Source organism: Macrosteles quadrilineatus, unplaced genomic scaffold (assembly GCF_028750875.1).
Source record: "Macrosteles quadrilineatus isolate MER2022 unplaced genomic scaffold, UCM_ALF_1.0 Scaffold_1__1_contigs__length_201487025, whole genome shotgun sequence".
NCBI lineage: Eukaryota > Metazoa > Arthropoda > Insecta > Hemiptera > Cicadellidae > Macrosteles > Macrosteles quadrilineatus.
The window spans coordinates 76,598,948-76,667,708 of record NW_026542594.1 but is presented as its reverse complement, the minus strand read 5'-3'; the positions used below and the strand labels follow the sequence as shown (position 1 = coordinate 76,667,708).

Here is a 68,761-nt window from a genome sequence, read left to right as displayed (position 1 = left end):
GGATTTAATTAAGTGCAATATCATAGTGTAACCGTAAATGAAATGAAATAACTAGGCATCATCCAGATCAGGAACCAGAAATTCTTTGTGTATAAAATTGTTCTTGAGTTTTTATAACCAGAAAAAAGACCTTGAATCAGTGTTGTATATGGCTGGGACAGTTAATGATCGTCGCCAATAGCTTACAAACAAGGTTTCCACTCATTGACGGCGCTTCAATGGCGATTGTGTAAAGTGTAAAGTGAAAAAATCACAACTGCAGTGGGTGATTGTAACAGAGGTTTACGGATGATGCTAAACTCGCTTTTCCAATGTGTCACTTTCTGTACTCACCGTGTAATGCAATCGCTGGACCATACAGCAAATAGGCCCATAGCCCATCTCTTGGGTACGTGTATGCCTTCCTATTTATTCATATAACAACCTTTTCGATGACGATCCTTGATACCAGTACTTTCCCATAGAATTTATAGCCTACCTACTTAAGAAATAAAATTACAAATGTCCAAAAACCCAACATTGTGTGATTTTTGTCACATTCAACTGACTACTATAAGATCCCCGTACGTAGAACGGGCACACAGCTAGTCAAGAATAAATGTTATATTTTTAAGTAGACATTTCAGTTTAAATCCAATCAGTCAAATGGAAATTCGCTTAGTCTGCATGTTTGCTGCGGCGGGGGTATTTTTCAATCATACATTTATTTGAAATATATAATGATATAAGTACATAGTTTTTTTTCATTTAACTTACTAGCTTAGTGTTAAAACAGCGATTAACCCAAACAACAATTTTACGTTGTTCATTGTTACACTTTGAAATATTAAATTAGTTGTAGTACATTTGTATCAGCAACTTACAACGGAAATGAAAAACTGCGTTAATTTGCCTAAACAAACTGCAGATGCTTTGATTCTTTTGTTAACCTTTCCATTGACAATATGGCGATCCATAAAAAGCAATGACAACACAAAATTTTGCAATTATTTCTTTCCAAACTATTTTGTAGAGCTTAAAAAAAATTATTTAGTATATTGAAGCATTATTATGCGCCTAATGGTTACGGAGAAAACTCAAACAGCTTTAAATTTAAAATCCAGATGTTATTCTTATGGAGAATAAGTAAACTGTTGTAGTTATGAACATCTTTTGATCAAAATTTGAAAATGCATTTATTTCATACTAAACTACCTACATGTAATAATATTTTTAAACTTTAAAACCCTCCCTGTTACAACATACCTAAGTACTTGTTAAACTAATGCAATATTGAAATAGGGAATAATTTTGTGATATTTTAAGGAGATAGTGTAAATCCAATCAAGCAAATGGAAATTCGTTTAGTCTGCAGGTTTGCTGCGGGGGGGGTATTTAAAATAAATCATAGAGTTGTTGCAGTATTTAGAAACCAGAACCACCTGTAAACTGTAATGGCTGCTTAAGAAACTTAAACACCTTATCTAAATGCAGTAGGTATAAAGAAAATAATAGTATGCCTACTGTATTACGTTACTAGCCCGGTAAGCGGTAAGGTGTTTTATCGAAGGCGTAGCCGAGTACGGGATTTTCGTGCGACACAATTTATTTAGGACAGAACATAAATTAGATTTTTTTTTTAATAAAATAGGCCGCTGAAATTAGCTGTTTATTTCAACAGCTGACTAAGTACACGGTAATAGTATATTACGTTACTAGTCCTGAAAATAAGTGTGTTTATCGGACGAGTGTGGTTGTTCCCGTGCGAGACGAAGTCGAGTACGGGATTACCATACGAGTCCGGTACACACATTTTGGACGAGTTACATACGATAGTTTACGTGATATTTTAAGGGAGACATTTTAGTGTAAATCCAGTTAGGCAAATGGAAATTCGCTTAGTATGCAGGTTTGCTGCGGCGGGGGTATTTTACTCTAAAGTCATGAGTGATTTATTTAACCAGATTTACATAAGTTATGCATTGGTTACGTCAATTACAGAAATACATAAAATATATACAAAATTCCTTCTGCATGCCATACATAAGCTATTTACAATTGGTTAAGATTTTAAATTTTGTTTGGAAATTCACTCATTATGCCCATGTAAAAATCTTTACCTTATTCTTATTACCCTCATAAACCCATTTTCGCGTATTCCAATTGTGTTGGTTCGCGGACTCATTCGTTGTAGGTTAGGTTTACACGACACGTTTTGTACTAATTTCATCAGGATCGTATTATTTTTGCCATGAGAGATTTTTTCGCTAATGGTAATAGCGTATTACCTATATGGAACATTCACCAAAATGTGTTTACCTATTACCGTTTTAAATACGACAGTTTTTTAAAGTAGCCATTTCAGTTCAGTTCTTAGAATTGAAAAGTTTCACTTAACAGCTCTTTACTTTCATAACAGCATAGATTCATTTCAAAACAGCATAGTTTTTCTCATAACAACACAGGCAACGGACCAATGAGGTTCAAGGATTGAGAGAAAAGAAGTAAAATTGGAATGCTTCGAACGTCAACTAATCAGCTGATCAGTTGACAATTTTAATTGATGATCCAACTTTTTCCTGTTAATACCAGCGAACACAGAATAAAAAATTGCATCCACATTCCATAAAGACCATAAAATGCACAGCTTTCGACTTTTCAAGTTTGTCGCCATTTTGGAATTAATATTTTTAACTAATTTTATGGTCTTTTTGGAATGTGGATGCAATTTTAAGACTTATTTGACGTAGGTATTTACTCCTCGCATTCTCGCTATAAGCCTACTTGTTTAGGAGCTACATGATGTAAAATGTACACCGGAAGTCTCTTTTCCATAGGCTGTAACTCCTAAACGAGTGGGTTTATCGAAAAAATTTCAAGAATAAAAAAGTTTTTAAATTGCATGTTCTATCCTAAAACATGAAAGGGTGTTCCGTAAGAAATTTCAAAGTTGGCCGCCATTTTCAAATTATAAACTCATATTTTGAACTGCCACAAAAAATAAAGGAATGTCCCCCATTTAAAGTTTTCACTAATTCTTACCGTTTCCGATATCCCAATGGTGGCCTCTTTGAGTTGATCACCATGTTACCCTGTCACCCTGTATATATGTATTCGTTAGCGCGATAACTCGAGAAAAAATGATCCCATTTTGATGAAATTTGGTAAAAACGTGTAAACCTACGTTTATTTGAACGAGTTCGCGAACCAGCATAATCGGACCATGGGAACAGGGGTTTACGGGGGGGTTTTATGGGGTAAAAATGGGGGTTTTCAATTTTTTCCCCTAAAACAAAAAGTTTTCAATTTATTTTTAAACCGTTTTGTAGAGATTAAAAAAAGAAGGTATTTATAAATTAAAATAGGTTCAAAAGTAAGCACAAAATGGATTTAAAATCTATATAATTAATACGCTACATGACACCATGTGCATCTGATCATACGGATTTGTCCCCGGATCAATTCAGAGATGCTTTGTCAATTCGCTATGACCGCACACTAAGAAATTTACCAGTACGATGTGATGGTTGTGATCAACCTATGAATCTAACACATGCATTAAATTGTAAAAAAGGAGGATTGATCAAACATGGGCATGATCAACATCGAGACCACTGTGCTGCGATAGCAAATATGGCCTGGAAAGGGGTTGAAGTCGAGCCTATTATGAGAGAAGCTGACCCTGCAAACAATGTGCCTGCTTTAAGCTGATTTTAAAGTTAATGGTATTTGGGAGGCTGAGAGAGTAGCGTTTTTTGATAATCGCATTGTTAATGCTGACGCTCCCTCTTACGCCAACCAAGAATGGGGAACAATATCTCGAAACCATGCCGTTCAGAAACACAATAAATATGACAAAGCAGCCGAAGACATCAGAGGAAGCTTCACACCATTAATATGTTCCACGGAAGGAGTCCCCCACAAAGAATATGAAGCGTTTCAGAGGAGAACAAGCGAAGCCCTGGCTGTAAAATGGAGAAAACCATACTCCCAAATTATCGGATGGTTGAGGATCCAAAGCCAGCTTTCCATCATTCGAGCAGTTTCGCTAAGGCTACGGGGAACTAGACGAAAAATTCGAAGCATTCAATTTGAAGATGGTGCCGCAATTCCCCCATTGCTCTATTGAGCTTTCATTTTATTTTTTTTAACATTTATATTTGATTGAAAATTATAGTCATATGTTGAATTGTTTGAAATGTATAAATAAAGTTTTATTGTATACGCTACATGAAACTTTGTCGCCGCCATTTCTTAACCGATTTTATCCATTGACGTCTCATTGGAAAGACCGTGTCACGTAGATTTGCAAACTGGCCTTACATTTTTGAAAAAGTCTCTTGGGCTCTGCCCAAAGATCCCATGTTATCCTTATGAAGAACAGAATTGTTATATTTTGATCAGCTGTATATTTTAATTGCTGTTATTTAGTTTTCAATTCAATGAAACGCATTGGGTACATTTACTGATTTTGTTGAAATTAAATACAGTATTTACTATTTAAATTTACATTTGTACATATTACAATGTAAAAAATCGAGAAAGCCTGGACAATTTGATTTATTTTACCAAATAAGAAAAATGAACTGACATAGTACTGCATTTCTTGAGAAATCATTGAAAGAACAGATTTGTTAACCATGGAAACATAGCAAAATCATAGAACGCCACCAAGTAGAAGAAACAGAGATAAAAAAGTACAGTACTATCGTCAATGATCGTCATCAACCTATATAATGAGGAACACCTACAGCACCAATATGAAGATTTCCACAAACAACGAACAAGAATGTTAGACGAAGTGCTACTATTTTGTAGGAAACATGGACTTAACTTTATGATGATTGGCAAAGGAAACCCCTCTAAGTCTGAATTAAACTGGTACGGCAAGGACATTAATCATTAAATTTAGTATAGGCCTATCTTACTAATATTATAAACTAGGTGAAACCCGTCGAAATCGACGGTTACTTTCAAGGCTTACGCTAATTTATCTAACTTAACTGCGAAAAATTGAGTGAAATTATACATATTTCGAGCATTTAGCATTGTTTAAAGATTAGTAAGTGTAAAAACAATAATGATATTAATTGCCTTAGATATCAATTATGGTTGATCATTCAATGAATAAATTATTTCCCATACATTACGTCATCGGAGTTGTTATTAAGCTATCTGGTATCTCTTCCTTTGGAAGAACGTTTAAATAGTATTTAAAATCGTATTGGCGAATCTTTTCTTTTCAAACACTTCCGTGATTTCAGTGTAATGCAGATTAATCTATGATTTTATTTGAAAAAATATCTGTTTGTTGGGAAGACACTTTCTAACTCCAAAGGGAGGTATATCCGTTACAGTGTAAGTTTGATTTTTCCTTTGTCACGTCGCGTCAGTTCATATCGTACTTCTGTGCCAATGAATAACCCTCTAGCACAGTTTTGAGAAATTGGTTGTGAGGTTACTGTTAATGCTGGAATTCCTTGACATGGGGGATGTCATAGTTAGTTGTCTCAGCCTTATCAGTTACGTAAAGTTGTCAATATAATCTCTCTACGGATTGTTAGGAGCCTCCTCATTTATATGGTCGTGCAGCTTCATTGGCAACAAATAATGCGAATGACACAGTAATGTGGCATTTCCAAAAAGCAAAAAATAATGTTAATTGGCTGTTACGTAAATATTTACGTTTACATGCATTGTTAATCAACGTATCTTGTAAAGAATGATGTGATCTAGTTTAAAAGGAATATGACCTTTCTGTCATGACAGTAGCTGCTTGAATAGTATTTACTCAATGGGCCATTTTACAGCCAAAATCGTCGTGTTATTTTCAATAATGTTACCAACCCAGTGGGCCACGGTCCGTAATATAGGCCACTGAAAATAATTTGTCAAGACAGGTACCATTTTAGGCAAGGTTTCTGTGTTTGGATGTTAGGTAAGAGTACAATAAAATTCTTCTGCTGATGAATTTTCTGTTGGAGAATTATAAGCCGAATTATAAATGTCACAATGCGAGTATGAGCATTTTGTAACTATATTATAAGGGTAAGTTACATAGAATTTTTAGGCTGCTGCTCAGTGCACCTTAAGAATATATATTTTAGAGATAAATTAAATGGTTTTTGTTGCTGAGTAGCGCTAGTAAACATGCATAACCCTTTTTGTTAGTCTAATAACATTTAAAGGCTCTCTAAGAGTTGAAGTTCTTATTTGTATATATATATATTATATTTTCACTAAGCTGAATGAATACATCGAAGTAACCTCTCTGAAAAGTCTGCAATATATTACAGTTTTCCAAGACTTTCTAAATCATGCACATATTTCTACATAAATATTGTAACATGTTTTATCCAGTTGCTGAAAACAACTATTAATTTAACAAAATATGGACACGTCTCAAATGGGCACAGTACCCTTCTGCACTTGTATTATTTTGTATTGTATTACACAATCGAAGACTTTTTCAATGATTAAAAGCATGTGTGACAATAATCTCATGAACCTATGATGATCTGTCTAGAATAATATGATAAAATATAGGGAAAAGGTGTGAAAAAGGCAGTCACCAACCCGTAAAATAGATATAAGATAGTTCAATAAGAAATAATTGTAAGAGTTATTGTGATAAAAGGATTTTCCACTGATTTCGTAATGGAACTTTATATTGCAACCAATTGCAACACATGACATGATACAGAAGAAAATAAATTTTAAAATCAGAAAATAACATTGCAAATCATTCTTTTAGACAATTCAGTGTGTGTTGTTTAAAATACAATTTTTAAATGAACAGCTGTTTTTATTAAAAAGTATTATCCACATGACCGAAATGTAAACAAATCTGTGGAGGGATCTTTAAAGGCTTCTGGGGCAGAGTCCTAAGCGAATTTATTTCGTTTTTCTTTTGATAACTCATCTACAGACCAAGACCTTTCTTTGGACACCTCCTACCAAGTTTCTACGCCCAGCCGTTCTCTCAAATTAGTGGAGACAAAGTTTCCAATTAAATATTTAGATTCCCCCATGTTAATCTTATGGGAGAAACCCCAACTTTGATGGAAGATCCTGCCCAAACTAATAAAGATATCAAAAAACGAAAAACACTTTGCACAAATACAGATCAGGGCAATTTTCTTTTACACTAATCATCAAAATCGGTCCAAAAATGAGGGAGGAGTTCTGTTCACAAAAATCGGCTTAGCGTATTATATATATTAAATATATATATATGTGTGTGAAGGTTTGGGTGTTTGAAGTTCAATCACGCATTAACTACTGGACGAACTGGGCTGAAATTTGGCACAATGATAGCTTACATTCCCGATTAACATAAATGTATAGGCATATTCTTATCTCAAAAATCTTTTCGGGCTCCGCCCCAGTGGCTCTGTAGTTCCCCATGTTAATCTTATGAGTATTCATATTTAAAGGGAATAAAAGAATTTAGTCGGCTGTTTCAAATAAAAAGGTTTGTTCTATGATATGCAAAAGCCTTAAAAAGTTATTAGATTTACCAACTGGGTGCAGCACTATTTCTTTTGCATTTATAAAACTGTGATACGCAATGAGAACTGTCAAAGAAGGATTGATTACAGTTATGTTTCTGTTTTTAATTTCATGAATAATTTGTGATATTTTGAGAATTTTTAATAATATTTGTTTAGTGGTAGAACATTATGGCTATGGTAGATGTGTAATACTATAGTATACCTTAAATTTAGAGAAGCAAATGTTATCAAACTGTGTCCTTCCCCATTGCAATCAGAAAGTTAATGAGCATAACTGCAATAAACATTTTATACTTATATGCCAACCCCGTACGAAGGACGGGTACTCTGCTAGTGTTTTCATAAAAGTCAAGGGATTTTAAAAGAATGTGACTACATCCAAGAAACCTTAATACAACTTTTATTGAAGGATTCGCATTATTCCCATTTAAGGGAAACAAAACCCCATCTGGACGACATTAGGCCTTTCAATTCTGCATTTTTTTCAGGTAAATATAATTTACAATATAACAGTAACTAGCCAAATGAATGCCAATTCATGCAAATAAAATTGCGACAGAGAGGTTAAACAGAAAATCAGGTAGTAGGGTAGTTCTTAGTCATGTAAACAAAATATTATCGCTATAAAGAATTGACTGAAATTTGTAAACGTACTGGCGACAATGGGTGGTACCATGCAGCCATTCATTATCATTGACGATGATCAACACGGACAACCTATTACGGCTATAGTGGGAAACATAAAAAAACAGGTCAGCTTTTGAAAAATGATAAAATATTTACAAGAAATGTTGATTGTATGGAACTGTTAGGTACGTAATCTATGAGTTGAGTCTTTTAAACTCATGGGAAATTATGATGACTTTTATTTGTTTTTAAATAACTACTTTACTTCTTTGCAATTGCTCGATTTCGAGCGACGTGTTTACTAGTTTAAACAAATTTGCATATGGGCCATATATGGGTTGCCATGCTGGTGACGAAATGACAACGAAACATAAACAGAAAATAAAAACAAATGGAAGAAATTCCAATAATGTTTTATATTTACAGTGCGGGGTGGAAATAGAGAACTCTGTACTGTACCTTATAGCAGATTATTTTGGTCGAGTTTTTGGCCACTGGATGACCTCTCTCGTATATGGTATACATAATAAATGGTAGATACTTGTAAAGTTGAATTAACGTAACCCCATCGACTATTTAACACTTTAGTTTTACTCTAATTTTATTAATGTATTATTTATTAATTTTCGGGTAGCCATAGTAAGAACTAATAATATACTAATTTTAATATTAGTTCATCTATGGCTACCCATAGTTCACTAACGCAGATTTTCCAGACTTGTTAATGGACTTTGTGTATTCGGCGATAAGCAATTTATGTTTTACGTATTATTTCGTGCAATGTATAATCAACCTGATAATGTTTGTTATTTAATAAACAAATCAGTTTTACCGCGTTAGAACATTTTAATACTCTACTGAAAGATTAAAAGTATGCAAACATTAGTACTAACGGGTACCCCTAAAAAGGGCTATCGGAGCAATCGTAGGGTGGACCTAATCCCTGGCCATAGGTGCAATCGGGCAACTACAGGAGGAATAGTACACTTTGTTAATGAAAGCAACAAAGATTGCGTTAACGGCATGTTTTATTGATTTGGCGAATAACAGTCATATATAGACTTGGACTGGGATGTAGTTTTTATTCTCACTACTCACTAGTCCCGTCTCCTGTCAAGTTAAGACGTCGTCACATATACAATACATGCTCATATCCTGCGTACCGATTTCATAATAAACTACAAATTACAAGTTACAACAACTTGTAATTTCCATTAGATTTGCATCGGGCGATCAGCTGATTTACTAATAATATTATGTACTTCATCATCAAATGGGCCCCAGATATGTTTTCTGTGGTACAGTCGGGAAACGGTCCTTATCATACGAACTGCGCCTCGCAGTTAAAACGCACCCTCGAAAGGGGGGGGGGGTCAACGTCCTAAGGTTGTTTAGGCCTAAATTAATATTTCGGTTGAAAACCAATAATTAATTACGTTATTAATATATGTCTCTGTTTGAAGTAAAGTAAACTATCAAATAATTTTGGATTTGTTATTTATACATACTGTATTTGAAATGATTATTACAGTACAAGTATTATTTTAATAACGTGCCAAAGTTCCGCATTGACCTACCTAGACAATTTGAATCATAAAAGTACAGTACTAGGTTGACCGCAACTGTAGCCGTTGGGAGGCTCACATCGTTGGAGGAGCCTTTATGATATCAATGGCATTTCCGGCATTTCCGCTAGGGCATTGTACACTGCTGGAGAGATAGACAGCAATTGAGATAAGACTTGTTTGAGTTGTTTCGGCTTCTTAAATGTATGAAATGTAAAAATACACAAATTGTTCAATTACCTTCACCTATTGAACTAATGTATTACAGTATTATCAATTGCATGCACCCAACGTTTTTCGTTCTAGTTCTAAGTCTTAAGTATTTATACTCTCCACATATTTATAATTTATTTTCCAGTTTTTAATGTGTTTGGATGTTAAATCTATTTTAAGCGTCTATATCAGATTAAGACAGAGGCATGTAGGAAATCTAGGGTTTATTTGAGTTTCTTTTCATATAATTATGTATTAGATTGAATGTATGGCCTACCTACTAACTATAAATATACCAATCTACTAGCAGAGTACCCGTCCTTCTTGGGGTTGGCATATAAGTATAAAATTCTTATTGTAGTTATACCATGCATGGATAAAAGGAGTATAGACATATACACTCAAGAGTTATACTCAAGCTTTGTGTATGCAATGGGGAAGGACACAGTTTGATGAAATTTGCTTCTTTAAATTTACAGTTTACATAAACATAGCCATTATGTTCTACCACTTCACCTAAACAATAGAGAAAAAAAATATAAAATTCACAAAATATCACAAATTATTCATGAAATTAGCACTAGTGAGTACTACGACTATCCGCAGTAATATCCTGATAATTAGACCAATTCGTAAATTACAAGGAAAAAAAGTGGTTCGGATTCCACTATAAACTCTAGGTCCCTTTGTTGCCATTAGCTGTATGGGCTATTAATTAACAGCTGTGTCTAAGGAACATGTCGGCCTTAGTCACTAACAAGACTACAAGATCGCGCCACTCATCCTACACTCATCCTTCACTCATATTTGGGTTAAAATACGCACATAGTGGCGTCCCCATCTTAAATAATTGATAATTGATAATTGAAATTAGAAACGTAAAGATAACACAATCCTACTTTGACATTTCTCATTGCGTATCACAGTTTTTTTTGCTGCTTAGTTCAAATTAGCTGTTTTCATAAATGTAAAATAAACGGTATCGGCAATCTGACACATACTTTCTCCCATTAGCTTGTCAACAACCTTTATCATAGGTAAGCGATGATAGTGGTAGGCCTATTTAATAGGTAAAATCTCAAAAGTTTCATTAACTTTTGAACAGTAATTTCAACAGGAACTAGTGTACCTGTTGCTCGAAATCGAGCAATTGTCAAGTACCATGCAGGAGTTATTTTAAAACTACAGTAATAACAGTCATAATTTTCGATGAGTTTAAAAGACCTGACTAAATGCTAAGGTAACTAATTGAAATACTCACGCTATTTAATACTGCTTTGAAATTATAAATAAACGTTTCTTGTAAAAATATTTTAGCATTTTTAGGACTCGGCCTTATTTTTTAGTGTTTTCTACAAATGTTTCCCGACTTAAAGCTGATACCAGTAAACATTTCTTGCATGTATTTCTTTGATCTGACCTTAGGTAGGTTTACTTTACCACTGTGACAATACAATGTGTATATTCTTCATGGTTTTTTTTATTTTGAGTGTGGTAAATGTTTGTGGCAATTAGATTAACGTAGCTAAAATACTAAAATGCTATGGAAAGTGATGGATACAGGTACACGATGTAGGAAGTGACTTAGGAAATAGTAAAGTATGAGCATATTGTGAGAACCGTCTGTGGCAGTTAGATTAATGTATCTTCAATCCTAAAATGCTATGAGAAGGGAAGGAAACAGGCCTATGACGTAGGAAGTAGTAAGGCTTGCAGTGCAGAGTGTGGGAACTGTCTTTGGCATTACATTAATGTATCTGCAATCCTTAAAGACTATGGGAAGAGAGGGAAACAGGTCCACGACGTAGGGGGTGGTGAAGGAAGTAGTGTAAAGGTGAGCAGTGTTGAGTGTGGGAATGGATTAATTTATCTTCAATGCTAAAATACTATGGGAAGAGACTGTAGACTGTAGGTTAAAATGATTACGAAGCACGAATCGATACATATTTTGATTCATGCAATCGTTTACAATATAAATTTGCAACTGAGTTGACAACAGCTGATTTTTACTCCATAGAGGCTAAAAACGATTTTTACTCCCTAAAGAGTAAAAATGCTACTTTTACTGCTACATACGACTGTTTTTACTGCAGTATTCAAAATCAATATAATATGAAATCTTGATGACTCCGCTCAATTTTGTGGATGCCTCTGCGAACGCCACCTAGTATAATATTGCATTGTCATCCATTTGGGAGCTATGTTTCAAATTTCAAGTTTCTAGCTCATCGGGAACTTTGTTTAAAATTGATATCAAAATTTGTAGGAAAGCGACTAGCGAGCTAATAAAAACAAGCACATGGGGCGTAGCACAAGGGAAATATGAAAATTAAATGATATAATATTGCATTGTCATCCATTTGTGAGATATTTTTCAAGTTTCAAGTCTCTAGCTCATCGGGAACTTAGTATAACATTTATTGCAAAATTTGTACCAGACAAGAAATAAGCGAGCTAATAAACGTTTTAATATATAATTCTGAGCAATTTGCAGACAAAACTCTAATTTTATTTATGAAGATTTATTGTTTGTTTGTTTACTCTATTACTGAATTATTAATTATAATTATGAATCTTTGATTCTCAATTCTCATTACTGTATAGATGATGTTTGCATTACCACAAAGTTATTGGTTTTTGTTCTGTCATACTGTTCAATGCAAACACAAGGTTGCCTGCATATTCCAACCATAGTAAGTGTGTGTAACTTATTCAGTTATAGCATTGACTATATAACACTACTTATTATGTTAAATATATAACACTACTATTTATGTTAAATATTAATAGCTCATCATAAAATAAATAAATTTGCCAAGTTTCATCAAAATATATCCATAAATAAGCAAACTGCAACAATTTTATTTTCTTCTATAAGAATAACATGGGAATTTTAAATTTAATACTAACTTTTATTATTTATCTCAATAACCGTTAGAGATGGAGCAAACCTTGTAATATGAAAAAGATGTATTTTTAGACGTTCTTTAACTTTTGTATTTACAAAAATTCTGTATTACCAATAGTTTGTGAAATATTGTCAAAAAGTGAAAATTGGCCGCCATTTTCCAAGATGGCGGCTGAAGCACAGCAGGGATTTATGGGGACTTTTGATATTTTATTTATTTGGGCTTACTAAACAACTGTGCAAAGTTTCCACTTAGTCCGAATTTGTTAGGTCGATTTTCCTAATATTCTTCCACTACATCAGTAGATTGAAATATATAAAAATAGTCACACAATGTCCACAAAATGTCAATATCAAGCAGCTGATTCGAATCCTACATGGTGTTTTCTAGTTATGTTTAATTTTTTTACTCGTATTATGGATACTATAATAATAAAGTGTTATAGTTACATGAATAACGAAACCCGGTTCTTATAAAAAAAAGTTGACCCATAAATTGAACTAGGTATATGTTGCTCGAAATCGAGCAATCGCAAAGAGGTACATAAAGGAGTTATTTAAAAACAAATAACTTGTTTAAGAACAAATATAAGTTATAAATTCCGATGAGTTTAAAAGTCAACTCAAAGATTACGTAACTAATGATAATACTCACAATGTACTTACCAGTTCAACATAATCAACATTTCTTGTAAATATTTTATCATGTTTCAAAAGCTGATCTGGCTTTTAGCATGGTGGAAGGAAAAAACATAGGTGTGCTATTCCCGTCATATTCTAACGTCACTTGGATTGCAAACAAAAGATCACCTGATTATAACTGTGAAATTAGTATATGTATTTGTTTTGATTTGGTTGTTATTGTTTTTATAATGTGTGTTTTTATAAAAAAAACATTAACAATCAAATCAAAACAAATACATACTAATTTGACAGTTACAATCAGGTGATCTTTTGTTTGCAATACAAGTGACGTCAGAATATGACGGGAATAGCACACCTATGTTTTTTCCTTCCACCATGGGCTTTTAGTGTGTTGTAGAAATGTTTCCCACTTATAGTCGCAATAGGTTCTCCATGTTGGTCTTTGTCAATGATAATGTAGTTTGCGTGGTATCACCCATTGTCGCCAGTACGTTTACAAATTTCAGTCTTTATTTTAATAGCACCAAATAACCTACCTGATTAACTACCTGATTTTCTGCATAACCTCTCTGTCACAATTTTACAATTAACATAATGTTCTTCTTCTCACTTTAAATTTCTGACAACATTTGGAGTTTCATAACAATGTTTGTTTGCCATGTTAATCTTATGGAGAAATTCGAAAATTTAAAGGGCCCCAGGTCCTCACTCTCTAATTATTTCCCTAAAAAGAAAGTTTCTTGCACAACTTCACGTTATGCTCTTTCCAATGACACCAAAAACATGTCAATCGGTTCAGTAATTTCGGAGAAGTAATTGTCACAAAAAACCCGCTTGCGTATTTAATAAGTATAGATTTAAAAAAATTAGGTACATCAATCTCCTTAAAACCAAATCACAAATCCTTCAATCACTCAAAAGTCACAATAAATCATTAATAAAAACACAAACATTAGCTGTTATAAACTTTAGAATATTGTTATGCCTTTTTAATAGTGTGTCATCAAAATATATAAAAAAACAACATTTAATTTCATATAATTTTATTCATTTCAGTACATCAATACAGGAATAGCGATCTATACTATATAAAGTTGGAAATGGTTAATTTACCAAGTATCGAAATATAAGAAGGTTTCTACTGACTTATACAATCCCCGCCCATAGAACAGGCACCCTGCTAGTTAAATATCAAGATATCTCTTGTTACCCAAGACAAGGTCAGTTAGTGAAAGTAATCATTTTAACAAACATAATAAACAGTATTTTTTTTACCAGGCAGAAGTACAAACAAATATTAAAAATGTAAGAAAACATCTTGATAAAAACAATAAAATTATCTTAATTTAATAATCTAAATGAGAAAAAAATGTAAATACTGATGTTCAAAATAAATGTTAAACTAATCAACATAATGGATTCAAACTGATTTGTCTCCACTTCTTCAGCCTCTTCTCCCCCAACCTCCATGCCTCCATCGCCATCCACCCTGTCATCAGGCCTGGATATAACAGAACAAAAATTAATATTAAAAACAGTATTCTGAACAAAGAATCTTTTTATGCATACTTCTATCATTATTTAATGTAGGCTACTCAGTGGCGTACTGAGGGGGGGGGGACGGTTTGCACCAGGCCCCACACCAACATAGGCCTCCAAATCAGGGCCGTATTCCCCTAACAGTGGACACTGCGATTGCCAAGGGCTTCGGCCTGGGAAGGGGACTCACTTGGGGCCTCAAAAGAATGCTTTTTCTCTTGGAAAATTAATTTTCCCACAATCTGTTAGAATTAGGGGGTACAATAATCCAAGTTTGTCTTGTATTCTCATGATAGCCGAAAGCGTCTGCAAAGATTGCGTGATCAAAATTTACGACTACCAGCGATCGCGGGTGACGATAATCAGGCCTCGCAACCGCGAAAGATGTTCACGATTGCTCCGAGGATGCCCACAATTTTAACCACTGGCGACCTTGGGAGATGAAGATGACGACCCTGCAATCACGATTTGGTCATTACCGAGGACAATATCGTTTAATTTTGCCACAATTGCAGTAATCGTTTGGATCAATATATAAGTGCCGACCCATATATCCCATTTTGTATAGGACAAAATATAATGTACCTGATTACCTTCTTCTTAGCCTGAGACCAGTAACACACTGGATAAGCTGCGTCCAAAATAATTTATATATATACATATTTACAAATGCTATTTACAATTTACAAAACTTCCAAGATGGAGTTGTAACGTGTCACACAGATGGCGTGGACAATGGTCTACTGTTATCAAAGTTTGCTTCGAGAAACTCTTTCAAGCTGTAGTAGGGCTGATCTCTAATGAGGCTCTTAAGATTTGAGGCAAACCTGTTACTCTCAAGCTGCTTGATTCCGTCAGGGAGATTATTGTAGAGCTTTAGGGCCATAACTGGGAAAGCATCCCTGGTTTTGCTTAGCCTGCGGAAAGGAATGTCAATTTTTGTTTTGCACCTAGTATTGTGGCAGTGCACATCATTCCTTTTGTTGAACTTCCCCAGGTTATCATGGACATATTTTGCAGATGAGAGGATGTAACTACTGTAGACAGTCAGTATGCCTGTCCTTATAAAAAGCGGCCTACAGTGTTCGCGCCTCCTACTACCCGTGATGACTCGCAACGCCTTCTTTTGCTGCCGTAGGATTTTCAGGCAGTCAGAGGATGTACAGAGTATGGCAAAATTATCTGACAGTTTTCTTTGCTGCCCTGTCGGGCGAGTGACTGGCGGAAGGTGGTGGGGATAGGGGCGCTTCAAGGCCTACGTGCGGACATTTTTAGTTGCCATGGAGCTGGTCATCACTGAAACAGAAGAGTATTTTGAAGGCTTTTCAAGTTTGTAGGGTACTATTTATTTGGACATAATTTGAACGAGGTTGGAGAAACTTTAAGATAAGTGTATAGAGCTAAATAAAAGGAGATTATAGCAAAATAAATCAAAATTATCACAAAAAATTGTGATATTCTATATTCATCTAAGGTCTTATTGAACCACGCTTGTACTAAATACCTTATTGATGTATGAGAATTTTTATACTTGTTTCAACTGCTTCTGTTGACAGGGGCTTTTCCATTTGTCTTAAAATTATTGTTGTTTCAGTACTTACCAAATGTAAAAACCATGACATATTCAGAACAATTATAATTATGGTGTAAAAAAATATAGCCTACATTTCCTAAAAAACAATACCCCCGCCGCAGCAAACATGCAGACTAAGCGAATTTCCATTTGACTGATTGGATTTACACTGAAATGTCTACTTAAAAATATAACATTTATTCTTGACTAGCTGTGTGCCCGTTCTACGTACGGGGATCTTATAGTAGTCAGTTGAATGTGACAAAAATCACACAATGTTGGGTTTTTGGACATTTGTAATTTTATTTCTTAAGTAGGTAGGCTATAAATTCTATGGGAAAGTACTGGTATCAAGGATCGTCATCGAAAAGGTTGTTATATGAATAAATAGGAAGGCATACACGTACCCAAGAGATGGGCTATGGGCCTATTTGCTGTATGGTCCAGCGATTGCATTACACGGTGAGTACAGAAAGTGACACATTGGAAAAGCGAGTTTAGCATCATCCGTAAACCTCTGTTACAATCACCCACTGCAGTTGTGATTTTTTCACTTTACACTTTACACAATCGCCATTGAAGCGCCGTCAATGAGTGGAAACCTTGTTTGTAAGCTATTGGCGACGATCATTAACTGTCCCAGCCATATACAACACTGATTCAAGGTCTTTTTTCTGGTTATAAAAACTCAAGAACAATTTTATACACAAAGAATTTCTGGTTCCTGATCTGGATGATGCCTAGTTATTTCATTTCATTTACGGTTACACTATGATATTGCACTTAATTAAATCCGTTATGTAAGAAAAACATTTTTAATCTCACTTGTAACGTTGACAACGAAATCGTAAAGGTCTTCCGGGATCGCAGCAACACCCGCAATCACCCACTGCAGTACTGTAGTAATTATTTACTTGATAGAACAGCGATCAAAACGCCGTAAAATCTCGATTGTAGGCTATTAGTGGTGATTATTTAAAAAATTAAGTTTCCCAGTCTTGTACAACACTGATTTACTGTATTTTCCCTGGTTATCAAAACTTAAGTTGAATTTTATAGACATAGAATATGCAGGTTCTTGACCTGAATGTGGATGATGATTATTTTAATTTACAGTTAACATTATAGTACTTGCGATCGATTAAATCCGTTATGCAAGTCAAAAGGTCAATTAACGTACTTGGTTCCTCAATGAATGGTTTTCGATTTGCGTACAAAATGTGATTGGAAATGTTGCAGTATTTGTAAACAAAATGTAATGTAAACAATTAAACATATCAGTGACAGCTAGAAGTGAGAATTGATCCAAACAGCTGTTCGTTATTTCATAAAATGTAATAGTAAACATTAGGAGAAAACTTGACAAAAATCTAACAAAATTGGGTTTTTGATGGTTCGTTATATTTTTTCAAAAGTGGTTAGGCCATATTTTAATAGCCAAAGACACTCTCGCCAATCCAGTGAATACAGAAAAATAATTGGAATCTTGATCTGTACTCTAGTTTTCAAGGAGTAGGCCGCGTAAAATGACATTTTGGCGTTACAGACGGTGTCACAGAATGGACAGACAAACAGACAGAAATTGAGATAAGACTCGTTTCGGCTTTCTTAGGCTATGAAACGTAATAATAACCAAAAACTGCATGATTCTAAGCAATGTACAGACAAAACTTTAATTTTATTTATATAGATTTAAATTGAATTAGTTTAACAAGTACTTAGGTTTGCTGCATCAGGGAGGGTAAAACTGTTTTTTTTTGTAAAATGTGAATAGTTAGTAAGAAATGAAAACATTTTCCAAATTCGATCAAAATATGTTCACAAACAAGCAAACTACAACAGTTTACTTATTCTCCATAAGAATAACATGGGAATTTTAAATTTAAAATTTGTTTGAATTTTCTCCGTAACCATTAGGCGCATAATAACGCTTCAATATACTAAATTATTTGTTTTTTTAAGCTCTACAAAATGGTTTGGAAAGAAATTGCTAAATTTTATGTTTTTTGGGTCAAAAATGGGAAAAACCTATTTTTACCCCATAAAACCCCCCGTAAACCCCTGTTCCCATGGTCCGATCATGCTGGATCGCGAACTCGTTCGAATAAACGTACGTTTACACGTTTGTACCAAATTTCATCAAAATCGGATCATTTTTGCTCGAGATTGTGCTGACGGACACATATATATATAGGTACTAGCTGACCCGGCGAACTTCGTATCGCCTAAGTTATAGGTTTCCCCTAAGACAGACCGATGGAAAGAAAGTACCGTTACGTTTAATTTTCAAGATGATCTCGTTCGCATCGCTCAATCACGTCCTGGTTGAAGTTCGTTCGCTACGCTCACTCACCTTTGGGTTGGAGATCGTTCGCTACGCTCACTCACCTTTAGGTTGGAGCTCGTTCGCTGCGCTCACTTGCCTTCAGATTAGCTCGTTCGCTACGCTCACTCACCTTTTGGTTGCAAATTAGCTGTTGTCATAAATGTAAAAGAAATAATAGTGCTGCACCCTGTTGGTAATCCTTGTAACTTTAATGCTATTGAACATCATAGAACAGAACCAACTTGTTTAATTGAAACAGCTGTTAAGATTCATTAATTCCATTTCTCAAGGTTAACATGGGAAACTCCAGAGCCACTGGGGCGGAGCCCTTTTAAGAATTTCAAAACGGGAAATAGTTTACGTCCGATTCGCATACCTACAGAATTTACACACCAAATTCATAACGATCGGTGAAGTTGTTCCGGAGGAGTTTGCAGACAAACACTGTGACACGAGAATTTTATATATTAGATATAAATATATATATGAATTTGAACGGATGGTGTTTTTGGCCTCTAGGGACCTCAAAACGAAAAAAAATAATCGGTCCCGCGTCCAGGTCTTACCATGAGTACTACGGTAATAGCTTATTCCCTATATGGGAAATTCGCTAAAAGCAAATTTTTGGGCACCTCTCGAGTTAAAATGCTGGTTAAATACTAGTAATTCAGGAGGGTTATGCGACATAGGCTTGGGGGCAATGGACACGGCCCTGGATTTATAAGTATTAAATTTAAGTAAATGGCAAAACTTACCATTAGTTAGTTCTCTTCAATCTTAGTCTTTACTTCGCCCCATCCTCCATCTCCTCTTCCTCTGACCCCTCTCCCCTGTATTCTTCAATGTCGGAGGATATTAATTACAACGCCCCCATTTTACTGGTAGGCTTCAGTTCTGTACAGAAATATTGCAAAAAATAGTGTTATACAAATAATTTTAGTCCAACAAATAATACAAGTGTGTACACTCCTTTCTATATTTGCGATATTCAAATACGTACAGCTAATAGGAAAATGTTTGAGCAAATCTGGGTCAAGTTAGTACAAATATTATAATTTTTAACAATAATTTGGTTTAGACAAAATAAATTGGTTTAAATTGTTTGCTACCACAATTATATGGAATTTACGTTCGCATAGACCACCGACGCATATTTGCGTCAGCTGATCACATTGGAATAGACTAACGACGCACACTTGCGTCGGTGTTCAATGTTATTAATCAGCGTATTTCTTAGCAACGGTCTATTTTAAAGCCCTGATTTTATCGTATCGGTCTAGAGGGATATCTGCCGCAAATGTGCGTCGCTTGGTCTGTGGATATGACGATTGGTTACGTCACACAACAGTTGGCTACATTGTTGTTTACATTGTGCATTCCGCGACATCTCAGAACAGATGTAAATGTTATAACCTTTGCAATTTTGGCGAGTGGTGGAGTTTCTTTATTTGTTTGTGTAAAAGCTTGAAACAACCAAATTTACAACGACGCTTAAACGTGTGTCGCCTGGTCTATTGAAACGAAAATGTAGGTAATCTTTTTATCTAGATTTCATTAAATAGACTGACCAACGCATATATGCAGCGTTTTAAAATTTGCTCAAAACGATAAATAAAAACAATATTTATTGCTTACTAATTCACTCAAGGTTAATATGAAGTCAATTTGTCCATTTAAACGATATTTCTCTTTTGGTCTGTTGGCAATGTTATTCCTATATCACTTGGTCTGTAAGCAACGTCATGATCATTCCTTTTGGTCTGTAGGAGTGACCGGACCAACGCATATGTGCGTCGCTCGGTAGTGAACGTGTTAAACATTAATTATTTGTTATTTCCCAATTCGCAAAAATGCAAGCTCTAGCCTAATTAAGACATTTCCAAACAACATGTTTCGAGATGTATCCAAATACATTTTAAGTAGGGGCCTAGTTTTAAATTTTTATAAAAAAACTATAAATTTGCATAAAGATTATAATTAATTATCCTTATGTTCCACCAAAAACTATTAATAATAGTTAGTTTTGTGTAGGTAATGTGACAGGTTGCCGAATGAAACAACGAAAATGCACTACGAATAAATAATTTATTTACTTATGATAAAAACAGTAGTAAAGTATTTAGCTATCGACTTGCTGTAGGAAAGATGAGTGATTAGTCTACGTTTAGTTTACAAAATACAACACAACTAAGTTATTGGGGAACATAGCCTCCCGAGGAGGCTATGGGGAAAGGCGACGTAACTTACATGACCGATTGAATTGAATTCTGAATTTAGACTAACTAACCGAGTGCGCTCTGCCCATAGCCCAGAGTTGGGCGTGGAGGGAACCAGCCAATCACGTTGCGGCTATGCCGCGTGACGTCAGTGCAAGCCCTGGGCGGTGCTGCTGCCTAACGATTCATCAGGGCATTAGGCAAACTATAGCTGCGCAATAACTGATTTCATCGAGCGACTTGCTGAGCTGTATCAGCAAATTCCAGCCATGCGCGTTACACTTTCCGAGAACGTTGGCCTGACCCAGCGCTGACGGAATATTCCATGGTGAGGCAACTGGTTGACGCAAAAAGCTGGGAGGTTAACAGTCCAATATTACATACCCTCTTTTTATATTCGAAATAAAGCAAAGCTTCTGTGACGGTAAAGACAGGGTTTCCTGAGGGTGTAACAAAAACCTCCCCAACTGATATGTAATGGGTCTGGGAATTTTTGGGACCGTCACAGTAACTAGTGGGCGAAGTGGCACTTTGCTACACCTAAGAGAAATGTTTACGCACGAGCCGTAGGCGAGTGTGGAAAGTTTCTCGAGTGCAGCAAAGGCAGTTTGCACTTGTGTTACACATTATATTTTCCCTAAAGTTACCATCTATACTATTATATAAAAATCTAATGGTGTCTGTCTGTATGTGTATTACTAATAGGTGCAAAAACTACCGAACCAACTGGGCTTTAACTTTACAAAAATATAGCTACCATACCAAGGACCATTATAGGACTATTCACACTTCGATACTGACCGCGGGCTTTGCCCCTTTGGCTTTAAAAGTTCTGAGATGAACATTTTAAAAGTAAATATTGATTGGTCTCCATGACTGCGATGAGAACACTAACAATGTTTGTTTACATTTGCTTTGACACTTAAATGTAAACAAGAAGAACTGCTAAACTGCATATTTCACAATTTCAGACAGCTGATACAAAGAAATTAAATATACTATTTTCCATAACTAACTATGAGGCAGGTTTATTTTAATCTAACCTTTTATCATGGATTATTTATTCTAAAACTATGTCAATGATTATAAAAAAAGATTCTATAACCGTTGCTGTATTAACTCCGGCCCTGCTTTGGATTTTTTAAAGCGTCTAAGTTATGAAAATAATGTTATTGATATGTTTTCATGGAAACAGTATGAAAATTACAATGTATAGATGTTTTGTATGAATTTGGAGGCTACTTTGAATAAATTCTAACTGCTTAACATGTGTTAGATTAACTTAACATAACTTGCACATCACATTGTTTTTTATATGCATATTTAGGTCAATTAAGTTATTGTGTTTTGCTAAACCTATGCTTAAATTAAACTAAAGAATATCATTAATAACTAAATTGTACGTCGTTGATTTATGCTTTCTAAAATCTGTTGTATATGTGTAATTATATTTAATTATCAAATGGTAATACAAAATACTCTTATTTTATCTTAACAAAGCTTTCAGTTCACATTTACTTTATTTGATACATTTATTATAGGTGTTTTGCCACACCACTGACTAAAGTAAACCAAGGAAAATATCATAAAACTAAGCAGTACACAGTGTTCTTTTGTTTCTAAAATGAATGAAATATCTGTTACTATGTTTACTTAATGGTAAGTGTGAAAATGTAAAGGCAATGACGATGGAACTGATTAAAAGAACTAGTTTTTATATTAAGTTGTTTGTTGATATTTTTTTGGAGTAGAATCAGAGATGCAATGAAACATATACTGTATTTGCTATTACATTTTTTAGTCCTTGATGCTTTAATAATCATATTAGTTTTGTCTGGTGTCTTTATTGCTAAATTATTTGTTTAAAATTTTTTATAGTACCTACCTATAGATATTCTGTCTTTAATATTTCAAAAGACTGTATTGATAAGGCACAGCAATATTTCTTAAGTTTATAACAGCTGACTTAGTTTTTCTAATGATTTATTGTGAGTGAAGAAACTGAAGATGGAAGGATTTGTGATTTATTATAAGGAAGAGTGAAATTTAATAATTAATATTTATTTTAGCAATTTCAAAATTGAAATTTAAAATGTCGATAATAAATTAAAAGATTTGTAATTAAGGGAGATGAAGGTAAATCATGTATGTCAAAGTTTCATTCGAAGATTTGGTCGGTTTTTCTCATATCAGCCTACACAAGATTTAAAATTAATCAAACCCAAAATGGTGGTATCCACTACTTACCAGATTTAAAAGTCATATCTTAAACGTTTCTATTAAGGCTATAAAAGTTAAATTGTGTTTCTAAAAGTGTTGGTGGATGTGTTACTATTATATGCAACAGATGTAAAGATTGAAAGGTTTATATTTTGTGTTGTCTTCCCGTTGCAAAGCGCGGGTACAACAGCTAGTAAAACATATAAATAATTAGTTGTTCAAACTCTGTTCAACACTAAATGCAAATGATTCAGTTTGGATCAGTTTCTATGGTTGTCGATAATATGGAACCCACCCAAATATGGACAGTAGGCCTAGGACATAAAAATCTTCCTTTCATTTATGATAACCCAACCTAACATAACCGCCGCAAAGCGCTGTATAGCCTATCTGTAGCCTCCGGATAATACTTACCAAAGTACACATTTGAACTTTGAATAACTTAGTTAACAAACATAGCCTAGAATCTATCACAAAGGGGAAAGAATGTTGACTCACCTCACTTAAGTTATGGTTAGACCAAGTAGCATTATCACGGCAGTATGGTAATTGCCTCCAGGGTCCACAACTCTGGTCTCTCTTTCTCTCTCATCTGCAGTGATGTCGATGGCAATGTCGTCCAGAAAGGTTACTTAGTCCTCTTAACTTATTGGTTAAGACAATATTTCAAATAGAGACCAATTTGGGTTCAGGTCAAATTACAGCCTTTGCTACAGGATCATCTATAAAATTAACATTGATGTCATTTTTAATCCAAGTCTAGTAAATACAAACAGCTCTAGAATATTTGACAGCACATAATTTAACGTCCTACACTCATTCCAATGAATATATTTCTTTAATACTTTCTTTCTTATTACTTGGCGACCATACAAAGTAGGTACCGTATTTTAAGCCAAGTATGAATGGAAATGAGTGTAGGATCAGGATAAGTGGCACGATCTTGTAGTCTTGTTAGTGACTAAGGCCGACATTCCTAGACACAGCTGTTAATTAATAGCCCATACAGCTAATGGCAACTAAGGGACCTACGGTTTATAGTGGAATCCGAACCACATTATTGCCTTGGGATACGAATTGGTCTAATTACCGGTATCAGGATAGTACTGCGGATAGTCGTAGTACTCACTCGTGCGGACGTTAATCCACACCAGGGAGTATCGCATCCACAGTGCATGCCTATAAATATCCACAATTCGTGACCTCCTAAGCTGGATTACAGGACGACGCCACCAGTCCCAGTCATATTGATTATTTCATTCAACAATAAACTTAGGCCTACCTTATATCAATTTTGGGTAATGTTAGGGTAAAACCTAACCTAACTAACGGAATGAAATAGGTATTCAAAATATTAAATAGTCTATGTATTAATATCTTTCATTTGAATGAATGTAGGACATAAACTAAAGTGCAGCCAAATATTTTTACACAAACAAATTCTTAAAGTTGACACTGGGTCAGTAGGAAAAAGAGACAATCCTAATAGCCTAGGGATAATGCCTATTCAAACATTTGCTACAATATTGCTTGATGATACAGAATTAGCCTACGAATAAGCTGTAAGGTATCTTAGGTTCTTGTTGGTGACTTACCTAAGTTAGTGTCTGGTAATGTTATTAAGTTATCATGTTGATTAAGTTTTCTATCCTATAAAAACTAACTTATTTCACATTATTCCTTAAAAACTATTGTTTGTAACACTCGAGTTATCTATTTTCTTGTAAACAAGGAAAGAAATAAAAAAAATAAATATTTAGGCTACAATATAAAAGTTTTTAGTCGATAAATGGCCAGCTTGAAGATGTCTGTCGGAATTCGGAATCAAATATTGCGACTCGTGAGTTGAGGAACTGAACGATGAATTAGAACAACTCCTTTTCAAGAGTAGCTCCGAAGAACGGGTGCTTGTCGATATACTGGGACTATTTCAGTGTCGACAAAATGAAACTATTTCATTGTCGACAATATGGGATGTCGACAATTTGTGGTGTCGATCATTTGTGACGTCGGTTATTTGGGATGTCGGTTAAGTGGGAATATTCCAGTGTCGACAAACTGGGAATAATTCAGTTTCGATCAATTTCTACGGTTGTCGATATTATGGAACCCACCCTAAGCTATTACCGTAGGTCTCATGGTAAGACCTAGACCCGGGACCGATTTACTTTTTCGTTTTGAGGTCCCCAGAGGCCAAAAACACCATCCGTTCAAATTCATATATATATATATATTTATATATGTGTCCGTTAGCGCGATAACTCGAGCAAAATTGATCCGATTTTGATGAAATTTGGTACAAACGTGTAAACCTACATTTATTCGAACGAGTTCGCGAACCAGCATAATCGGACCATGGGATCAGGGGTTTATGGGGGGTTTTATGGGGTAAAAATGGGTTTTTCTAATTTTTGACTCTAAAAACTTAAAATTTCTCAATTTCTCTCGAGACCATTTTGAAGAGCTTAAAAAAACAAATAATTTAGTATATTGAAGTGTTTTTTTAATGTACATTGACTACGGAGAAAATTAAAAAAATTGTAAATTTAAAATTCCTATGTTATTCTTATGGAGAATAAATAAACTGTTCTAGTTTGCTTGTTTATAGATATATTTTAATCAAATTTGGCAATTTGGTTTATTTCATACTAAGCTATCAATATTTCAATTGAAAAAACACATCTCAACATCTTCCCCATAGCAGCAAACCTAACTACTCACTAAAATTAATGTTATTTAAATAGGAAATAAATCTGAAAATGTATAGGGAATATTTTAGTAGAAATCAAGCCGGGTAAATGGAAATTCGCTTAGTATGCAGGTTTGCTGCGACGGGGGTATTATATAGTTGGGTTGGGATTGGTAGTTCTGTTCTGTTGTTCTGTTGTTCTGTTACTGTTACTGTTTACTGTCGAGTCGACTGTCATCGTCGATGTCATTCTGCCATTCTGTTTGTCTCTGTCAATCTCAACCAAGTTAAAATTTACTGTTTAATGTTTATCTATTAATGTTAACAATAAACAAACTGCGTTTTATTCATATCTCGCTATTTATTTACTCTTTTAGAACTTAATGTAGGCTTTATATTCTAAACAAATCAGTGTTCAGAGAATAAACAACAAACTTGTAGGCCAATGTTTACCTTAATCTAGATCAAGATTTAGGCCTAACTAGGGTCTAGGTTATGGGTACTGACCGTGCATTAGGTAACAAATTAATAACAGAGGAGAAAGATGCCAATACAGTATAATTGATGCATTGTGTTTAATTGTTGGGTGTAGACACAAAAGGTGAGACTTTTTACCACACATGATTTTGATGCTGGTTAACTTGCCTTATTTAGCATGCTAGTTAGATCTTTTAGTAATATTTATTCTGATAGCCTATGGACTACGTATATATGACATTATAAACTTATCTCTGTCAAGCTTAAGCTTACAAACTTACAAATAACACGGATCCCCGGTACAGAGCGTGTGGTGTAACATGTAAGCTAGGCTAGTTAAGGTTTTACGCAATTTGGTCTAAAGACGGAGGTAAGCCTGGCTGCAATAAACTGAAGTGTAGGCCTACCGTAAGCCTAAAAAGTCACGTTTTGATAGCTTAAGCTTTTGCACTATATTTTAGCCTTTAAGTATGATTAGGATATTATTTGCTATTAGGAGCATTAAGTTATTTGTTGGGACTGTTTACACCCTGATTTGTATTTGTGTTTAAATTTTGTGCGCTTTGCACAAACTTTAACATGTTCGCTACTGAGCGTCGCATATATGTGACGCCGCGGTCATTGCCACAGACCGAGGTATAGGACATTTGAATCTTACACACAGATCGGCTGTCACTTGGATAACAGTACACACAGACCACGGGCAAAAACCTGTAAAACAGTGATCATTTACATTGTAATACGCTACAATCGTGTTTGTAAATAATGTAGTCTTGTTTTTTTGTATTATTAATGACCTTTTGTAATGTCGCATATTTGCGACGCCCGGTCTACAGGGAAGACAATAGTGAAAATTATCATAGTTTTCTTGAAATAGACCATACATCCATAGGCTATATGCGACAGTTCATTTTTTGTGTTTTGAGGTGAAAGTAAATAAAATAAAAAACAGATTGATCAAGAACAGTTTCTTAACTGAACAAATATTAAAGCTACATAGGATAATACAGCATACATACATACAGTGATGCTGAAAAGTAAAGACCAGTTTTTCCAACTATCATATGACGTCACCAATCATCATATCCACATACCAAGCGACGCAGTTGTGCATCAGACATCTCTGTAGACCACTGGTCCACGTGAATGAAAAATTTCGTACTATTGCAGTAGCGAACGTGTTAAGCTATCTTTGGTGAAAACGATCCCCTTTGAAATAGTAGGTACCCTAACTTAGGTTTGGGTTCTAGACTATTTTTTAGGCCTTATATAACTTATGTCAGACTTCTTATACTTATACATGTTAAGTTAGACTTCCGGTCTACATGGTGGTCAAGCAGAAACGGTTTTTGTATGGTGTGTGTACAAATAGTGTTACTGAAGAGGACTACGCTCTCAAGTTTGAAGTTTTCTGCGCTTCGTGGTTTTACCATAAGTGCGTCAAGCTGAATAAGAAGGATTATGACCTAACTAGCCACCTTGTGGATTAAATCTGATGGTTCTGTGGACCCTGTGATGCTCGTAATCAAACCTTCATCGAAAACGATTATGATTTAAAGAATCTAGTAGTAATGGGTTTTAACGAACCGAAGGAGGCAGTGAATTCTGTGTACAAGTTTCAAGAGAATACTAAAAAGAAGCTAAGTAACATCGTAACACGCCATGTTAAACTTAGTACTAATATTAACCTTATTGCCAAACAATGTGGTTTGAAAGCGGAAGCAACGCCACGAGCAGACAATGCAGACGACACTTCACCTACTGCTTCTAATGTCACAGAGAAGAAGGAAAAATCTCTCTGACAGTGATGACAACTGCATTGGCTTTAGCTCAAAAACCGACTACCATCCGTCAGCTGCTAACGACATTGACATGGCAATGCTGGAACCATTTAGCTTAGCTTAGATGTCCCATCTGACCTGTCAGTGAACATCAGCTCAGCGCATGTTGTCACTCCAGTTTGTTCCAGAGTAGAAGTGGAAGGCACATGTGAAAAAAATTTGAATGTGATTCGAAACCCCACTCACTCTGAAGAGGTTAGGAAACATGTTTTTGCGAGTGACAAAACCTATGCTAGTGCTCTATCTTCACACAAGCTGAAATCGGGTCGTGACATCCCTGATCTGATTGGTACTAACGCTGAGACGGCTCTAAAACCCATCGGAAAAAAGTGGCTGTTTATTTCTTGACTTCAGCCTACTACAATGACTACGGATGTGTCACACTTCATCGCTAGTGAAGGGATAAGTAAGGTTGAATGCATTGATCTAAAGAATAAGTACAATTCTTACCTACAAATCAAGTAGGTGTGTGTAAATATGATTTTGACTGGGTTCTAACTTCTGAGTTCTGGCCAACGAATATCTTTGTTAGAAAATTTGTACCTGTCAGACCTAGCAGACACCATAGTAGGCCTAGGCCAAACCCAATTGAAAGGGAAGCAGAGGCATCCACCAGCCTTATAGGGATAACCAAACCAAAAGATCTAAGCTCCCTAATTATAGGCCACTTGAATGTTTAATATTTGAGAATTAAGTTTCAGTGTTGAGATCTTTGTTGATGACGAAAACTTAGATCTTTTCTGTGTGTCTGAGCATTGGCTTGTTTATGATGAAGTTATGTACTACTGTACCATAATATTAGTAATTTGACAATGGCAACAAGTTTCTGTAGGAATACTGCAAAAAATGGTGGTGTTGCACTGTATATAAATAAAGAGCTGACTTGCACTCCAATTAATTTGGAAAAGGTCTGTGAGGCAAAAGTCTGTGAAGTAGCAAAGTATCTGCCATCCACATTGCAGATCTTGACCTTGTGATTGATCTCTTATCAATTCACTGTTTGATAGTTCTGTGAGATCTTTGAGAAATGTATCATACATCTGTCTTCTAAGTCTTTGTTTATGTTTATTTGTCAATGTTTACATTCTGTCCAGCTCCAGTGAGGAAGAAACCTTTAAGCTTCTGAAACAGCTGATCGTTGTTAAACAATTCATAATATTGTAAAAAATAAGATTCCATTCTGGTTCTTCTTGTTACAATGACTTGATCAATTTTCTCTCATAGTTTTAATTCATTATACACAAACACTCTACAGTATCCATACTCCCTGTGATTAGTAAGGTGTTGGAGATAGTGATGAAAGATCAGGTATAACTTATATGTGCCTTGAAGAACACCAGCTGTTTTCTGGCTCACAGCACGGCCAGAACACGGTTCTCCTTCCGTGTTGGGAGAACAACCTCAAGGAAGGCCTTTGAAGCTGGGAAGTCAGCTGTGCTCACACTCTGTGACCTCAGCGGGGCCTTTGACTGCATATCTCATGATATCCTGCTCAATAAACTCAGTAGATGGGGCATTGGTGGTATGGTTCTCTCCACCTTAAAAAACTTCCGAGCCAATAGAACCAGAAGTTAACACTCAAAGGCGCCTGCACAAGCTCTTAAGAACTGGAGGTGAACCAGGAGGTTCCTCAAGGATCTGTGCTGGGCCCTCTTCTATTCCTGGTCCTCATCAATTAAATCGACGAGACCAGCAGCACCATACTCTTTACAGATGATACCACGTTTCTCACTAGAGGGCCAAACCTACAACACACTAGGGATTTAGCTTCAATCCAGGTCCAAGAAGCCAAAGCGTGGTTTCAGACGAACAAGCTGCAACTGAATGGAGACAAAACCCAGAGACTCCTTTGTACCCTCTCAAGAGACTACTGGGATGACACGGCAACGGTGAAGGTCCTTGGTTTCCAGCTGGACAACCGACTAGACTGGGACAACCACGAAAGCCATGTTGCCACAAGGCTTGTTCGAGTGAACTGCCTTCTGAGACGTCTCCGGAAATGTGTTACTGAGCAGTACCTGCTGATGGTATACCATGCCCTGTTCCATTCGCACATTGCGTACGGACTGCACCTTTGGGGTCATGTGTCAGAAGTGGAGGAAGTATTGAAGCTTCAAAAAGCGGCAATCCGTATCATCTCAAGGAGCCCTTTTAGAGAACACTGCAAACCGATTTTCAAGAGACTTAGAATTTTAACCGTCTGCAGCCACTACATCTACGCCTGCCTGATTGAAATCAAATGCACTCTTCCACTTCTCAATACAAGAAGTCGCATCCACGCCCATAATACCAGAGCTAGGCAGAATCTCGATGTCCCCCGGGCAAGACTGAGCAGAACTCTCAACTCCTCCCCCATATCTGCCATCAAGTTTTTCAACAGACTCCCTTCCAGCATTCGATGTCTGGACGACCGGAAGTTCAAGACTGCTGTTAAAGACTTGATGTTAAAAGACCACACTACAAGGTTACTGACTTCTTTGAAGATAATCTGGAGTGGGATAATTAACTTTTTGTACCGTCTGTTGCATGCTTGCCATGTAAATGTACAGTTTTATTTATGTGTGCAAGTAGTTTTTTGTGTTCTATGTACTCATCGTAATAACCAGACACAGTCTATTCCCTCTGCCAGAGGGTCAACGACAAAGGAAAATGCAAATAATACAAATGTTTCAATGATTCAAGATGAAAAAACATATTCATATTTGACTCCATGAAGAATCAATTATTGTGATAAGAAAAAACATATTCATATTTGACTCCATGAAGAATCAATTATTGTGATAAGTTATGTTGATTTAATATTGATTCAGAATTCTTCTTACAACCCACTAACTTATAGGCTAAGTTACCGTACCTTACATAAAATGTATCAACCACTCTTCTTGCTCTCTTAGCCTACATCATATTTATAACCCAGCATCAAACCTAGTTTTGTTGTTGCCTATATGTTTAAAACGTTCACTACAGTAATCATACAACATTTTTCATTCATATGGACTAGCAACGCACATATGCGACGGTCGGTCCCTAACTGCCGTTGCATATATGCGACAGCTGGTCACACTAAAATAGACTGAGACATCGCATATTGCGTATGTTAGTTTTCAAAGTGATGTCTGTATTTGTGGATATGTACAGAAAAAGAGCTACAGACCACACCTGTAATCTGATTTTGATTACATTTGGTATGTAGGTACTAATCCATGGTATCTCCAGGCATTTTCTTCATTTTTTTAAATTTGGATTTTTAATGGTGATTTTCTCATAAAATTCCATAAAATAACGGAAAAGTAAGATTTTCTCAAAAATGGCCCGATTGGTTTTGATAGAAATTTAATATGTTGTAAAATGGAAAAATACCATTTCTGAAAAAATTACGGTTAAAAAGTTATCGTAACTTATGTTATTTTCTCCTAAAAACCCCCAAAACAAAAAATTTATTTTAGGAAAAAATCCGGTTTTGATCAAATTTAATGTGTTATGGTCTTTTTAATACAAAAAAAATAATGCAACCCCCTATTGGTAAAAGTTATTGCAACTTTTGACATTTTCCCTATAAAATATCATAGTTATTCCCACCATGATAAAGGTTGTTCACAAGCTAATGTGAGAAAGTATGTACCAGGTTGCCATTTATTTAAGTTTTGCGAATAGGTATATCAAAAGACTACCATCTTTGGTTATTTTTTATTGGCAATAATTTTATTTTGTCTAAGGCTGTGGTTGTTCCCCAAAACAATTTTGTTTTCTGGTAGATGGATGTTAGCCTGGAGATTACTGTACAATAATTCAAGTGGATTAAATATCTGCATTTAATAAGTAATCCGATTTGTTGCTTTATGTTGCAACCGGTTTCAAATCGGTGGAGTCATCTTCTTGTACGCCAGAAGATAACCCCAGGGAGTTGAAACCGGTTGCAACATAAAACAAGGAATTACTTAAATGCAAGTATTACAAGCAATTTAAGTTTGTTTTCTGATTATTTTATCAAGTTTTTTGCAACCTTATATGCAGGTGAAGGCATAAAGTTAACAAGAGGTCTTATAGGTACATCAGGTTTGTGATCTATGGTAGTCCTCGTAGTATTAAAGCTTACGGGTTTGTGACTTAATTAATTTCAGTTTTGAAAAACCAATGTTTGCTTTGAGAAATGGCATGGTTAATTATTTTTGCGTTATTGGCTGTAGAATCTTTGTGTTGTGTCAAATACACAAGTTTCAGAACGACACATTAGAAGAATTCGAGATTTATAAGGCAGTCAAGTCAGACAAACAATACGTAATAAAGGATAATCTTTTATTTATTTTATTTGTATTTACAATGCAAAATATAAATATTAAAAGAGGAAGGGGAGAAGAATGGAACCCGCATACAAACTGTTACTGATAAAGCACACTAACCATAGTGTCCGACAGTCTAGACGTGAACTCCTGCTGATCACGTTGTAAAATACTCAAGTCATGCTGTGGTGTGTTTTCGTTGTTTTTAAATGTGTGTGTGTGAAATATGACGAACTTCAAAAGAAGTGATCCTGTCCTTGTAATGCCTGATGATGGCTTCATTCTGAGCCGAAACTAGTTGCCCCAGTAACCAATTGGATCACCGATAGTACAAATATTTTAAAATACTTATAGTATATCTTGATAGTCCAAGAGGCTACCCTCTCGATCTGTATATCTTTATAAATGCATAGCATCAAGTTTAACTTAATTTATCCATTTTATTTAATTATCTTTTAAAGTTGATTATTTTGTTTCAGGATGACAGCCATATTAGGGGGTGGCCTAAGTGGTTTATCTGCTGCTTATTACTTGTTGAAAGCCGCATCTCAGAAAATAACAATAATAGAAGGTTCAAATTCATTGGGAGGCTGGATTCATTCCATTAAATATCCAAAGGAAGGTTTCATTTTTGAAAAAGGTCCCCGAACCGTTCGACCTAGAGGATTGCAGGGATTAAATACATTATCTCTTGTTGAGGATTTGAACTTGTCTCATAAAATCCTAGGAATACCAAGTGATCATCCAACTGCTAAAAATAGATTGTTATATGTGAACAAAGAATTACATCCCTTACCGTCTAGTATTTTTGCATTATTTAAAACTTGTCCGCCATTTACCAAACCTTTAATTTTATCTGCTTTTAAAGATCTCACTACCCCAAGAGTAGTTCATGAGGATGAGAGCATTTACAGTTTTGTTGAGAGAAGGTTTGGTAAAGAAGTAGCAGAATATGCAATTAGTTCTATGATATGTGGCATATGTGCAGGTGATGCAACCAAAATAAGTGTTAAGTTTTTAATGGCACAATTGTTTGATTGGGAGCAAAAACATGGTTCTGTGTTAAAAGGATTAATCAAAAGTGCATTTCTGACTACAGATCCTACAACCTTACCGATTGAGAAAACCACCAAATTAGCTAAACGAGCTCTTGAAGAAAAGTGGAGTGTTTGGTCTCTAAGAGACGGTCTGCAGCAGCTTACTGATGCTTTAGCTACAAATGTAGAAGGAAAAGGTGCCAAGCTCATGTTAAATGCTGAATGTTCAAAAATTGAGTTTCATGGTAAAGAAGTTACTTGTGTTTTAAAAGACCCCAATGGAGTAACATCGAGTAGAGTGTTTGATCATGTAATTTGTTCTTTACCAGCCACTACACTATCGCAGTTAGTGAATGATCAACATCCGAAACTGAGCAAAGAACTATCAGAGATCAAAAGTGTAACTGTGGCAGTTGTTAATGTTGCCTTCAAAGGAAAACATTTAAAACATAATGCTTTTGGATTTTTAGTTCCGCCTAGAGAAAAACTTCCAATACTAGGTGTCATTTTTGATTCTTGTAACTTTGAATTTGATGATTACACAGTTTTAACTGTAATGATGGGCGGTCATTGGTTTGAAGAATATTTTGGATCATCGGCTACTGAACAATCTGTTCAGGATACTGCATTGGAACAAATTTCATCCATCCTTAATATCAATGAAAAGCCAGCCTTTACTCATGCCTCTATTTTGCGAAATTGTATACCTCAATATACTATAGGACACTATGATAGAGTTAAAAGGGTGATGTCGTATATCAAAGAACACAAGATGCCACTAACAGTTATTGGAGCATCTTATAATGGGGTCGGTATTAATGATGTCATTTTTACAGCAAGAACTGCTGTGGAAGTTCTTGGTAAAATTTCCTGAGAAGTAAGAAGTGTGATTTACCTGTACTGGAAACAAAAGAACTTAAAACTGGTAATTAAAACATAATTTTTCTAATGTCATCCTCTATTTGCTCATAAAAAAGGAAGGAACTTGAATAAAATACATGATTCAATGGAAAATGTGTCTTTATTGAGTGATATTTTTATTTTAGTCTCTAACCATATTAGGGGTGCAGAATAACCTCCAGTGAAAAGGGGGGCCGGAAAAAGTTTGTAGCTACAAAATGGTTGATTTAACGTGTTTTCGTAGCTAAATTTGTTTTGTCAATTTATTTTTTGCAGTTTTAATCTACCCAGTCTTCTTTTCACTTGGTCCAACCATCTTAGCTTTGGACTTCCAATGGGTCTTCTGCCTCCTGGTTTTCTCTCCAGAATTAACTTTGATAAGGAGACTTCTTTCTTGTGAAATGCCCTGCCCACCTCATCCTTCTACTATGTACCTCAACTAAAATATTTAGGTCTTCAAATAACTCCCTCAGTTCCAATTGTGATTCCACCTCCATTGTTCATATTCATAGGTTGATCTATACCTCAATATTTTATTTTCAAACACTATATAAGTTATAATCGTCTTTACTGTATTTTTTTTTTTTTATATTTAGAGCTCAATTTTCCGATCAATACAGGAGCACTGGTTAGATATTTATTTTGTATTTAACTTTTATGTTTTTACTGTACTATCTAAGAGAATGTGGTTAACATGGGGTCTCATAGAGGGAGGCTCCAGCCCCCCCTCCCCCCAATCCTTATTGATGGACGCCAATGTCTTTAAAGGGTAGCGGATTTTTATCCCCCTGGGCAAACGTGACGTCACAAACCAGGGGGTAAAATTCCGGCCGCGAACTTTTGAGTTTCGCGAGATCAGCTTGATTTATTAAACGCGGGATTAAACATATATTTTCACAGTTGCGAATTTAATCAGAACACATCAAATTATAAAAACCTAGAGTGTAAGGCCCAGATTTTTACTCCCGGAATTTTACCCCCCGGTTTTTTACCCACGGAATTTTACCCCCTGGCCCCCTGGATATATAAATTAGTGGGATTGATTAATTATCTTAATTCTGTTCTATATAAATTTATTTGTAACATTAACTAATCAAACAGGTTTTTAATTTTAATTTTGAGATTCTAGTATTAGGATTCAATCTTTGAAGCCAACAGTTGGTTAATATGACGTATAAACAATCAACTGAATGATAATTGTTTTGAAAATTTCTTTACAAAATAAATAAATAAAGATAGGCTACTAAATAATGAAATGTTTACAATTAATTAAAAACAGAAATTAGAAAATCAATCATTCAATTTCTAAAATCGGCCAGGGGGTAAAATTCCGGGGGGCAAAAATCCGGGAGTAAAATTCCGGGGGTAAAAATCCGGCCTGTACATCTTCAGTTGTCTAAACGCTAGTTATATGGACAGGGGGTAAAATTCTGGTTTTTATCGCTAATCTAATTAATCACGCTCTGGCTATTTTCATTAGACTTCCAAATCCGCAGGGGTAAAATTCCGGCCGCGAACAAACTTTTGGTCCTCTCAGGTTACTACGTCATAGTGACGTCAGCTTTGCCCAGGGGGATAAAATTCCGGCGACCCGTCTTTAACACTTAAGTTAGATTAGTTTTATATTTGTATCTGTCTGTCTGTCTGTGAGCACTGTGTGTGAATCAACGAAAACATGCAGAAAACAAAACAAGGCATCAGGGCAGGTTTAAGCGGTAGGAAAAGTATGCGGTCGCATAGGGTGCCAAGGAAAAGCCTATGCGTCTATACGCTTCTAATTTTCAGTGTTAAAGAAGGGAACTAAAGGAGAATTTAAAGAATTTAGAGGTTGAAAGTTGATTCACATCGCCAAATTGTAGGAGTTAGGAGTTTTCTTAGTAATTTTAAAATAATACACACAAACAGACAAATCTATATATTAATGGGCAAGCATGTTTCTTTAAAACCTTTTTTCTCAGCTTGTGTGCATCTCGGAAATATCTAAACATACTGTTGGAATAGTATATTACGTTACTAGTCCTGGAAATAAGTGTTTACCAGAGAAGTATGGTTGTTATGGTTGGGATTACCATACGAGTCCAGTACACACATTTTGGACAAGTTACGTACGATAGTTTACGCCATACTACTAAATCTGTACAAATCCTTATATATGTCCACCAACTAAAGGACTAAAAATCACTATTCATAACTTCTAAGAGAGGTTATGTTTTTGTTCATAACCACTTATTGCCACATAAATACAGTATAATCAGCTGATTGGTGTCCGGTAAAACTCATTGCAGAACAGTAGTACGCAATGAAACCCCATTTGAATAAGCTGGCGGCAAACAGCTGTTTTCTGGACTAAATCCTTGCGTGGGAAGTTCGTCTAAATAATGTAGTGTGGCGTAAAGACTTCTTGTAGATGCGCAGAATCCCTTTATAAATTAAAATAGGCTAAAAAAAGAGCACAAAAATGAATTTAAAATTAGAAAAAATTACTGTGGGACGTATGGGTTGCCATGCTGGAGACGAAATAACAACAAAATATAAACAGAAAATCAAAACAAATGCAAGAAATTCCAATCATATGTTCACATGTTTTATTTACAATGTGGGGTGAAAATATAGAAGTCTGCACATTACATATTTTTAGTCGGACGACCTCTAGTTATTATTAATGCACAATATAACGCCACAAGGCTATTTTAATGTTCATCAATCCATTCTGTTGTTGCAATGAGTTAGTCTCCAGCTTCTGATCTTTATGAGATAGCATAGGCAGGCTAGTGTACGAGGTGTGGCTAGAAAAAAACCGGACTAGTCCCAGTGCAACAATAAAACAAATGCAATAAGGCTGAAAGTCGCGTGGACTGTCACGTGACTCTCGCCCATCCTACTGCTCGAGTTTCATCTGCCTTCTTTACTCAGTCTGCCCGTGGCGTATGTTCTAAGTAATTGTCGTTTTGGCTGTGCGTCGGAAAAATGTTGAGTGTACAAAAAATCGATTGGCGTTTGGTTTCGGGATCGTAAGTAAAAAACCACAATTCATATCAAGTATTAACATTTTGTAAGAAGGTTGGATCACTATCAATGTTTTCTAGGATGTCAGAACAAATCATTCTTCGGCGTTCTTTCTGTTCAATTGTGAGACACTTTGGAACCATTTTGGAACACACTTTGATCATGTTGAAACTTTCATGAAGAACACTTTCCTTGTCAATTCCTGTCAACTCAGACATTGCTCTGATTGTTAAACGGCGATCTTGTCGAACAAGTTTACAGATTTTTTCAATGTTTGCATCAGTTTATGCTGACAATGGTCTGCCAGTACGAGTGTCGTCACTTGTGTCTTCGCGGCCATCTTTAAATCGCCTAAACCACTCAAACACTTGTGTTCGCGATAAAAAATCATCGCCGTACACTTGTTGTAACATTACAAACGTTTCACTTGCAGATTTTCCTAGTTTGAAAAGAAATTTGATGTTTACATGCTGTTCTTTTTGTACACTCAACATTTTTTCCGACGCACAGACAAAACGACAACTACTTAGAACAGACGCCACGGGCAGACTGAGTAAAGAAGGCAGATGAAACTTGAGCAGTAGGCGGGGCGAGAGTCACGTGACAGGCCACGCAACTTTCAGCCTTATTGCATTCGTTTTATTGTTGCACCGGGACTAGTCTGGTTTTTTTCTAGCCACACCTCGTATAAGTAGTTATTGAACCTTAATGTTATAGCCTACGAACAAAATATTTGATTCTTATATTAATACATACAAGGTTACAAGTTAAATAAATTCTTATACTCATAAATTTATATTTAACAATGACAATACCAACCCATGGTAATTATTCAAAATAGGTGCCTTCACAAGAGTTTTTTTAAGTTTGATATCTACATGGACGTCCTAACACAAAACACTGACAACACTAAGGGATACACAAATTATGGTAAACCTTTATACTACGCAATGAATTTGAATCTTTTCAAAGGCTTACGGCCCATGTGAAATTTGAAGTGCGTTTTGCACTAGTTGGCAATGGTGAAAAAGATTTTTTCCAAAAACAGGCTTGATTTGATCGCGCTGCAATTATATCCCTACGGGATATATGCTAAGCGGTTAATCAAAATATAATTATTTTACCAACTAGTACCGCAAACTTTTGATGATTTGCACAACCCGATAATGGCTTACCCTTATGGAAGGAAACACGAGAAGGAACTGGGCAGGTTTCCTGGCTCAGAGCCGCTTCGATGACGTGGTGAATTGTGGGTAATTGGTCGTACTTTGTAGTCAGCTGATCCTAGGTTTCACAGGGCGGTTTGAATTTGAGGTTTTTTACCTCAAATTTGGTACACTTGGCAAAAGAACCAGAACCGAGAACCAATGGCGAAATGTCACCGAAACCTGTCACCGATTATGCCGGAAAATTACCAATAATGCCACAAACGCGCAAAACGAAAGTGACGTTTCCGTGACCGTCGGAGTCAATGATTGCGGAAGATGATTTTGCCGCGATCACAATTGCGGACAATGACAATGACGTTACCGCGATCCCGGGAGATGATGATGAAGTCTACGTGGCCGCAAGAGATGTTCATGATTTAGCCGCGATTGTGGACGAAGACGAATACGTTTCCATGACCACGGGAGTTCATGTTGATGTCTACACGGTTGCGGGAGATATTAATGATTTTGCCGCGATCGCGGCAGACGATAATGACGTCTGTGTGGAAATCATCAACATGTGATCTGGGTATTGACCTTGAGTGATGTTCATGATGTTGCCGCTCTCAACCAATCCATTTAGAAAACTTGGTAAAACTATTAAAAAAATGGTATTGGTATTGAGAATTGTTTTGTTTTTTTTAGGTATCGGTATCGAGAATCCATAAATTTTGTATCGACACATCACCAATTTCATCAAATATTTGTAACACTTCTGTTACATTATATATTATTTTGATTTGAATGTGTTTGGTTATTTAAGTATGTTTTTTTATACAGTACAAATAAGTTTTATTTTCTTAATCCCTTAAGTTTTGTATGACCAACCTATAGGCCTACTAATGCAAAATACCATAAAATTGAAATGTGGAAATTTTGTTTTAAAAATTAAAAATTAAGTTGCCTATCCTAAAAATTTAAACCGGTACTGACTTTGAAAATGTGGTACGGACCCATCACTAATTGTGTTAGATTCACTCCATATTATATGTAAAAAAAAAAAAAAAAAACACCAAGAGTGTCCCTAATGTCAAATGAAACATGAGAACAGTTAACTTAAGAAAGGTTTTATTTTCAAATATAAAAATATAATGTTTTTTGGCCTTTTAGCCCCAAATCATGATATCCACTATACTATAGTACTTTCCTCATATTTTATACTTCTGTCCAGTTTCAAGCTGTTGTACTCAGTTTGTTTAAATGTTTCAATTCTCCATGTTCAAGATGAAACTGAAAATATAATAGTATAAATGAGATGGAGAAATATTAAATAAATAAACAAGTTCTAAAACATGTATAACATTACAAATAGCATTGCTGTTTAGTGCCCTAAAGCCAAATATTGAACCTGAATAATTATTTTCATCATACTGTCCGGAAAACGGCGCTTTTTAGATCACTAAATCGTCTGCAAAATCATTGTTTTCAAATAGGGAACAGAAATAACATATGGTAAATTTTCGGTTCGCTAACCTCAAAATTTGTTTATGGCACATAATAAATGTTGTTTACTACTTTAAAACATTATGGAAGCTGATAATTACAAAATATTTAAGTTATTTTTGTAAATAACAGAAATGTAAACATTGATGACGACTTTGAATAACCTCCAAGAGTATATACATGTTGCGTGGTCTAATTTTGTAATGAGTTTAATGTTTTTTACATAGTATGATGAAAATAGTTGTTCATCACACGGAGCGAAAACATATTTTTGGTACTTAATTGTATTTTCAAGATTTAAAAAAGTTTTTTTAAGTATATTTTTTGCACTGACAATTGCTATGGCAATCAAAATACACATATTTGATATTCTGCCCTTGGCCTATAATTCAGGTTCCTGTAAACACAAATATCCATTACCTGCATATTTAACTTCATCAAAAGCTTTTCTAGCTTTTTTCAGTTCCTCATTCATTGTTAAGAGATCTTTAACCCTGGCATATTTTCGGGGGTCTTTTCTGACGAGGAAAACAATATCTTCAACTTGGACTCTACCAGTTCTACCGATTTCCATTGCTTTGTGTGTCTGAAAAATATATGATGTCATTTATAGAGGCAGGAAGGTATAGCTGGATAATTCATATGGTTGGCAGGGCGGTTACTATACATCACAATATAGTAATATTATGAAAGTTAAAACCTATTTGATGCGTGTTTCAAGTGGAAACAATTGAGTGTGTCAATGTCGACTAAATTAACTAGCCTACATGTATTGATAACAAAAATGCAAATCAGCTGTTTCTTACTAAGCATATTATTGTTAAATAATTAATGTTTATTAGTTAGTTGTTTAGTCACAATGTACAAAGATTTGTAAGTATCACATAAGGAAAATACCCCCGCTGCAGCAAACCTGCAGGCTAAGCGAATTTCCATTTGCCTGAATTGATTTGAAAGTAAATCTATTCAAATAACATTAGGTTTGACAAGTACCTAAGTTTGCTGCTACAGGGAGGCTAATAAAGTCAGTTTTTTTTAGTAAAATATTAGTAGCTTAGTAAAAAAAATTTGCAAAATTTGATCAAAATATTTCCATAAACAAGCAAACTACAACATTTTACAATATTCTCAATAAGATTAACAAGAGAATTTAAAATTTATTTATTTTTTATTTTTGCCGTAGCCAATAACCGTACAAAAACACTTTGGTATACTATTTTTTTAAGCTCTTTACAATCGTCTAGAGAGAAATTGGTAAATTTTGTATTTTGAGAGTCAAAAATGAGAAAACTAATTTTTACCCCACAAAACCCCCTGTAAAACCCTGTCCCCATGGTCCGATCATGCTGGTTCGCAAACTCATTCAAATTTATCCTTACACCTTCAAACCAAATTTCATCAAAATCATATATATATATATCTGGTTTTTATTATTTTACTTATTTATTGAAAAAGTAGCCCTAAAAAGTGAACAAAACTATCAAAATATATATTTATATACATATCTATATATACAGTATATAAAATCTAATGTATGTTTGTTTGTTTGTCCGTTAAGGACTCCGAAACCGCTCGACAGATTGTAATGAAACTTTCAGGCATTATTAAGCATTATTCAAGGATGGTTTGTGTGAAGTTTGGTGCAGATCCGTTTAAAGGGCTCCGTCCCAGTGGCTCTGGAGTTTCCCATGTTAACCTTATGAGTACTCATATTTAAATGGAATTAAAGAATCTTAACAGCTGGTTCAACTAAACAATTTGATTCTGTGATGTTCAATAGCATTAAAAAGTTAATAGGTTTACCAACAGGGTGCAGCACTATTATTTTTTTAAATATATGACAACAGCTAATTTGCAACTTAAAGGTGAGTGAGCGTAGCGAACGAACTTCAACCTGGAGGCGAGTTACCGTAGCGAACAAGCTAACCTAAAGGCACGTGAGCGCAGCGAACGAGCTCCAACCTAAAGGTGCGTGAGCGTAGCGAACGAACTTCAACCAGGACGTGATTGAGCCATGCGAACAAGCTCATCTTGAAAATGAACGGGCATTTGACATAAAAAAACATTAGGACAGTTTAACATAAAGACAGTCTGTCGGGCCAGATAGTATAGATATATATATAAGTTTGACTAAATAATGTTTTTGGCCTCTAGGGACATAAAAATGCAAAAGTATATCGGTCCCGGCTCCAGGACTTAACGTGCTACCTACAGTAATAGTTACTTCCCTATAGGGAAATTAACTAAAAAAAAAACAACAACAAAAACTGGGAAGGTATATGTAGGAAGTTTTTATGGATTGTATTTATTTATTACTAGCAACAGAGCCCGTTGTGGTTAAATACAACGGTCTCTAGCAAAATAATGGTTGTGAAATCCATACACCACTTTACTTACTAATATTAATGGTACAGATTAAGCACATACCATTAGAATCACATACTTAACATAATGAACTCACTTTAAACACAAATGCAAATTGTTAACAACAACATTATTAATCAAAGAAAAAACAATTAAATAACAATATAACAATAAGCTGTTAAATTATTAACACATGTTTTGTATGTTTAGATTATGCATACTGGTAAATCAATTATTGCCATCTATAAAAATTATTGGTTTTTCTTTTCCGAGTCGGGTTAAAGGTCTTCTACCCGACCGATTTTCATAATTTTGGCCTTAAACTAAAGGTATGGACGCACCACAGATTTGTCATCAATCATCGGCATTCATTTTGACGTATATTTTGAGTTATGCATAAAATGCGTCTCTGTATATAAAGCTATGCAAGCACATATTTGTCATCAAGCATCATTATTAATTTATCTATGTATTACTCAACAAAAAAATATAAATTTGATTTTACTTCAATTAAAGATGTATTCCAGCAGTACTAATTACATTATCCTATATGTTTTAGTCTAAAAACCTTTAGTGAAATACCAGCTTTCATTTGAGCTATTGATTATTAAGATTCTGATCTTAATAATCCTACCTTAAAGCACACTGCTGAATCACGAATCAATAATAATTATAATCGTTTTATTACTTATCTGCAATCAATGATACGTAACTCAAATTTTATTTAAGTTATTTTATATGTCTCCGTCTTAAAATACTTTAAAGGCTTTAACTTGAGATATTGGTAGTTTTAATCAGTTAAGTTTAAGATATACTGTATTGCTCAATCAGAAAACATAAATTTGATTATATCTTGGATATGGAATTTAGTTTTAGATATATTTACTCACGTCATTCTATTTGTTTTGACCTAAGAACCTTCAGTGAAATACCAGCTTCCATTTGAATGATTGATTAACACGTTCGCTACTGAGCGTCGCATATATGCGACGCCGCGGTCATTGCCACAGACCAAGGTATACATTTGAATCTTACACATAGACCGGCTGTCACTTGGTTAACAGTACACACAGACCACGGGCGAAAACCTGTAAAACAGTGATCATTTACGTTGTAATACGCTTCAATCGTGTTTGTAAATAAATTATTCTTGTTTTTTTGTATTTGTTATAACCTTTTGTAATGTCGCATATTTGCGACGCCCGGTCTACAGCGAAGACAATAGTGAAAATTATCATAGTTTTCTTGAAATAGACTAAACGTCGCATATATGCGACGGTTCATTTTTTTTTGTTTTAAGGTGAAAGTAAGTAAAATAATAAACAGATTATTCAAGAACAGTTTATAACTGAACAAATATAAAAGCTACATAGGATAATGCAGCCTACATACTGCATACATACATACAGTGATGCAGAAAAGTAAAGACCAGTTTTTCCAACTATTATATGACGTCACCAATCATCATATCCACAGACCAAGCGACGCAGTTGTGCGTCAGACATCTCTGTAGACCACTGCAGGGAATTCAGTGCCTTCAAATAGACCACTACAAAGATATGAGCATTTTAATAACATTAGAACCCCGACGCAAATATGCGTCGGCAGTCTATTTTAATGTGACTAGCCGTCGCATATATGCGACGCTGGTCTATGTGAATGAAAAATTTCGTACTATTGCAGTAGCGAACGTGTTAATAAGATCTTACGTACCTAAAGCACACTGCTAAATCAAATACGATCAACCCAATAAAAAAAAAATTGAGTTATAATCATCGATTATTTTTGCAACCCCAACAGCAACTGTCAGACTTTGACTGTTTTCACCTAGTAAATCTTTAAAAAATTGATATTTCATAATTGTTTGCAAATCAACACGAATTGGGCTTTCCAATGAATAACCTATTAATTAATAGAATCGGTTCAGTAGAACTGTAGATTTAATTGTACAAAGTTTAACGACAAAATTTTACTTCAGTATTTTCTCACCATTATACAGTAAGTTTTCAGGTTGCATAACGTTTTTACAAATAACTTTGAAATGAGGAAATCGACCAAAGTGGAAGGTGATATTCTGATGGAGAATAAAATTTCCTACAAATTACTACTATGTATTTTTTTGGAAAATACTCAATAAAAGCAGCCTTAAGTTGGCTACAAATATAAACTTGGAAATATAAACTTGGAAAAAAATGTATTTTAAATGTAATATTGTTTATTTTTATTGTTTTAGGTACCTAAAACATGTAATAAAATCAAACTTTCATAATTATTTGCAAATCTACACGAATTAGGCTTTCCAACGACCTATTAAATAACAAAATCGGTCCAGTAGAAGTCTAGATTTGGTTTTACAAAGTTTAACAAAAATATATGTAATTCAGTATTTTCTCACCACTACAAATTTGGAGATCACTTAGATTATTGCCAATAACTTTTAAATGGAGGGGAAATCGACTAAAGTGGATGTAATAATGAAATGAAATGAAATGAAATGAAATGAAATGTGTTTATTGTCTTGTGAATTTATACAAATTATTGACAATGTCCGAAAAACTGCTAAAACTAGCATAGTCAGTTAATGAATACAATATACAATATTTACAAGAATACTACACACAAGGAGACATGTTACAATACGTACTTTAATATTACAACCAAATAATCTTATTGTTCAGAAAAATGCAAGGCATTTAGAATAATGAAAGTTATTAAACCCCATAACCAACTAAATCCAACAGTAATTTGATAAATTTGCTAGCTCTACTTAAAAATTAATAAAAGGCATTTCAAAAAAATCTTTTAGAGAATAAAAAGGGTTGTTCAAAAGCCATTTGTAGAATTTAGATTTAAAAGTTTTATTAGGATATTTTGTTATTAAATGTATTAGCTTGTTGTATATTTTTAGTGAGATTACAATATGACTTTTAAGAGTTTTAGACAGTCTAAAAAAATCTATGGTAGCAACGTTTTTATTCCTTGTATTATGAACATGGGAATTTTGTTTGATAAGGTTGGGATTTTGTAGAATATATGATACAGAGTCAAATATATAAATGTTAATTACTGTTGGAATTTGTAGCTGAATGAACAGGGGTTTACAGTGTTCCTGTTGGGGTTCACAAGATATGATTCTAACTAACTTCTTTTGTAAGACTAAAATTTCCTCTATCCTACTGCAATTTCCGTAAAAGATAATATTGTATCTGAAAATGGATTGGAAATAAGCAAAGTAGGCTGTTTTAATATAATTTTGATCTATACAATGTATTAGTTTAGTTATAAGACAAATTACCCTTGAAAGCTTAGAACTTATGTAATCTATATGATCTCACCAAGAAAGGGTCTTATCCAGATAAATACCAAGAAATTTAACATTGTCTACATAACCATCCAACATATTTGATTCACAGGGTCTAAGGCTAAAAACAATTTTTTGAGTTTTATCTTTGTTTAAGAGGAAGCCATTTGATTAAAACCAAATAGAAGCTTCATTGATTGAGTTTTGAGCTAACTCTTTAAGTTGTTTAAGATCGGGATTAATATTTAAAAATGTTGTATCATCTGCATACAAATAAGTTTTACTGGTTATACATTCTGGGAGGTCGTTAATACAAATTAAAAATAATAGAGGACCTAGAACAGATCCCTGAGGCACGCCATATTTCATTTTTAATTCTTGGGACCATTCTCCATCAATATTGACTTTTTGTATTCTATTGTTTAAGTATGATTTGAAAAAAGAAAGTGGAGATCCGTTGATACCATAAAAACTTAATTTCATTATTAGGTCATCATGGTCGACACAATCGAAAGCCCTACTCAGGTCGCAGAAAGTGGCCTGAGCAAGTGACTTCCTCTCAAAGACCATTAGTACCTCATTAATCAATTTATCTATTGCGTCTGATGTACACTTGCCCTTTCTAAATCCAAATTGTGATACACTTAAAAAGTTGTTTCTTTCAAAAAAAGAATTCAGCTGGTCAAAAACCATGATTTCAAACAATTTTGATACTACAGGAATGATTGATATTGGGCGATAACTTTCTGGAATATCTTTTTTACCTTTTTTAAAAATGGGACAGACTCTGGTGACCTTTAATTCATCTGGAAAGACACCCTCAAGGAGACAGAGATTAAAGCAGTAAGAGAGGTTCAGCTAGATTACCAATAATCTGTTTAAGCAAACTATTAGACATGAGATAAACATCATTACTGCTAGAGTTTTTTAGTTTTTTTTGTGGCTTTTATTAGATCATTAGGTGTGATAAAATTCCAGAAAAAAGGTACAGGAGTAATGGAAGAATTATTAACTAAATCTTTTGAACTGTAAGCATTACTAACAATTTTAATTTTTATGTTTTCAATTGATTCAATGAAAAAGGTATTGAAAACATCAGGAGATATTTTGGGTTTTTTTGTATTGACTAAAGAATTGCTACTGGTTTTAATGATTTGCCAGGCAGTTTTACATTTGTTATTACTTTTTTCTATGAGAATTGTGTTATATTCTATTTTGGCCTTCTTAATTGAATGCTTATATTGATTTTTTAACCCATTATATGCTTGTTTTGTTTCATTTGAAACGCTTTGACTATTTTTTACTATTTTATCTAGAAAAATTAATCTTTCTTTCATAACTCTTAACTCACTATTATACCAAGCATTACAATTATTTTTTTTCGAATTTTCAGTTTGAATTTTTATTACTTTAGAAAAATAAGAAATGTTATCTTTTAAAACTTTGAAAAAAACTCTGAACGTATCTTCTGCTGTTGAATTTATACAATTAAGCACTTGTATCCAATCATAAGTACCAAGCTTTTCTACTATAAACCAACCGAATCTTTTGGCAAAATTACTTTAGAAAAAGAGTTTAAAGCAGCATATTGATTAACACAATCCTTATCCAAATTCAAAGTCAAATTAATTAGAAGACCATTATGGTCAGAGAAGGGGAAATCAAATACTTTACAGCTTATATTTGCGTTTTTACTACAATTTGTTAATACATTGTCCAGGCAATTGTTGCCTCGAGTGGGGGAGTGATTTAAGAAGTGAAAATTGTGCTGGCGTAGTATATTAAGAAATTGTTTAGAGAGGTAGTTGTTCTGAGTCAAGTCAAAACTTTTATTAAAGTCTCCTCCGATGATTGAAACATAATTAGTCCAACGAGAGAGATGAGTTAATAATTTATCAAAATTTTCAAGAAAAACCACAGGGTTGCCCGAAGGTGAGTGGTAGACAGAGACGAAAATTAATTTAAAATCCTCGATAAAGACCGCTGCTGCTTCTAAACTCATTTCAGAACAAAACTGATCCAAATCACACATTTTAACCTGCAAAGAATTTTTAGTGAAAACTAAAGAGCCCCCCCTTATATGATCAGTTCTGCAGTAAGCACTACCACAACAAAAACCATCAGGATAAGCTAAAGCAACCTCTTCTGTTTTTAACCAATGTTCAGTTAGACCAATAGCGGAGATATTATTCCTAAGTACAAATGACTCTAAAATCGATGTTTTATTTTTTAAGCCTTGGATATTTAGAAACAAGAGTGAAGGATTTACATTTAAAATTGATGGTTTTTTTTGTGGTTCTTGCTTGGCAGTCTTATTAAGGCTAAACATTATTCTTAGGCCTATTTGGATCCACGGGAGCAAATGACACACTGGCAGCGCGGTCAGCACTACACTTCTGGGGAATAACTTCACTCTCACTTAGATTGGACACTTCAATGGCTGACTGGCTTAGAGATTCATTAGAGGAGGTGTCAACATCAACCTCTCGTAGGGTAGGGGTGCTGACCTCAACCTCAGGTGGTGTGGTGGGCGTGGTGACCTCAACCTCGGGTGGTGTAGTGGGCGTGGTGACCTCAACCTCAGGTGGTGTAGTGGGCGTGGTGACCTCAACCTCGGGTGGTGTAGTGGGCGTGTTGACCTCAACCTCGGGTGGTGTGGTGGGCGTGGTGACCTCAACCTCGGGTGGTGTGGTGGGCGTGTTGACGTCAACCTCGTGAGTCCCACAAGGAGTGTAGATGTTAGCATCAGTTCCCGATTGTGGAGTGGGGGTGATGGTAACTGTATCATCAGCTGAGTTCTTCAAACTATATTCCTTTATCAGAACATCTAGTTTCAATTGGAATTCCCCATGTGATAGTCCCCGTCTTAGCTCTCTTTGTGATCTTTGATTGTAGCTCACAATGAACACTGCAGCCCCTGTTTCTTGACGAAAATCGATAATTTTTTTGACAAAGTGTTCTGGTGCAATAAGATCCCTCACACAACCCATGGGGGAGCAGATTAATGTTTTTAGTCCTTTTGCTTTAAAATCCTGTGTGAGTTGAGAAAAGGCTTCATTGTAGTCGTCTTTTTTTGGTTTCCCACTATACATCGGTTTGGTAACCAGGCTGTAAACAAAAGCGCCTTGATTTACATTCTGACAGGTGAGTTTGTCTGCAATAAAATCGCAGGGACGTGGTCTACCAAACTTGTTTTTGAAGACAACAGCAACACCAGCTGTCATATTTCTGGCATGGTCAAGGTCGCTCGATATAGTGTGAGCAAAACCTACAGAAGAGTCCTGTTTGTAGCGGTCTATAACTTGGCTCATGTGTTCTTCAACTAACTCGATACCTTGATCTACAACCACTGCTTTAGAGTTAAAAGAGTGCTTTGAGGGTTCATTTTGCTTCTTCCTAATTAGCAGTTTTGCAACCATGTCTGCAACTTTAGCTTTACCTTTCCTATTGAAGTGCATCCCATGAGTGGTGTATAAATGTCGGGGAAGTAAGTGGAGGGGAAGAATTTGTATTTGGTTTTCATTGGCTGTGTTTTCTATTTCAGAGTTAAAATGTGAAATTTTCAAGTCCAACTGCGGCTGGTCATGTCTCATAGGCAGTGTTGCAAGAATCAAATTGGTGTAGGTAGAGTTGTGGATTAATCTATTTACATCCTCCATAAGTTGCATTTCTCCAGCACTGTCAACATTATTTGTACCAGCTATTACCAGTAGATAGTTATCTTTAGACAAGTCTCCAGAAAGTTGTTTGACCTCTTCAGTAACTCTGTCAAACTTTGCCCCAGATCTAACATATGAACAAACATTAGCAGTTGACCGTTGGTGTACTAAATTACTTAAATTCTTTCCATGACTGTCAGCAAGTATGACAAGTTTTAATGGATGAATTACACCAGACGGTAATTTTACTGAGGTGTGTCTATTTGAACTAGGCCTAGGCTTCTGTTTCTTATTGGTGATGTTACTTGTGTAATTTTTTTTCTTACTATGTAGAAGATCCCCATTGGATTGTTCATCATTGAAAGTGTCAGAAGATAAAATTTCAAAAGAATTTTCACAAGGTATAATAAAATTGTGAGCTGGTGAACCGTTGACAGAAATACTCTCTTGAGGCTCAGATGGATTGTTGGTTAGTAAGTTTTTTTGTTGTAATATTCTGAAAGAGAATAAGATTTACTACAAAAAACTACTATGCATTTCTTGAAAATGCTTAATTAAGGCAGCCAAAAGCTGGCTACAAATAGAAACTTGAAAACAGAAACTTGAAAAAAACTGTTTTTAATGTATTTTGGTTATTTTTACTTTTTTACCACAAAGATTTAATAAAATCACACTTTCATAATTATTTGCAAATCTACATGAGTTGGGCTTTCCAATGACCCATTAATTAACAAAATCGGTCCAGTAGAAGTCTAGATTTAGTTGTACAAAGTTTAACAAAAATATCCCTAACTCAGTATTTTCTCATTACTATATATTTGGAGGTAACTTAGCTTTTTTGCAAATAACTTTAAAATGGTGAGGAAATCGACCACAGTGGAAGGTGATATTCTGAAAGAGAATAAAATTTCCTACAAATTGATACCATAGACTTCTTGGAAACACCCAAAAAAGGCAGCCAAAAGTCTCACCGAAATAAAACATCGTTTTCAATGTATTTCTTATGGAAAACATGTTTTTTTTTTTTTTTAAATATTTCACCATAAATCATAACAAAAACAAACTTTCATAATTATTTGCAAATCTACACGAATTAAGCTTTCCAACGACCTATCAATTAATAAAATCGGTCCAGTAGAACTCTAGATTTAGTTGTACAAAGATTTTTAAAACTGAATTGTATATAGAAAATAGATAATTTAATCCATTGTTGCCACACAGCTCCCGAAGGAATCCCTCCTCACAGGCATAAAGATCCCGCTTTTCCCTAACGAATCCGTTCATAATACATTTAAAATCTGTGCACTCTGTAAATTAACCTGTCTTATACTGTACATGCTAGAAAACAAGTTTGCATTAATATTTTCACCTTTAGTGAAATGTAACACTCAAAATATGGTATATTTCCACTTGATGTGGGCTTTCATTATTATTATTATTATCACAATTGAACCGATAGGCATAAACAAAATATGCAGTAAACAATTATAATGCTCTAATAACAAATTTTAAAAATTACCTAATATACAAAACTTATTGTCCTGAACAAAATGCCTTTATGCCAAAATGCATTGACTTGTCGTTGTCGTATTTATTATTATATTTGAAGAAAATCATTAGAAAGGGTAAGTAAAATATCGCTATAAAACAATTAAATCTCTAAAAGTTACAAACTGGTCATAGGCGTAAAAGTAAAGGGAGTGAAGAGAACAATAAATTGTAAAAAACTGTGGCGTCAACTTAGCCACAGCTGTGATGCCTTTGGTCTTCACTTTATTTTAATATTTATTATGTTACAGCTGTTGCTAGATTGTTAAAATGTTTAGTTTACTGGAGTCTAAACCTTCGCTGTATCATCGCGATGTTGTCCCCTGGCGCTGCGGAGTGGGGGAAATGATTCTCCCTCCACCTCCCCTCTAGACGGCGTCCAAACAAGCCCGCGTTGTTTTACATGCATATACCTATGCTGCAGTTTTTCAATAAGTTAAAAAAATGAATATTTATAAAATTAAACTGTCATAAACTAACCTAACCAACCAAACATGCTGATTATATAAAAAAATATATAAAATAATAATCAAATGAAGGTTTACTAATCGAAAAAATAGTTCCATTCATAAAATAAAATTATAAATGCCTTGAATTTAATTTTAGAATTTATTAATTATAAAATTAAACTCTCATAACCTATCCAAACCAACCAAACTTGCTGATAACGAAAAAATCGAACGAAGGTTTACTAATAGAAAAAAAATAGTTCTAAAATTATAATAGCTCAAATTGAATTTTATAATGTTTTAATTAACAAGTTAAACTGTCATAACCTAACCAAACTAACCAAACTTGCTGATAATGCAAAAATCTTAGACAAAAAGTTAGTGCTACCAAGAGGATTCGAACCTGGTTCCTTCAGATCCTCAGCCCGGCACCATTGACTATAAATCCTTAAAAGACAACGCATACATACGGGCCCATTGTGGTGGTCGGAGCTGAGCCAGGTCCGTGGGTTCAGTTAGTTGGTCTGCACCTCCGAAAGACAGCGCGTGCGTCAATTGTTTTATTCCTTCTCTGCCAGAGAGTGCTGGCAGCGCACTCCCGCTCGGCGCCCGGCGGCCCGGCCCGCACTCAGCGCACTCGCAGTACAGACACTAGACAGAGTACGCCGTGCTGCCGGATCGCTACAGCGCACACGCGCACGTACCTACACGTACATCACACAGTCCCTTTATTTAACTCTTCACTCTCTGTCCTCTCACCACACTTCCAGTTCCACTGATACTGCATCGGACCCCAACGATGCGATTATATTACGACCGCAACCGAGCATTGTTACCTACCCAATTCCTATGGTTTAATTTAATTTGTCATACCTACACACACATTTTTTCACACTTACACACACATATACCAACACCATACCCCTACTACCCATTTACCCAGAACTACTTTAATTTTCAATCTGCATCCAGGGATATAAAAAAATTGAAATATAGGCCTAGTACAAATTATTTTTTACAGAATGGATTTTAGCTTAGCGGTAAATTCCCAAATATATTATACCATTGAAATTTATATTATTAAAAGAATTTGTTGGATGTTTGTATTCAGCACATTGACCCCTAAATATTTATTTTCCTAGGCATTTTGGGTATCAATTTTAAAGCTCCAATTATTTAGATGTGCCTTTTGTGGGTTTAGATGATAACCCATGAAAGCCCTTCGTCCAATAGGCTTTTAACATTTCAGAGTTTATTAATCATCTGTCAATCATCAATCAGTTGTCAATCATCTTAACTTTTTCATGTCAACACTAGCTGTTTGCCCGTTCTACGTACGGGAATCTAGTAGTAAGTTAAAACCCACGAATACTATAAAAGACCCCTTATATTCAGAACAGGAGTTTGGTTTGCATATTTAGTGTGCATTTTTCCAGATATGATGGCAAAACTATAACTGTTTAGGAATACATATAAACCTTCTCAAATACAATATCTGACAATTTCAAAGCCAAAACGAATGCTTCGCAATTAAATAGCTGATTTAAACCAATAATTTAATTCAGAATAATTGTTTCGTTTGTTTAAACTATTACTTAGAGATCGATGGTTTAAACTAATTGGTGGGTTTATTAATTATAATACTGTGTTATTTACTATAGGACATGGGGATTCTATAATGGTAGGTAAAACAGACCAATGGTGTACTATTCAAGAGTATTTAGGTTTATAAATTACTAGCTGTTTGCCCGTTCTACGTACGGGAATCTTGTAGCAAGTTAAAACCTTATATTCAGAAAAGGAGTTGGTTTGCATATTTAGTGTGCATTTTTCCAGATATGATGGCAAAACTATAATTGTTCAGGAATACATATAAACCTTCTCAAATACAATATCTGACAGTTTCAAAGCCAAAACGAATGCTTCGCAATTAAATGTCGCCCGATCGTGTTAGTCCATATTTTATATCTAACGATGAAAGGAATTGCTTTACAGTATAGATCTAAGAGGCATAGCCCTAAGGTAGGCCTGTAATTTAAAGTTACTTTTCACACTGGTTAAAAGTAGTTAAAACACTTCCTCAACCTCAATACTGCACACTTTATTCGGGTTTAAATTTTTATTAACAATGGTGCTCTTGTCTTTTCCACGAAAAATAAGGACATTAATGCGTTACCAACAGACATACACACACAAATACAAAATTGAGTTCACACAACATTTTTGAGTCCAGACAGAAAACGCTAAAGATTATTCAGTAAGACATCAGTCAAATTTAATAAGCAATAAGGTGCAGTGTTTATAAATAAATAGTGAAAATAGTGATATGTTGAAATTATTCTAACTGCTACCACCGGTTCTAAGGGAAAGTAGCAGTACCAAAAACCAACGTTTACATTTGAGAAAAGAACCGTGGTACTTACCACTAATTCAAACTGTCCTTCTAATCAAACTGTATTATAGGTGTTAATTAATTTGTTGGCAAATATATACATAAATAAATACACAGGCCACAAAACATGTAACATGTAACGTTAACAACGTAAAGCTTTGAAAACTTACTACGGTCTGCTAAAAAAACTTTCACTTGATGTGGTTCAGTACAGAAGTTATTAATCTCCTTTGGTTTTAAAAGTTTTTAAGTTTTCGAAAATCAATGATATTTCCCATTAGTAGCATTATTTGTAAGAAGCTTTTAATGTTAACATATTAATGGCAGTTTGAAGAAACCACCTTTATCCAAACAAAGGTTTCTTATTTAAAAGATTACGTAATCTCTGAACGATAATCGGTACATATATCTAGCAAACATTCGGAGGAAATGTGACAAAAAACGCACAAATCTGGGGTTTTGTACGTTTGTAGTTTTACTTACTAAGTAGGAAAAGTACCGATATCGTTGTCGAAATGTAAGTAAGTAGAAACCAAAAGTGACACATTGGAAAAGCGAGTTTAGCTACATCTGTTAAGTTAAACCTCCGTTACGGTACGATCACAGCGAAATCAGAATGATCTTCCAAGATCGCAGCAACATACACGATCACCCACTCACTGCACTTGTGATTTTTTACTTTGCACTTTACATAACTGTCCTTCAATCACCGTCAATGAGTGGAAACAGTTGTAAGCTACGGTATTGGTGACGATGATAAAAAAATGTAAGTTTGCTTGCACTGATACAGCACTAATTCACGGCATTTTCCCCGGTTATCAAAACTCAAGAACAATCGTTGCACTTGCGATTAATTAAACCGGTTAAGTAAGGCACAACATTTTTAATCTCACTTGGTTTGGATGTGCGGGATGTGCTGACTAAACTTGATTGGAAATGGTTATTTGTAAACAACTTTTAATGTAAACATATCAGTGACAGCTAGAAGTGAGAACTAATCTGATCGTTATTTCATAAAATGTAATAGTAAACATTGGGAGAAAATTTGACAAAAATCAAACAAAATTGGGTTTTTGGTGGTTCGTTATTTTGTTTCAAAGAAGCGAGGCATTTTTTTTATATCTAAAGACACTCTCACGAATCCAGTAAATACAGAAAAATGATTAGAACCTTGATCGGTACTCTAGTTTTCTAAGAATAGGCCGCGTAAAATCAAAGAGATCAAAGAGGACCGCGACCTGGCTGGAGTGTCGGCAGCGGAGCGGGGATGCACGCGTGCGCGCGCAGCACTTACAACATGAGTTTCCAGCCATTGCCGCTAGGAACGACACCGCATAGAGGTACTGAACTAGTTCTGCTAATCTCCGCTAGGATATTTTGCTGGCTACGCTTTTTAGTACTAGATGCGTTGTCTTTTAAGGATTTATAGTCAATTCCGGCACGTTAACCATTAGACCACCGAGGCCGGTGGCTACACACCGTATCGTTGCGGTAAAGGTGTTCCCTCAGCCAATAGAATGCTTTGCTTCCCCCACTCCGCAGTGTCAGGGGACAACATCGTGATGATTTAGCGAAGGTTTAGACTCTAGTGTTTAGTTTTGACTATGTTATGATTCAACACACTTCTTCATTCGTTTGTAAATAAAACTTATCAAAATATTCGTTCATATAGGGGTGATATTATTTCATACAGATTACACACCCTATAAAACAAATACCGTATACATAATTCATGAAAGCACTATATTATTCTACTAGCTGTAACCCGCGGGCTTTGCCCCGTTTAACTTCTTAATTTTCAAGATTATCTCGTTCGCATGGCTCAATCACGTCCTGGTTGAAGATCGTTCGCTACGCTCACTCACCTTTATCGTTCGCTGCGCTCACTTGCTTTCAGGTTCGCTCGTTCGCTACGCTAACTCGCCTCCAGGTTGAAGTTCGTTCGCTACGCTCACTCACCTTTTGGTTGCAAATTAGCTGTTGTTATAAATTTAAAAAATAATAGTGCTGCAACCTGTTGGTAATCCTTGTAACTTTAATGCTATTGAACATCATAGAATAGAACCAACTTGTTTAATTGAAACAGCTGTTAAGATTCATTAATTATTTTTAAATATGAAAAATCATAAGGTTAACATGGGAAACTCCAGAGCCACTGGGGTGGAGCCCGAGAGTCTGATCAGAATAAAAACTACTTAGTTTTCCTATTTAATGCCTAAAAAATCAGTGTACCAAATTTCAGCCTCCTAGGTAAATGGGAAGTGGGAGAATTAGTGATGAGTGAGTGAGTCAGTCAGTGAGTCAGTGAGGGCTTTGCCTTTTATATATATACTAGCTGTACCCGCGGGCTTTGCCCCGTTTAACTTCTTAATTTTCAAGATGAGCTCGTTCGCCTGGCTCAATCACGTCCTGGTTGAAGTTCGTTCGCTACGCTCACTCACTTTTAGGTTGGAGCTCGTTCGCTGCGCTCACTTGCCTTCAGGTTAGCTCGTTCGCTACGCTAACTCGCCTCCAGATTGAAGTTTGTTCGCTACGCTCACTCACCTTTTGGTTGCAAATTAGCTGTTAACATAAATTAAAAAAATAATAGTGCTGCACCCTGTTGGTAAATCCTTGTAACTTTAATGCTATTGCACATCATAGAACAGAACCAACTTGTTTAATTGAAACAGCTGTTAAGATTCATTAATTCCATGTAAATATGAGTACTCATAAGGTTAACATGGGAAACTCCAGAGCCACTGGGGCAGAGCCCGAGAGTCCGATCAGAATAAAAACAACTTAGTTTTCCTATTTAATGCCTAAAGAATCAGTGTACCAAATTTCAGCCTCCTAGGTAAATGGGAAGTAGGAGAATTAGTGATGAGTGAGTGAGTCAGTCAGTCAGTCAGTCAGTGAGGGCTTTGCCTTTTATATAATACTAGCTGTACCCGCGGGCTTTGCCCCGTTTAACTTCTTAATTTTCAAGATGGGCTCGTTCGCATGGCTCAATCTTGTCCTGGTTGAAGTGCGTTCGCTACGCTCACTCACCTTTAGGTTGGAGCTCGTTCGCTACGCTAACTCGCCTCCAGGTTGAAGTTCGTTCGCTACGCTCACTCACCTTTTGGTTGCAAATTAGCTGTTGTCATAAATTAAAAAAATAATAATAGTGCTGCACCCTGTTGGCAATCCTTGTAACTTTAAAGCTATTGAACATCATAGAACAGAACCAACTTGTTTAATTGAAACAGCTGATAAGATTCATTAATTCCTTTTAAATATGAAAAATCATAAGGTTAACATGGGAAACTCCAGAGCCACTGGGGCGGAGCCCGAGAGTCCGATCAGAATAAAAACAACTTAGTTTTCCTATTTAATGCCTAAAGAATCGGTGTACCAAATTTCAGCCTCCTAGGTAAATGGGAAGTGGGAGAATTAGTGATGAGTGAGTGAGTGAGTGTGTCAGTGAGGGCTTTGCCTTTTATATATTTAGATATAGATAAGATGTGTCCGTTAGCGCGATAACTCGAGCAAAAATGATCCGATTTTGATGAAATTTGGTACAAACATGTAAACCTACATTTATTCGAACGAGTTCGCGATCCAGCATAATCGGACCATGGGAACAGGGGTTTATGGGGGTTTTATGGGGTAAAAATGGGGTTTTCCCATTTTTGACCCTAAAAACATAAAATTTTAGAATTTCTTTCCCAACCATTTTGTAGAGCTTAAAAAAATAAATAATTTAGTATATTGAAGCATTGTTGTATGCCAAACGGTCACGGAGAAAATTCTAAAAAATGCAAATTTAAAATTCCCATGTTATTCTTATGGAAAAAATGAAAACTGTTGTAGTTTACTTGTTTATGGATATATGTTGATCAAATTTGGCAAACTTATTTATTTCATCCTATACTATTGTTGTTTGGTTAAAAAACACTGTTTACCTTCCCCGCAGCAGCAAACCTAAGCACTCGTTATATCTAATGTTATTTAAATTGGGAATAAATATGTCTTATTTATGGAAGTATTTTAGTAAATATGTAATCAGACAAGTTGAAATTCGCTTAGCTTGCAGGTTTGCTGCAGCGGGGGTATTTGTATCAAATTTTGTGTTTAAATCTTTAGACTGTTAGCAAAATCAACCCAGCTGTCTCTGTCGCTGCTCACCACCACCACCCAGACCAGCGACTATCTAACTACAGCTAGCTCCTCGTCTGCTTTCTGCTTATGTTTACACTCCTACACGCTTACATTAAAATAATTTTCTTACTTCTTGTTTTGTCATTTTTTACGATCCTAGACCCTACTAATGTAAGAAAATGTGTATCAAGTTAAAAAAAGGGATTAGTTGCGAAAAAAGTTTACTTGTTCTAAAAAAATCTACACAACTCCAACCTTTAAGCAGTTGCATCATCCTCCGAAATTGACAGTTTTGTTCTTTAAACATGACTCTAAATTCAATCATTTTGCTTGTGTTGCTGAAGAAACTGCATTTCACACTACTGTAGTAAAAACATCACCAGAGTTTAGAGTCCATGGATTGTACCACTAAACTTCAAACAAAATGTGTTCAAATTCAAATTCAAATTCAAATAGTTTATTGCCATTAAGTATACATGTCATACAATAATGATGATAATGTTGTTTAAAGACTCCTGGCAAAACATATTTCTAATCCAATAATTTGATATTGAGTGAGGGGAGATCCAGTAATCTAGACAAAAGTTTTTGAGTTAAAAGCCTAAAGTTGCCAAATGTTTACTATAGCTTTGTTAACATAAGCATGCCTGAATAAAAATTAAAAGCAAATATTTTAGTGATAGTAAAGAATTGGCTATCAAATCGAAAATTCTAGTTTGAAATTTCAAAAACTTACAATAAAGGCTAGGTTTTTAGGAATTGTCAGACAATATTTGAGTTTAAAAAATTCCAAAATGCTGAAAGTTTTAGTACCTATCTAAAATAGTCTAAACACTTTTTTAAAACACCTAAAACACATAAAACTAATTCCAAATTTAAAAAAAATACCCCCGCCGCAGCAAACCTGCAGACTAAGCGAATTTCCATTTCCCTGAATGGATTTACACTAAAATGTCTCCTTAAAAATATCACATTTATTCCCTATTTAAATAGAATCAGTTTAAAACATACTTAGGTTTGCTGCAACAGGGAGGGTAAAAGTGTTTTTTATGTAAAATGTTAATAGTTAGTAAGAAATAAAAACATTTTCCAAATTTGGGCAAAATATGTTTATAAACAAGCAAACTACAACAGTTTACTTATTCTCCATAAGAATAACATAGGAATTTTAAATTTACAATTTTTTGGAATTTTCTCCGTAACCATTAGGCGCATTATAACGCTTCAATATACTAAATTATTTGTTTTTTTAAGCTCTACAATATAGTTTCGAAAGAAATTGCAAAATTGTATGTTTTTAGGGTCAAAAATGGGAAAAACCCATTTTTACCCCATAAAAGCCCCCATAAACCCCCGTTCCCATGGTCCGATCATGCTGGTTCGCGAACTCGTTCGAATAAACGTAGGTTTACACGTTTGTACCAAATTTCATCAAAATCGGATCATTTTTGCTCGAGTTATCGCGCTAACGGACACATATATATATATATGAATTTGAACGGATGGTGTTTTTGACCTCTAGGGACCTCAAAACGAAAAAAAAAATCGGTCCCGGGTCCAGGTCTTACCGTGAGTACTACGGTAATAGCTTATTCCCTATATGGGAAATTCGCTAAAACTAGGTGCCCCCCCCCCCACCCCAAGGTAAGTTCTGCGAGTCATAATTGTCCTCTTTTTTGATGGAGGGTCTCTGGGAACCCTATCCTATTGTTGCCTGAAAACCAATGCCACCCTCCCTTCTCTACAACATACAACATTGCTATATAGGCCTAGTGTGCGTATAAAATTATAAATAAAGCAATTTACTGCAGTCCACTCTTTATATGTTACACAAAAATCCAACCCTTCAGATGTCCATGAGTTATGTGAAATAAACATTTATTTTTTTATATTTAAAACCATCAATTGCTGTTTTATACCAAAAACGACTAAATGTTAAAACACAATCCCTGCTTCACAGACCTATATGAAGTAATAAAAATAACTCGGTACAAACTAGGGATTTTGTAGTTGGATTAGTAATTAATGAATAGTCCAAAACACTCCATCATGGTCATGCTACCAATTAAGAATAGGCCTACTAATAAATAAACCTATTTGATACTAACCATGTCTGTTATGAATTCAATAACCAAATCTTCAAGAAGTTCGACACTCTCAGTATAGGGATTCTGATCATCTCCAAATCCATACATTAAACAACGAAGTTCCTTAGAGAAAATTCTTTTTTTACCAGACAGCACCACAGTACCATCAGGTTCATCATCTTCAAACTGAAATAAAAGAAAAGTTGTGCCATAAAGTAAGTGATTCTCATCATACACATTATAATACTAAATTTAATCAAGTAGTATAGCCTATACAATATTAGTACATATCATAATCATATATATAGAACAGTGCTTACAGCACCTCATCTAAGGCTTAATTTCAGCCGGAATACACCAGCGCACGCTCCGGTACTTGCTCCGGCTATCTCGATCGATAATATTTAATAATTTGTTTTTAACCAGATCTAAATTAGCTGTAAATAATAGGTATTTTTATTTAGGAATTTTGGACTGACAACGTGTTTGATTAGATAGGGCTTATATGGTTTTCAAGTCTTCGTCAAAATCGTTTCAAAGACTGTTTCTTTACTTCAGGGCAATATTCAAGTCTATTGTACAACGGGGAACAGTGCTATAACTTCTAAATCAGTATGCCAACTGCCACTGAATCGCTGTTTGTTCAGTCCACTGACTATTGCGTGCTGCGTGATTCAATTGGAGTGGAACAGTGAAGTGGTTGTGGCGTGAACATAACCTACAGCGCTGCGCAAGCGCTATGCCTGTGGCGAGAGCGTCAACTAACATCAGTGTTTCCATGTGCGGGAAAAGACCCAGGGTCTTAACTCTAAAACGTGCGCGCGGGGGTATGACATACCCCCACCTACGTTAATTTTGCAATAATTTTACAAGTATGGTGGCAACCCCGATGCAGGGCTAGAGATATATAAGGGCTGGCTCACTCCTTTGATGTTAGCGGTCGCCGCCTGATCCTACTTCCCCTCTCCTGTCCCTCCTCAGTGACGTAGCGCTGGTACATCGGCGCGCATATGTCACCCGGCATCTACGCATATTAATAATTGTGTTTATAAAATGTAGTTTTATAGTGTGATTTTTAAAGCGGTTTTAAACGGGTTAACTATTTCGTTAACCCTTCAACTTGCAATGCGCAAACTCTGTAGTGGCAAGTCATTTTTGGAAATTTTGCAGTCATATTAGCGAAAACTCATAGGCTTAAACCAACAGACCAAACGTATTGAACCGTACTGTATACTTAAAGTGTTCGTAATGAAATGAAGAACTTGAAAATGGCAACAAAATAAATATTTAAAATATTGTAGAAAATATTGACAGTAGGTAGAAAATAAATTTTTCATGTAAACTTCAAGATAGGTCTATACAAATTGTTTGGAATTTATTTCCCTACATGGAAATGTAAAAAAAATCCAATTACCATTTATACAAAGTTATGGTCCAAAAAGAATAAAATAACAAGTTTCACGATTTTGCACTACAAATTTCAAACAAAAGCCAAATAAATGTATTATCAAGAGATAAAGTAAAAGTTAACATTTTTAGACAATAATATTAGAGATCAAATGAAGTTAGAGTTGTATATGTAAAATGATTTCAATAAATGTTTACGACTTTTAATAAATGTTTATATTCGTCTAGAAAAACATATTGTTATTCACATGTAATTGTATGTTATTATGTATATGAACATGTATATTATTTTTCAAACACATAAACCCCACATACCAACAATATAAAATGAAAGTAAACTTATTTCCCTACATAAATATACATAGTTATAAAAAAAAATATACATCAATAAATATTTTATAACTAAATATTTTTATATTTGATATTTTCTACAATGGTTATAGTTTTTTTTTTCATTTGGCAGTCTAATTGTTTGTTCATTATGACGAAATGTTCAAAAAACGGGCTGAATGTAATGTCCCAGACCTCAAATAAAGTAGGCTAAGTATATCCACATAAGACAGTTTACAAACTAAATATGTACAAATTTACAACTAATACGATTAAAGTGATAAAGTCACACCCGCGATATTCGTTGTTGGTAAACAGTTTAAAATTCACAAAAACCGGCTAAATATAGTGTCTCAAGTTTCTAAAAGTAATGTCACATTTCAGTCGAGGCACAATAAATAATATCGAAACTAAACATTTACAACTTTACAAATTATAATCATGGTGTAAACTAATAAAGTAATACCACACCAAAACTCGACTGCTTAGTTAATTGGCTAACTAACAAAGATTGAGGTCTGTTAGTCAGACAACTTTATGTTAATGGATTGAAATATGTATGATAAAATGTAATTGATAAATTGAAATTATTTTGCTTCTTGTAATAGTTACAAAATACTAAGTATAATATATTTTTATACAACCTCAATGTTTTTTATATAACCTCAATTAATTCTAAAAAGTATGAACAAATAATAAAAAAATACAATTAAAAATCCATACATTAAGCTACATTCGAGTAATACGAACACAGATATTACACAGTAAAGTATTCATTGGATCAATAACTACAGTATTCTTAGCCATCGCTTTACAGTCCACTCCCATCCTTAAATATTTTTTTTATTTATTAAAATTTTATGTTATACGTAATCCTATTTGATAATCAATTACTTTTATCAAATATAGTAATACACAATAAAAAATGTCTAACATAAAGCTTATTCGACACTAAATGTAAGGCAATACCATCGCTCACACATGCAAAGCTATAAGTTGCCGGGAGCCCGAGGTACCGCTGTGACGTCACAGCGGCGGAGTGGAGGGGAGCCAGCTGGCATCACTTTCTGAACTCGCGTGGCCTAGCCCTTGTATATCTCTAGCCCTGACCCCAATACAGTAGCTTCCATTCGAAAGATGAGATTCTGAGGATTTATTTTCATATAGGCTATTAAACATTATCCAGCGACAATTTTTAATCTAAAAAGGTTTCTTTCAAAATACGTAATTTGACACACTATTTTCGCGGGAGACAAAATTCATGAGTTTGTAAAAACAACAGCTGATTTTGATGACCAACAGAAAATCAAATAGGGTACGAATCACAAAGAAACGGAAGTGTTGCCAAAGGAAATTTCCCGAAACTAAGTTATCTGTTGACGATTTCTCTGTAGGCCCTACTTTTTAAAATCGATCATCTGGTAAATAACTACAAGAAGTACATGTTTTTAGTGTATTTTCCTATAGGGAAGTAGCTATTACCGTAGGTGGCACGGTAAAGACCTAGGCCCGGGACCGATTTACTTTTTCATTTTGATATCCCCAGTGGCCAAAAACACTATTTGTTCAAATTTATATATACAGTAGAGTCCCGCAAACTTGGCGTAATGTGGACTGGAAGGGTGCCGAGTTTGTGAAATGCCGGGTTATCAGAAACTAGGGTTAAAAATAAGAAAAACTATTTTTAAGCTTTTTAATTGCCTTTTTTATTTCTATTTACTTTACAAGTCAGTATTAAGTCATCAGATATAGTACAACAAATCCTTGGTACGAGCTGTGAATGATTTGACTTGAGCTGGCTTGAGTCCATGTTTAGCTCGGACTGAAAAAATTACTAATTTTCTGAGCCAGGTGATGGCCGAGTTATCCAGACTGCCGGGTTATCGAGTGCCGAGTTTGCGGGACTCTACTGTACACGGTAGGGCCTATATATATAGATTTATATATATAAATACGTCCATGAACACATGATAACTCGAGTAATTTTTGTCCGATTTTGATGAAATTTGATTTAAGCGTGTGAGGTGGGATAAACTTGAATGAGTTCGCGGACCAGCATGATCGGACCATAGGAACAGGGTTTTGTGGGGTAAAAATTGGTTCAACCGATGTACCATATAGGCCTATGCATTGTTGTAATTGGAGCTATCCATTGGAAATAGCCTAAATAATTAGATTGAATATACTGATAAATAGGATTTTTTATTGGTTCAAAATTAAAGTTTTGGCCACTCAGCTATTCAAACAAGTTAGGATTATCCTACCTGGGCCTACCTAAGGATCATAGACTAAAAAAAACCAAAGAGGCTATTAAAACTGATTACTTGAAGTGAAGGGCCTAGGCCTACCAAATGCCAAATAAAATTGGAGCAAAATTTTCCTATAAATTCAAATTATAACTTATAGAGTGGATTTTTCTTGTTGAGAGCGTAAGAAAAATGTTTGCTCTAAAAACTAGAAAATGTAATCGTATGTGATCAACAACCTCAATTGAATCTATAGAAAAATAAATTAAATAGATTATTTTCTGGCCTGTTTACAGTAGGTAGTAGCCTAGTAATACAGTAGTTGTATGGGTAAATATTAACAACAACAAGAGCCCCTTACCGTCTCGAAGTTATCATCTGCCATAGTACTTAGAGGCTTTTAAAGTACCGCTCGTCAACTATAAATAAGCTACTAGGTATTTGCTTGCAAGTTCTTCGAATTGAAATAAAATATAGTTTTGTTCGTCGTTCACTTCACTCTTCAGTCAGAGATCAGATATGACAATTTATTTACTTTTTTTTCTGTTGTTAGAATTTGACTTTACATGACATGACATGACACTATGACAGAACTATATTTTTTTTTATTTTGCCAAAAATGGCCGGCTTTGCTAGGTAAAAAGGTAAAAACAATGCAGCCACGCGGTTCAATATTTTACATTTATAACTTTTTCATTTTGGTTGCTTCCTAATTAGGGTACGATGTCATAGCTTATAATGTCATAGCTTATAATTGCGAATTTGTTGCATAGCTTATAATCTTGAAAATGTGGCATAGCTTATAATGGAAAGTTTAAATTGTTCCATAGCTTATAATCGTAGAAATGAGGCATAGCTTATAACGGTTTCCTTAAAATGTGGCATAACTTATAATGGCATAGCTCAAATGTGCTGCAGCTTATAAAATCTCGTTTGTTCTATAGCTTATAATTTTAAAAACGTGGCATAGCTTATAACGCGCGGGAATTACGTCATAGCGGATGGGACAGCTGATCGATCCTGAGTAGACAAAAAAATTATCGTGCAATGGTCCTCAAATTATCGTATCGACTAGCAGCCGCTACTCGGCAATAAGAAGTCGCGTTAAGTGCAGCCAACGTAGCAAAACCAAAAGTATTTCAAGTTTTTTTTACTCCTGGACGACATATGTAATATATGTATATATTAAATGGTTTTTGTTGAATAATAGAATAATGTGTTGTATCTGCTGTTTTACTTTAATTATGTAAGCTGAAATATATTATCATAAGTTTGATATTGCTCGTGTTGCTTATTTATGCTATGCATGATAACTATTGTATAGGTAATATTTATTTTGTAATATTGTGTAATACCGGTGTAAAAATACTTTTTCATAGATAAAACCGTAGACTATGCAACATAAGTAGACTTCTCTTCCCATTGCTGATTTTGAAGCTTGTTTTTCGTGTCTATTTCATGTACGTCGACACTGATCGCTAGTGTAAACGAAATCTTGTTTCTATTATATTAGGGTAGTTTTATGATTTGTGCTTTACTGTTTGGTTATATAACTAGGAGACCAGTTATTTTTATGATTAGATAGTTTTATTTGGTTAAATTAGGTTTTAAATAACTGAAATAACAATATTAAGAAACATATTGTAAAAAAAACACAACCTCTACACAGTTGGCATAGAATAGCAATAAAATTGGCTTCAGCTTTTCAAACAAGAATGACAAATCTTCTAAGGGACTTAATGTTTGATCTATGATCAAAACATGTTTAGTAGATTTGTCATACTTATGGAGCAGCTTAAGCCCAAATTTTAGTTTTATTTCTGTACGGTGCAATGTAGATTATAGAGGTCATGTTTTGTTTACAATTTGTTTCTTATTATTTCACTGTTTACGCCTTCATTTAGCCAAATAAAACGATCTTGTCATGTAGCGGTCAGTGTCACAGGACAAGAACTACAAAACAGTGCAACCCCCATTTCTGTAAACATTATGTTTCAAAAGTTAATGCAACTTTTCTGTTAAAAAGTAACCCAAGCATGATTTTTTATTGCAAGAAAAATTAAAATATTCTTCCCAAAGATCGGAAACATACGTTAGACAATAGTTTTGTCCATTGATGTAATTTCTGTAATATCAAAAATGATATATATCCAAGTATTTATAAACAGTACTAAAATTCTAAAATCCATACTGAACTCGACTACGTCATTAGCAAAACTTGACACAAGAAGGCACTTAGTTACCAAAATAGTCATAATGTAGTAATGTAATAAGTTAATTTAAGATTTTATTTGTATTGATTAAATGATTCAGTACTAAGTAAAAGTGTAAAGAAAAAAACGGATTTCTAACAAGATATTTAATATATAAATATTCAAATATATTTTTACTCGTAAACTCTCAAATACCTCTCGACTGACTGGTTCTTTACAAATTGGTTGCCCCTGGGTTGGAAGAACTAAGTGAACAAAAATATTACAACAGAGTGTTGGCAGTGGAAGCTTTATGTTAAATAAAAATTTAGTGGGCCCTGTGGAATAAAATTACCCCCAGAAGTCCTAAGGGGGTTCTTGGTAGTGTTTAGTTCTTCCAAGGCTGAAAACAATCTTAAGACTACACTGACTCTACCTTGCACACTACCACACTAAACTAACTTAGTGGTGCACCCAAGGTGTATCTTTTGTAGTGGATTCTTATTGGTTATAATTAGGACTCTTTGAAAGAACTATATTTATGCTAGGATTGAAATACCAAAGGTTAAAGGTAATCATCAGTAAATAAATCACAATTCCATATATTTAAAAACAACTTCAGTGGAGAATATAATTATAATATAACGATGACAAAAGGTGATGTGTTACGAAATGTATGGCCTTTTACCCTAATATATTTGCCATTAATGTTATCACTACTATATGAGTGAAAATTTAAAAACGTACGTTTTCAGGAAAAGCACTTTGCAAATTTTTTCCCCCTTTTTTCAAAACTTTTATTATTATTTTTATTTCATTAACATTTTAAGTTTCATAAAATGTCCATGGTAACGCAATATCTTTGGTAGTTTTTTTTTTTAAAGAGCATCTTTAGTGGAAAAACACAAAATCCTGTCACGACCATAACAGACGTTTAAATGAATATTAAAAATAGTTAATATTATTTTTAGAACTATGTTTTGCAATAAACTAATTTAATTTTATGACCATTATACAATAAAAAGGTCACTGAGCTTTTGGTATATTTGGTCTTTCTAGAAAAAAATAAAAAACTCAAAAAATTGAAAAAAAATTAAAATCTTTTTAAGTTTGTATAACTCCGAAAAAACTTACCTGAGACCCGAAAAATCTTTATGTTTGTATAGAGGTGTGCTTCTTTTTTGTATAAAACATTAAAATATGACGATATTTTAATTTTTTAAATTAATTTATGATAGAAATCATAAACGTGATGGTCAGGGACAAGCGGTACGGTCGTGAATTTTCTGAAATAATCTAAATCTTTCTAAACAATCCTTCAATTATACTGTTAGTTATAATAAAAATATGTGTTTCAATTGAACTAAACTGTTCAATTTACAATTATATTAAAGTTATTGTCACGACCAAACACACTATAATCCATAAGGCTAGATTGGTCGTGAAAAAACCCGCGATGGTCGTGAAACTTTGGTCGTGAAATTACGTGTTATTTGGCTCTGTTCTGGCGGTTGCCCTGCACCTCATGTTCGAGGATACAAAGTGGACTTCTAGATTAATCTAGCAATTGAAATATCTTATAAACAAAAATTAACACCATGTCTACTTCATCGAATGACTATGTACGGTCATGGGTACACTAAAATTACAATACCCCAGCCGCAGCAAACCTGCAGACTAAGCGAATTTCCATTTGCCTGATTTGATTTTCAATTAAATCTATTCAAATAACATTAGGTTTAACGAGTACCTAGGTTTGCTGCCTACAGGGTAATAAAGTGTGTTTTTCAGTAAAATATTAACAGCTTAGTATAAAATAAATCGATTGGCCAAGTTTGATCCAAATATATGCATAAACAAGCAAACTACAAAAGTTTACTTATTCTCCATAAGAATAACATGAGAATTTTTAATTTATAATTTTCTCCGTAACCAATAACCATACAAAAACACTTCAATATACTGAATTATTTGTTTTTTTAAGCTCTTCAATATGGTCTAGAAGAAATTTGGGAAATTTTATGTTTTGAGGGTCAAAAATGAGAAAAACCAATTTTTACCCCATAAATCCCCCCATAAAACCCAGTTCCCATGGTCCGATCATGCTGGCTCGCGAACTCGTTCGAATAAACGTAGGTTTACAAGTTTGTACCAAATTTCATCGAAATCGGATCATTTTTGCTCGAGTTATCGTGCTGACGGACACATATATATATATATATATAAATATATATATATATATGAATTTGAACGGATGGTGTTTTTGGCTTCTAGAAACATCAAAATGAAAAAGTAAATCGGTCCCGGGACTAAGTCTTACCATGAGACCTACGGTAATAGCTTATTCCCTATAGGGAAATTCGCTAAAAAACACAATCTTTCCTTTATTAATCTTGTAATTCCTCCTTTCAACTCGAAACGACCGGCACTACAATCCTGACGTACACCCCGAACTAGT

General features: G+C 34.8%; 2 protein-coding genes across 2 annotated transcripts; one reads left to right on the top strand and one right to left on the bottom strand.

Moving 5' to 3' along the window:
* Positions 1–26,253: 26,253 nt before the first annotated feature.
* Positions 26,254–34,535, top strand: LOC128983623 (protoporphyrinogen oxidase). The gene is made up of 2 exons (XM_054402984.1): positions 26,254–26,615; positions 33,092–34,535. Exon 2 carries the CDS (start codon positions 33,093–33,095, stop codon positions 34,521–34,523), a length of 1,431 nt encoding a protein of 476 aa, XP_054258959.1. The 5' UTR covers positions 26,254–26,615; position 33,092; the 3' UTR covers positions 34,524–34,535.
* Positions 34,536–39,814: 5,279 nt separating this feature from the next.
* LOC129005673 (transcription initiation factor TFIID subunit 13) lies at positions 39,815–64,657 on the bottom strand. Its single transcript, XM_054434637.1, has 4 exons — positions 64,473–64,657; positions 60,150–60,314; positions 40,627–40,792; positions 39,815–39,993 (listed from the first exon to the last, which is right to left on the bottom strand). The coding sequence occupies exons 1-4, from the start codon at positions 64,494–64,496 to the stop codon at positions 39,983–39,985; spliced, it is 366 nt and encodes a 121-aa protein (XP_054290612.1). The 5' UTR covers positions 64,497–64,657; the 3' UTR covers positions 39,815–39,982.
* Positions 64,658–68,761: the final 4,104 nt, after the last annotated feature.

What these genes read in the sequence shown, in the direction of transcription:
- LOC129005673 (XM_054434637.1), bottom strand. Translation starts at nt 64,496, where the DNA reads ATGGCAGATGATAACTTCGAGACG. An exon ending in CAGATGATAACTTCGAGACG is followed by an intron (nt 60,315 to 64,472) that starts GTAAGGGGCTCT and finishes CTTTTATTTCAG; the next exon opens with TTTGAAGATGATGAACCTGA. An exon ending in TTGAATTCATAACAGACATG is followed by an intron (nt 40,793 to 60,149) that starts GTTAGTATCAAA and finishes TATATTTTTCAG; the next exon opens with ACACACAAAGCAATGGAAAT.
- LOC128983623 (XM_054402984.1), top strand. Translation starts at nt 33,093, where the DNA reads ATGACAGCCATATTAGGGGGTGGCCTAAGTGGTTTATCTGCTGCTTAT.